Genomic DNA, 55,063 nt, shown 5'->3' on the forward strand with positions numbered 1-55,063 from the left:
TTTTAAGCTGTTGATTTTGGTAGAATCTTGGAATTTAAAATTTTCAGAAAGTTCCTTGGAATTTTAAGGTATCCACATGAAATATATGGATATAACGAATAGTATTCAAGATCAAAAGTCCATTAAACAATACAGAAGCACGGCAAATACGAACCTCCAAAACACAAGAGGCGGTACATGTATCAGATGCCAGGAGTGAGCATACCGTACCAACCGGGTCAAATCCTCCGTGTGCTCCTTGTGATAATCGCGAAATGATGGAAAAATTCGTCTTTAATTTAATGTGTAAATAGTGGACTAACAATTAATATGAAAACACCAGTAAGCATTTGACTCAATGATAAATTGTATTTGCTAGCACGACAAGGTCATCGTATCGACCATAGAACTTACGAAATGATTTACACCACTTCACGAATATACTTTTGCACAATGCTCTGCGAGTTTCTCCTTTACTACTGTCAATCTTAGTGAGGAGTAAAGAAAGTGGCTTGGTTGAACATTTAATGGAACCCGCTGTATGTCTTTGTAAAGATGTTTATGAAGTTTTGAAATCCAATATAAATATGGTAATTCAGATTGATTTTGGTTGCTTGAAATGTTAACATATTTAAAACTGACATATGATTTTGAAGCATTTCTTCCTTAGCGAAGGAACTATAATAAGTTGGATTACCACATGTAGAACTAATTCCAATTATTTAAACAGGCCACAAAGCGATCATCATTTTGTAATCCACTATCTAGCAAAACCATTTGTTTTCAGCATACGATTTAAGGTCATAATTGTTCCAAGAAATAGAAATCAGACACATCCAGGTGTAAAGCCTTTTTTTATTCATACACTTCAATATGAGTTAAATTAATTTATTGATGTATTGAGAAGTTAAGGATTTTGTTCATGACCGAATATTTTCAGAGCAGATGGTGCAAAGCAAAAACTTCATCAAAGAAAATCATACTGTCGATACTCTTGAGCGGAGCAAGTATAAATCTGTAACATCTGCATATGAGCAATAGATTTATGATAATGTTTTTATTTGACATTGTAAACGAGTAATATGGACAGGTTTGTAAAAGTGCGGGCTCTTTACTTACACTCTAAAAAAAGTTTTACTTGTTGTTTTTAAAATAAGATATTAGATTAAGAAAAACTAGTAATTATTAGTAATCCATTTAGTCAGAATAGCAAGTAAATGACTATCATGGTTAGTAATTGTAAACATAATTAGTAATAAGGATGAATTCATTTACTTATAAAATGATTTACTAAGTATCAATACTCAACAGGAATTCTATTACTAAATGAACTACTCATTTCTAGTAAATTATTATTACTTAATTTAGAGATAATATGCTTTCTATTTACTACATTTTATGAATTATTACTAAGTAAATGTAATTCTGAAATTAATTAAAATCTAGAATATTATTACTTAAGTGAATGCTAAGTAAATGAAATACTTATCATATTTACTAAAATCGGCATTATTTACAAGAAAAACTGCAAAGTATCGTCCCTCTGATAAAGGAGATACATGTAACTATGAAATATAAAATGTAGACTTATCACAGTTTTCTTGATCATAGTGTCCTAATTGAGCTTTCTGAGTAGTCAATTAGATGAAATCTACTTGGAATGGTAACAATACTTTCTATTTCTTTTGCCAATTTTTTTGTAATTGTTTTATTATATTTAACAATAAAACATTTAATTCCAACATCAAAAGCCTTATAAATTGAATAAGTTGTCTCTTTTTAAGGACCAGTTTAAAAATGGTTTAAAGTTTCAAGTACTTAATACAGCATTTTAATTAGTATGACTTTTTTTTTACATGATGGAATATTTAGGAGGAAGATAACTCCTCCTCACAGACAATTAATATGGAAGCCAAAATTATATATAACATTTCAAGAATTCAATCCTGATAGTGATTAGACTACCATTTTTAAGTAATTATTTGTATTGAAACTGCTCTGAATTCTCCTTGATTCAGTAAATAAATTAGTGTTTTAAGTAAAACAATTAAATACAATTTAAACAAGATGTGTTTGGGAAACACTGATGCCCCTCGTATGGCAACATAGCAAAGGTTAAACTTTTCTTATATGCAAATTCAATATATTGGTATTTCTTGATATCTCAAAGGTCAAGGTCAAATGGTCAATGTTATTGGTATCTAATGAAAGGTCCTGCCACAAAAAATTCATATCTGAAATATGAAAGCACTAGCCCCAACCTTTCAAAAGTTATGGTCAAGGCTACCAATTTTGAAATGTAGATCAAACTCCAAGGTCAAGGACAAAGGATCAGATTTGGTGGTACCCAAAGAAATGTCTTGTCACAAAGATGGAATTTGTAAAGTATGAATGCACTAACCCTAACCCTTTTAAAGTTAAAGTCAATGTTTGCTTTTTAAAAGTGGGTCAAACTCCACGGTCAATGTCAAAGGGTCAAAGTTCTTGGTATCCAATGACTGGTCTTCTCACAGGAATTACATATATGTAAGTATGAAAGCCCTTTCCCTTATCGTTCAAAAGTAATGGCCAAGGTTAAAGTTTTTTCACAAGGATTGAAATCTCCAAGGTCAAAGTCAAATGGTCAAGGTTATTGGTATCCAATGAAAGGTCTTTCAACAAAAAATATATATGTGAAGTATTAATGTCCTGGTATTTACTGTTGAAAAGATATGGCTAAAGAAAAAGTTTGGAATTTGTAAAAGTGGGTCAAACTCCAAGGTCAAGGTCAAAAGTACAAATTTGGCGATACTCAAAGAAAGGTCTTGTCAAAAGGAATGGATATGTGAAATATACAAGTCATAGCTCCGCTAAATCAAAAGTTATGGGCAAGGTTAATTTTTTTGCGGAAAAACAGACAAACAGAGAGACAGACAGACAGACGGACACGACAAAAACTACATACCCCCGAAACTTTGTTTACGGGGTCAAAAAAATATTAGCTATATATAGTAAATAGTGGTTAAATCTAAGTAAAGGCCAAGTAATGTTATTACTTATATACACAAATTTAAGTAAATATAAATTACTAAGTAAAACTTTTTAGTGTTTAAGTAAAACAATTCTTTAAAATACAAAAATCAAGTAAAACATTTGAATTTAGTAATTGACATATATTTAAGTAATTGATTTAAAATTCTAAGTAAATGCTTAGTAATTATCTTTTACTTATCTTTGTTATTTCAAGTAAAAAATGACTACTAAGTAAAACTTTTTTAAGAGTGTAGTCACCCGTTCTGAATCAGCTGATCGGTGAAATATACGATGACGGAACAGAACATTGCTCACTATTAAGTGTTTATTTCACTTCTAAGCGAGTGTTCGGTGTTTATACGAGTCCTTTAATCAACATCAATCGCTGCATCTTTTTCTTTCTATTTCTTAAGTGTTCGCATTACCTCACGGCAAATATTTATGAGATGTTTGTGTTTGAGCGTTTTAATCATTAAGTCTTGATGTCTCAAACGTTTTCGATCTAATACATCATTATTATTATTGCATTCATTAAAGTGCATTATATCTTCTTTATCTTTTTATTTGTCATGCACACGTTTACAAGAAGAACATACAAGCGCCTACATGTGAACATGTAATACGCTTATAATATTTACTCATAGAATATTGTTTTGGATAGAGATTTTGATAAAATATCTTTAAAACGAAACAAAATTGTTTGTGGTTTAAAATAGTTAATTTGTCATCCGAGTATGAAAACTTTAACTAATTATTTAGGACATTTCAAAAATTTAAGACAAATTAAAGATCAAGCAATAAATCTCGAGTTTTGAAAATTCATTTTAAACAATTAAGGAAAAAAGAATGAAGTAAATTTCCCAACAAAGTCTTTTGCTGTTGATTATAAGACATCTGGTATAAAACGGATTTTTTAGGCTCTCTGGTACATGTCTTTTATTTCAAGTTTACTTGTATACATATTGAATCAATTAACATATGAATAAGGACAATAATAATAAATACTATTTATTGACAAACGCCATAGATGTATCTAACCATAGAATGTACGACCACAGGAAGATTCGTCATCACTTCATGTATAGGAAATTTTAATAAATAAACACAACTTCATATGATTGCAAGTCTGCTAATTAATGAGCACACGCAATTAAGAATCCTACGAAGTACTCAGTACCAGTGGCCATAAAGTTTATATAATTGTCGGAGATCTAGAACCCATTCTTAAGCGGTTATAACATCCTTAAGTGGCGAAGTAAGTTGAACCTGATCGGTCATCCCAGACATTGAACTATACAAAGATGTCCACGCTATTTGTATTCTACGTAAACAGCTGTTCCATCTACAAATATGTATATAGTTGGCCTTTTGTCGATAAATGCAAACTTAGAATTATAGTATTCAAACATATAAAGTGCACCAATCATCGCCTCTGCGATTAAAAAAATGACCAAAACTTTCGTATAACCTTAATTTCATTTCCCAGATTATTAATAAGAATTATTTGAATTAGATTTTGAAAATTTTCTTTATTGTAGATAGACTGATTTTCGGTTGCCTGTCATAATTTTGGGAGTTCCGTAATCTGTGTTTTGTTGTCGTCACATGAAGGTTAATTTGAGAGAAAGAGTCGAAGACCGATGAATGGAGTTCAATATTTTAGCATACACAGGACCGAAAGGGATAAAAAAGAGTAATAATTACCTATTATATGCAGAAAACAGTCCGCATTTATTTGTTTACGTTGATTAGGGTGAGAACTTTGAAGATCAATAACCACGTGACTCTTGGAATGTCTCTCGTGTACCTTTTAATCCCAAAAGTTAAAATACGTCATAAATGATGTAAATATGTTGGAAAAAAGTAGTCACCTTTTAAATTTGGGATTTGTCATTTTGTATAATCTTTGTTTATTGACAGTTTGACATAAAAAAAAACTGGGCCAATCGATACAGACGGACAATACTAGTAATACAATACCATGTTATACACTAAACGACCTCCATAAAAGTACGATTAATCGGCTGCAAGTATGAAATGGGATACTAATCTAAATTAAAGCTTTTAACATAGAAAATGTAATCCAGCAATACACCTTAGTAGAATCCTCTAGAGAACTTCGATAAACTATATATGAAGAACCTTAAAACACTAAAATAAAAAAAAAGAAAATTAAAACTCAGAAATTAAAATATCAACCGTCTTTTTTTCTTAAAAATAAAGAGAGTATAAAGTTTTCAGTTATCGCAATCTTATATTTTCGCCCACACTGCAATTTGAAGTGCAATGACTTTTATCAGAGACACGTATATAAAAGCAGTGGTAACGACACATGCCTGATCACTTCTATCCCAGTCAGCTGTGCGCCTGGTGCTCCCTCGTGATAAACTGAGTATTTATCGATCTAATGATCCAGAACGGTGATCAATTCACAGTCTCTGAAGAGACCATAAATTAATTCAGTATAAACAAACGTTACGAGAGCGCTAATTAAATTTTGATAACCTTAATTATTCGCGTGGCAGCGCAACACGGGGGTCGGTAAATTCGCGTGAGGAATGCCGAAGGTTAGAGAGAAGATAGATTGAGTTATACTGTAAAGTATGTGATATTATTATCTTCTATATTACCAATGTGTTGAGTGTTCTAATGCTAAGTGGCCAGAGATATGGACGAGAACTACACGATTCTCAATACCACCTTGTTGGAAGGAATATACACGGAGAAGGAATTTTCTCGACACACCCTAGCGCTCTATACTCCCGCCATCATCTACACCGTCCTTCTGATGGTTTCTGGAATTTTTGGAAACTCTCTAGTTTGGATTATTTATTACTGGAAATGGAAGCACATGTCCACCCGTATATTTATTCTGTCGCTTGCCATGTGTGACCTCATTAATTGCGTCATTACCATGCCTACAGAAATCACCATCATTGTGGGTAGTTCTCTTTTTCATATGGGATTTATTTGTAAGATTTCTCGATTCACTACTTATATGTGTAATTCTGTGTCCACCCTTGTTTTAATTGCCGTAGCTGTTGACAGATATCAAAGGATTTGTTGTCCCCACCGCCCTGTGATGACGTCATCCAGCGCGCGCCGAAGCGTCGCCTGGTTGATTGGAGTGTCTTTACTAATAACATGGCCAGCTATCGTCTTATATGGAAAACATACGGTGACAATATCATCTCATGGCGCTAATTTCTCACTTCCAACGTGTCAGATTGACGATAGTTATGTTCACACTAAATACCCCTTGGTCCTCTTTGGGATCCACGCGGTGGGGACACTTATAACCTTCACCTCGTTCATCATTCTATATTCATGTGTCGCAGTAGCCGTGCGACGTCAACTGAGTTTCCGTAAAAGATCATCCTCACGCCATACAAGGTCAGAAGAGGGGTGCGGGAAAACCATCCTTAATCCTTCCTGTGTGTCTGCGGTGGAGCGAAGCGTCCGGACGACCGTGATTCTGTCTGTTGTGACGTTTTCCTACGTTCTGACGTTTTTACCGTTTATTGTGCTTGCTATCCATCGAACTCTTCACCCTAGCTTCTACCAAACCCTGACTGACCCTGCTAAGATGGCATATCAAGTGATTCTGCGTTCTTATCTTCTTAATTGCTGTATAAATCCTATTATTTATTCCTTCTTAAACACCGATTTTAGAAAACGATCCGCTTCATTGTTTAAACAAGGAGTTTGTAAATTTATATCAGGGAATTATGAACTGTGATCAACTTGTTTCCAAATATAGATTATTTTTCTAACAAGGTAAACTTTCTTATTTCTTAGATAAAACATATGGAGATAACGAACACTGTTCAAAATCAAAAGTCCATAAAACAAAAATGAATACAAAATAAGAACAGAGCAATCACGGACCTTCAAAACATAGAGAAATGCAAAGCAAAAGAGATGCCCTTTACATATTCCAATAGTTTGGGATCTTATGTAAAAAAATGTGTCAGTGCTGATGTAGAATTTTGATTATACAACTCTTTCCTCTTTATTGAAGTTTCGTTTTTATGCTTCATTTAATGAGGATGCTAAACGCAAATGATATACGGTATATATTTTATGTATTCATTTTCATTATTGAAATCTTTAAGGAGAGATGATACAAACAATTATTTTTTTTCATTAGGGAATAACGGTTTCCAAAAAGCGGATAATTCATTGATATTTTAACTTCTTAGACTTCGATAATGAAATACAAGTACCTGCCATATTTCCCCCTAAAAAGCGCATGAAGCACGCAACTAGAGTATTCACGATAAAATGTTTAATCTTCATTCATCTACCCCCTTTTTTCTTCAGAAATGTTTTTAAAGGAAAATATTACTAAATAACCTGTATTTTCATGCGTTAAAGACATGACATTTTGAAAATATCAGTTAATACCTCAATAAAATAACAAATATGAACAAATCACACTCAGTTAAGGTTTACAGATGAAAATAAATTTAAGAAATATGTCATCTTGGGGTTAAAAGTGTACCATAAACTTTAAAAAATAAACCAGGTAAGTTTAAGCAAAATGGTAAAACTCAGCCTATAATTTTTCTGATTTCCGCCATTTTTCTATTCCTCATAAAATTCACCCGGCTTGGTGTTCCTTTTTTGAAGAAAAAATGAAGGCAAATTAAAGAAAAAAAAACATTTTTACCATGATTAATCAAGTTGTGTACTTTTTGAGGGGAAATATAAAAAGTATTTAATCCTCGAAGTCTAAGGAGCGAAAAAAATCAACCTTTCTAAACCTCTAACATGTTATTAAGTCTCCTCCAAAGAAAGAAAAAAATGTTTCTATCATCTGTCCAAAAGTCTCAAGTTAAAAAACTTCATCCTTAATAAAATAAGCATTTATTTTGGAGTAAAATTTAAAACAAAAAATTGCCAAGGCGTTTACTCATGATCTGGTGTGTGTCAATCGAACACGCTCTAAGACCCCGATATAAACGTTATCTTAGGCCGTTGCCTTGGATTCTGTAGGATATCATGTATTATGTAACGATATTTATCTCCTATCTAAACTACTGCTGGCTCTGCCGAACAGAAGCCAGTGAATACCATTAACTGTTTGAACTCGACTGAAATATACAGTCATAAATTCATCAATATTTGATGAGTTCTTCAGATAAATAACGATCTTAAAACGGCAGAAACATTAATCTGTAGCCCGAGGTATGAACCTATTTTTTATTTTCTGAAGACCTCATTAGTACAAAGGAAACAAAATTACCATTAAAAACTAAATAGGTCTTTATTTTTATGAATTATTGATAACTCGGATCTATTTCGATTAAGCTTAAAAGGGGAAGCTTAGCTTTATTGTGATAAGACAATGACTTTGATAAGAAGTATTTTCCATAAAATTAAACCCTGTATTATTATTCTTTTCAAAGAATAGAGAAAAATCATACTCAAGTGGATCAACTCATCTTCAAGTATGTACTTTAAATTGATTATCACAAAAACAAGAGAGATAAATTAAGGTTTCGCCATTTTCACGAAGATCAAACAAGACAGAAATAAAAATGCTATTTACATGTAGATATATTTTCATTTTTATAAGAAAATTACTAGATGTACTGTGGGCAACTAAATGATACCCCTGCCTGCCATATGTACATGTATTTTATGGCAGTGTCCATGTTTTGCTGAAGGAAACCCAAAATATGTGTCTGATCAATAACTAAGTAAAATAGGAGGTGTACAATGGCAATATGGTATAAAGATTCTGTGAAAGTTTCATCAGTTTTCATTCAGTGGTATGAGAGGAGTTCGGATAAGAGATGGGTACCCCAAAGCGTAACAGACGGACGTACAGACATGCAGACAGACAAAACGATTACTATATCATACTATTTCTATATTATATATATTTCAAGCCGAGGGGGGTATAATAAAAATTAAAATTTATATATTGGTATTATCTAAAGAGCAAATATGAAATCGAAAATAGACAAAGAGGCTATTCCCTATATGTTTAACCCCCCCCCCCCCAATTTATCCCCTCTCTTTATTGATCAGATTCTAGTCAAAAACAACAAGATCGTAAAAGTTATTCATTACAATTACATTTGAAGAAAGTCAGAATGTTGCACATTTATTTTGCAAAGCAAAAAATAAAAACCTCTGATTTCAACATATATTGTGAATTCTTTAATATTGATTAACAATTTGGAAGAAGCTCTAGTACATTTTATTCCTTTAAAGATACATGTATTGTAGGTTGTGACAAACTCTGTTATTTTTAGGCTTAAAATTATTTTTTTTTCTACAAAACTCCTCTTCAGATGTAAATTGTAGAAAAACTCAGTGATATGTTATCAATTATAAAGAATGATGGGTTTTCCTGTCCAAGAAAATTATCAAGATGTAAGGAAACAAAATATTCGAAATTCCTCATAGATTTCAAAACAAGACACGTGAACATGTGTGGTCCATCGTGAATCAGGACAAGTGTTCAAAATCGGTATTTCATGCTATGAGGGTGTGGGTATTTTCTCTTTTTTCTTTACTTTCTCTCTTTTTATTGCTCTCTCATTGTTAAATTTACTTTCTGGTTTGAGCCCAAATCCTATTAGATTAAGCTTAACGTATATATTTATTAAATCCAGTGTTAGGAAAGCAATTCCAGTTTCTTTTAATCACAACGCTGATGGACAAATTAAAGAAATGCTTAACACCTGAAAAAAAGTCTGTTTCGTTTCATTTCACTTTTTTCATCTTCCTTATGCCGACCGCTTTAAATCTAATACCTCACGACAGCAGGAGAGATGGCGAGTAAATAACTTGTAGCACGTGCCAGAACTAATAATATTTAGGCGTTACATTATACTAACATATGGTTTCGGACAAAATGTCTGCCAATCTCTATGTATCTTAACTGGTCAGAGTGACTGCAAATGCATCGACGATGTACTCTATTAACAAGTATCAGAAAAAAAAAAACAGTTAACAGAACAGTTATACAGAAGGAACTGAAATCTGCAATAGATTCAATCTTCCCTTTATCCAATAATAATGTAAACCGCTCCATTTATTCTTTACAGCATTCTAGCTCTGTTCGTTTATTGGTGATCATAAATATAAAGATTTTGTTCTCGGGTTGTCAATGATTTTCACCCCAATGCATAATAATGTTTCGATACAATACTCGAATAAACGATATCGGAAGTCGATAATACCAGGAAATATTTCACAAAAGCTTTTAGTTGAGATTGGACGTGTTTGGAGAAAGGTTTCCGGGTATCATTGACAAGCAATATCTACTTTTTGGAGCTTTATATTGAAACATTACTCTGCATTTGTATTCGAATAAACTAAAGTCTTCTTGAATGAAATATTTTGAAAATAAAATCACATACAGATGGAAGGAATAAATGACGTGGTTTAATCAATGTTTAAGGGTAGAAATAAATCAATTTCAGATTTTAAATTTCTTCATTGTTGTTGGATTTAATATGCAAGATTTAGTCCGCCTGTGTGTCTGTACGTCCCTACGTCTGTTACGCTTTGGGATACCCATCTCTTATCCGCATGCAATTCCTCCTATACCACTAAAAGAACGTTAAATGAGACTTTCACAGAATATCCCATTATATAGCGTACGTCATTGTGACCTCTCGTTTTAATTTTTGATCGGACATATATTTCGGGTTTCCCATAGCGAAACATTGACCTACCATTCCTTTTATAATATTGAAGGGTTCCTTTCTGTTATCCGGAACTCATCCCATAACTCTGAATAAAAACTAATGATATTTTGACAGACATTTTTTAAACATAATATCATTGTGCACCTTTACTTTTTTATCCGATACTTATTTCGGGTATCCCAGAACAAAACATGCACTTTGCCATTATAATCATATGGGAGGCGAAGGGGGGGGGGTATCATTTAGTGAGTTCAATGCTCACATACCTCTTGTTCATGACAAGTTTAAAAGAAAAAGATTTAATGTAAGTGTACATGACATGCATGATATATGATTATGATCCGATTATTATTTGTCTTACGGATGTATGAATGAATTATCTTTAATAATGATATTCTTGAAGGATTAACGACGACACCGAAACATTCAATAACTCTCATTATTGATGAGATGTGAATAATATAGTAATTTCAAATATCTGAAAGGTAAAAATGAACACATCAAGCTTAAATAATCTATTCACAACTTACATTACAATTATAAGAGAAAACCGAACACTTAGTATATAGAGCGAATTTGAGTAAAGAGAAACTTACAAAGGAATTCTTGACAAACACTTTTAACTTTTTAATAAGGCCTACACGCCCTGGGAATGTACTACTTTTGTAATTCATAACTTGTTTATCGTTAACAAGAAAATAAATAATTAAAGGCAAAGGAACCAGTTATTGTAGATAATTAACTGTTGATGTTTTTGAGGGTTCGAATTTGCTAGCACTTAAGGGGAAATATAGCTTTTTCATTTAATGTGTTGCTAATTATGAAAGCTATAAACCGATATCGAGTGTTTATCATTGTAACAGAGATAAGATGATAAGGAGGGAAAGTAAAGGCATATGACCTTGAATATGGGGTTCATATCTCACTTTCTTAAAAAGTCATTAATTATATCACGCAATTGATTGAGTCAATGCATGGGCACACTGTGATATATATGCTTTGCTCTACGGCACAATATAAATCCCTCAGATGAAGTGAATACTATCGCAAGTTATTATAAACGTAATATAAGGGAAGAAACTGAATCCTGCTTTTAATCATTCGTTGAGATAGAAGTTGATTTTTTAACCTTGAGTAACGAAGCTCGGTTATTCACTTTATTACATCAAAAACACACGATTTTCATAAAGCTACCAAAGTGTCGCCTCCTTGATATAAAAAAATATAGAAGATAATATAGAAAAGAAAGAGAAACAGATTATTATACCCGCACTTTCTAAAGAAAGTACGGGTATATTGTTGTTACTCATGTCCGTCCGTCCGTCTGTCACACTTTTCTTCCCTGAACTCCTCTTACATTTTACACAGTAGCCTAATCATCTTTGGGGAGAAGGTTTGTGGTGTCATGTAGATGTGCAGTAAGGTTTCGGAATTTTGATTTTGCCCCGGGGGGTCAAATGGGGGTCGAAAAATGACGTTTTTTATGCAAAAAGCCCCGTCTTCCCTGAACTCCTCAAGTACATTTTACAGAGTAGCCTAATCATCTTTGGGGAGATGGTTGGTGGTGTCATGTAGATGTGCAGTAAGGTTTCGGAATTTTGATTTTGCCCCGGGGGGTCAAATGGGGGTCGAAAAATGACGTTTTTTATGCAAAAAGCCCCGTCTTCCCTGAACTCCTCTTACATTTTACAGAGTAGCCTAATCATCTTTGGAGAGATGGTTGGTGGTGTCATGTAGATGTGCAGTAAGGTTTCAGAATTTTGATTTTGCCCTGGGGGGTCAAATGGGGGTCGAAAAATGACGTTTTTTATTCAAAAAGCCCCGTCTTCCCTGAACTCCACTTACATTTTACACAGTAGCCTAATCATCTTTGGAGAGATGGTTGGTGGTGTCATGTAGATGTGCAGTAAGGTTTCAGAATTTTGATTTTGCCCCGGGGGGTCAAATGGGGGTCGAAAAATGACGTTTTTTTATGCAAAAAGCCCTGTTTTCCCTGAACTCCTCTTACATTTTACACAGCAGCCTAATCATCTTTGGGGAGATGGTTGGTGTTGTCATGTAGATTTGCAGTAAGGTTTTGGAATTTTGATTTTGCCCCGGGGGGTCAAATGGGGGTCGAAAAATGACGTTTTTTATGCGAAAAGCCCTGTCTTCCCTGAACTCCCCTTACATTTTACAGAGTAGCCTAATCATCTTTGGGGAGATGGTTTGTGGTGTCATGTAGATGTGCAGTAAGGTTTCGGAATTTTGATTTTGCCTCGGGGGGTCAAATGGGGGTCGAAAAATGATGTTTTTTATGCAAAAAGCCCCGTCTTCCCTGAACTCCTCTTATTTTTTACACAGCAGCCTAATCATCTTTGTGGAGATGGTTGGTGGTGTCATGTAGATGTGCAGTAAGGTTTCGGAATTTTGATTTTGCCCTGGGGGGTCAAATGGGGGTCGAAAAATGACGTTTTTTATGCAAAAAGCCCCGTCTTCCCTGAACTCCTCTTACATTTTACAGAGTAGCCTAATCATCTTTGGGGAGATGGTTGGTGGTGTCATGTAGATGTGCAGTAAGGTTTCGGAATTTTGATTTTGCCCCGGAGGGTCAAATGGGGGTCGAAAAATGACGTTTTTTATGCAAAAAGCCCCGTCTTCCCTGAACTCCTCTTACATTTTACACAGTAGCCTAATCATCTTTGGGGAGATGGTTTGTGGTGTCATGTAGATGTGCAGTAAGGTTTCAGAATTTTGATTTTGCCCTGGGGGGTCAAATGGGGGTCGAAAAATGACGTTTTTTATGCAAAAAGCCCCGTCTTCCCTGAACTCCTCTTACATTTTACACAGTAGCCTAATCATCTTTGGAGAGATGGTTGGTGGTGTCATGTAGATGTGCAGTAAGGTTTCGGAATTTTGATTTTGCCCCGGGGGGTCAAATGGGGGTCGAAAAATGACGTTTTTTTATGCAAAAAGCCCTGTTTTCCCTGAACTCCTCTTACATTTTACACAGCAGCCTAATCATCTTTGGGGAGATGGTTGGTGGTGTCATGTAGATGTGCAGTAAGGTTTTGGAATTTTGATTTTGCCCCGGGGGGTCAAATGGGGGTCGAAAAATGACGTTTTTTATGCGAAAAGCCCTGTCTTCCCTGAACTCCCCTTACATTTTACAGAGTAGCCTAATCATCTTTGGGGAGATGGTTTGTGGTGTCATGTAGATGTGCAGTAAGGTTTCGGAATTTTGATTTTGCCCCGGGGGGTCAAATGGGGGTCGAAAAATGATGTTTTTTATGCAAAAAGCCCCGTCTTCCCTGAACTCCTCTTATTTTTTACACAGAAGCCTAATCATCTTTGTGGAGATGGTTGGTGGTGTCATGTAGATGTGCAGTAAGGTTTCGGAATTTTGATTTTGCCCTGGGGGGTCAAATGGGGGTCGAAAAATGACGTTTTTATGCAAAAAGCCCCATCTTCCCTGAACTCCTCTTACATTTTACAGAGTAGCCTAATCATCTTTGGGGAGATGGTTGGTGGTGTCATGTAGATGTGCAGTAAGGTTTCGGAATTTTGATTTTGCCCCGGAGGGTCAAATGGGGTTCGAAAAATGACGTTTTTTATGCAAAAAGCCCCGTCTTCCCTGAACTCCTCTTACATTTTACACAGTAGCCTAATCATCTTTGGAGAGATGGTTGGTGGTGTCATGTAGATGTGCAGTAAGGTTTCGGAATTTTGATTTTGCCCCGGGGGGTCAAATGGGGGTCGAAAAATGACGTTTTTTTATGCAAAAAGCCCTGTTTTCCCTGAACTCCTCTTACATTTTACACAGCAGCCTAATCAACTTTGGGGAGATGGTTGGTGGTGTCATGTAGATGTGCAGTAAGGTTTCGGAATTTTGATTTTGCCCCAGGGGGTCAAATGGGGGTCGAAAAATGACGTTTTTTATGCAAAAAGCCCCGTCTTCCCTGAACTCCTCTTACATTTTACACAGTAGCCTAATCATCTTTGGAGAGATGGTTGGTGGTGTCATGTAGATGTGCAGTAAGGTTTCGGAATTTTGATTTTGCCCCGGGGGGTCAAATGGGGGTCGAAAAATGACGTTTTTTATGCAAAAAGCCACGTCTTCCCTGAACTCCTCTTACATTTTACACAGTAGCCTAATCATCTTTGGGGAGATGGTTTGTGGTGTCATGTAGATGTGCAGTAAGGTTTCGGAATTTTGATTTTGCCCCAGGGGGTCAAATGGGGGTCGAAAAATGACGTTTTTTATGCAAAAAGCCACGTCTTCCCTGAACTCCTCTTACATTTTACACAGTAGCCTAATCATCTTTGGGGAGATGGTTTGTGGTGTCATGTAGATGTGCTGTAAGGTTTCGGAATTTTGATTTTGCCCCGGGGGGTCAAATGGGGGTCGAAAAATGACGTTTTTTATGCGAAAAGGCCCGTCTTCCCTGAACTCCTCTTACATTTTACACAGTAGCCTAATCATCTTTGGGGAGATGGTTTGTGGTGTCATGTAGATGTGCAGTAAGGTTTCAGAATTTTGATTTTGCCCTGGGGGGTCAAATGGGGGTCGAAAAATGACGTTTTTTATGCAAAAAGCCCCGTCTTCCCTGAACTCCTCTTACATTTTACACAGTAGCCTAATCATCTTTGGAGAGATGGTTGGTGGTGTCATGTAGATGTGCAGTAAGGTTTCGGAATTTTGATTTTGCCCCGGGGGGTCAAATGGGGGTCGAAAAATGACGTTTTTTTATGCACTGATTTTTTAAAACTGATTTAGACATTAATTTTAGAAAAGTGAGGTCAAGGTCACAGGAAAGGTCAAGGTAAAAAAGAGTGAAGTATTGTAAAGCTTACATAAGTATGTATCATCATGTAAAGTTTCATTACACAACTTGAATGGTTTCTTTAAAATAAAGCTAAACAGTAATTTAAGGAGGCTAGGGGGTCAACAAATTATTTTTTTATTAACCACCGGTTATAACTTAAATTTGGGGATATGATATCTTAAGCCGTCAACTATCATTTGGCAAAAAAAAAAATTTCATAAATTTTAGTTTTAAAATTTGATCATTTTATCATTTTTATTATACCTTTATATGGAGCTCTTCTTCTAAAGGAGATCAAAATAGTCTAAAAATGGCCGCAACCACCCAGCCTCTTTAAAGAAAAGTTACGTGAAGGTCAAAGGAAAAGTCAAAGTCAAAAAATATTGCTGCAGTTGGATATTTACATCAGTATGCATCAACATATGAACTTTGATAAAAATATCTAGAAAGTTTCTTTGAGCCCAATGGAAAGACAGATGGAAGGGTGGAGGACGGACATGACAAAAACTATACATGTATTCCTAATCATGGTGTGGCATAAAAAACTTGAATCTACATTATATGACGATGTTTCCATCTATCAAGATTATACAAGCAAATTCAAAGAATTGTGGTCCTCTGCTTTCTGTGATTTAGTGAATGGGATGCCATAATTTATGGCATATTATGTCATTGAATATGCACCCATATCATATATCAATTTTTGAAAATTAGGTCAAAGGGTTAAAATCATAGCATGTTCTGAAACATTTTGTTGCAGGTAATGTACATTTCAAATATAAAAGTCATATCTCTTTTGAATCAAACTTTATATATACAATATAATATTTTTGAAAAGTAGGTTAAACTTCTAGGTCAAGGTCACAGAGTCAAAAGTAATGATATATTTAGAAAAGTCTTTTCACATGTAATAAACATGTATAATTTGAATGCCCTTTCTTTTCTCTTTCAAATTGATCAATTTAAAATGTTATTTTTTGGAAAGTAGGTAAAACTTTAAGGTCAAGGTCTCACTTGGGTTAAAAAATCATAGTATATTTAGAAAGTTTTGTGGTAATGTACATGTGAAATAGGAAAGCAGTATCTCTTATTATTCAAAAGTTATGACCAAGGTTAAAGCTGTCAATAAAATGTACAAACTGACAGACAAATGAGATTTAACGTCCCCTCCCTTTCCCCAAAACGGGGGACAATAATGCCCTTGCTGTTCTTGAGAAGAAGATTTATGATGGAAAAAATCCCCTGCATATTTCTTAACGCAAATCAATATTGTGTTTTTATGTCATTTTGTTTGTTATTAAACATCCCTCTCAGGAATTTTTCACTCATATGGAGACACCACCACTTGAAAAATAATGAGGACAAGTTAGATTTGAGGTCAACATTCATTTTAGGAGACAAAACAAACAAATCCATTGTAAAAGAAAAATGTCTAAGGAACAATACAACATGACTTGAAAAATTAACTTTGTTTGGCCTATCGAATTCCAATGTAGTCATGTGACTTCTCTTGATATAATGTAAACAAAGCGTAAAATAGCACTGATGCACTCAATATAGGTCGTAATAAATAAAAAATTTTTGGACTTTATCGTCATACTTATTTGGTATTAATGGATTTGACTGTTAATCAACTAAGAATTTTTTTCATACTATTTTTTTTTACCTGTTTTGACCTCATTGTCGTCTGTAGTTGTAAATATGACGTAATCAATCGTAGTAAACTGTTTCTCACGGTGTGCGCAGTCGCCGACCAAATCTCGCGAGATTCGAGAGAAAAACAAAAGGGACACGACTCTAGGACCATAACGAATTTAGGGCCTCCGACGATATATACTGGAGGAAATAAAAATGACTTTGTATGCCCTAAGTGTCCCTCCACCTTAGTAAACCGACCCAAACATAACTTCTTTTTTTTTTAGCTTCTCAGGAAATTCTGGTCTGGAAACCCCCCTCCCTCCCAGTCCCAGAAAAAAATCCTGGATCTTGTAACTGAATGTAACGTTGATAACGGGGGATAACTCTTCAGAATGTCAAAGCATCGGATGACCTTTGATCCTTTAAACTTGAACCTAACCGTTTGCATTTCAGACTATTTTACCCAAATCTATACCAAAACTTTGTACTTACCGATTGTCATTATTTAGGTCCTGTAATCTTCATGAAATATAATCCAATTAAAACACAAAATGAAATAATTCCTATATGCAATGATGTGTATACCACACTAGTAGCCTACTGCACGTGCAGTGAAATCTAAAAATGATAATGCCAATGGTAAAACTAGTACTTAAGTTGGGTACGTGACGGAAGCCCAATGTGATGCAGGTGTTCAAATACATGTATAGTGCAAGAACAAATTGAAAATTATAACTTACGAAAGATGTTTTATCTTAACTTTCCATCTAGGCCTATTTCCAAAAACAGGCAAATTAGGTGTGTTTGTGTGTGTGTGTTGATGGGAGAGGGGTGGGGGTTGACTAAATTGATTGTGTATATATGGCAGCTTTCAAGAAGTTTAGAACTGCCTTGTCAAATATAAATAAACTTTGCACATTTTGAAAAATTCATCAAAAACTCTTTACACTAATTTGAATAATATTATTTGTTGATTTATAGATATGAGAAAATAGATTTAAAAAGTTCCAATTATGTGCCAAAAATTTATAACCCCCCCCCCCCCTTTTATCAAACCTTATTTACATCATTAATTAATTCTGCTGTTTAATTCAGACTAGTAATGAATTAAGGATATGAAATACTTATTAGATGGAGGCCCATGGGTCACATGGTCACCTGAGCATATTATGCTCAATTTGATAAAACATGTAATATGTAAATTATTGAATTATATTGACTTTTTCCTTGGTAAAGCCCAATATGAAGAAGTGTGCATTTAGAGGCAAACACCTTAGTGCGGGTATTACTGTCTCATGACAGCATCTAGTTTATTGTTTGCTCACTTCAAGTTTTTCATATGAGACTAAAAATATATGTTTCTTTGTAAAATCATTTCTTCAATAAATCATATATCATTAATCACTCATAAAGTTAATCTCGAACATAGTAAGAATATGCATCAACTTTACAACTGTCCATTTATGTAAAATTAATTTACTGAGTATTTTGCCTCTTTACGAGTTTCCATATTTAGGTACATCCTTATGGTACTCCGAAGTCTAGCTGTGTACAGCAGGCCAATTGATATATTCATGGAATCTTCTTGTTCTCACGAGAACACAATGTACACAGTGTAAGGACTAGGGACTTCAGATAATCTACTTAAAAATTGTAAGGAACATTATTTGATTAATAAAAGTTTAGTCTTAAAAAATATAGAGGAACAAATAAAAGACAACTTGAAAATGATAAAATCTCTGAAGAGATTTAATTTCGAAACAAGTTTCAAACAGTCCAATCACCCTTTGATGCCTCGTGTCAATAGAAGGAGTCCGCAGCGGGTGTGAGCAATCATCAAGGGATGCTTAGTTTTTCTAAGCAGCTGATCCCACCTTGAGAATCCTCTAGAGTCCACTAGAGTCAATGTTTTATATTCACAGATATGTCTTGTTTGTAGGGTTGTTTTTTTTTTTGGAAATCGATTATTTTTTCATTCACTAGAAAGCATAGAAACCGGGAACAATATGCACAGATAGAGCTTCTGTCAAGCGCTGAGCACTTAATGTGCATTTACACCAGACAGGCGTCTAAAGGTTTTAAACAAGATCTATGAATTACAACAAATGTGTCGACTCTTAGAAAACATGCTTTTTAAATTTGAATTCATGATATTGATTCACTTCAATTTTCTGTCAAATTTCTTGCCTTTGTGTCGTCACTGTGAACTATACGATAATGAACAGTATTAAAGCTAAAAACTCCATTAAATAAAGGTTATTTTGGCTAGGATGTGTTGTGTGAATATATTTAATTCCCTACTGAGAGTAATAAAGAGGATGAAGAGATAAAGATATTAAATGACGAAGTGATATTAACTAGTTGTCTCTATGTATTGTATATACATGTAAATACCCCCAAATAAAATATAAAAAAAATAAAGAGGACAGATGTAAAAAAAAAAATCTCCATAAAACAACTTAGAACGAAGATCGAAATAGCGAAGCAATCGCTGTGTTTGAAAAGTATGATTTTTTTTTCAGAAATAATTTTCTTCTAAAATATTAATCATTTGATTCTCTTATTTCTTAGAATTGGATTATCACAGCTAAGGAAATACATGTATGTGCAGTCGTGTCTATGATTACTTGTTGACGCTTATTTATTTGCTCACATAACTAAAAAAGATCTAGAACCAAGATTGAATGACAGTATCATGCGGTGGCGATGTCAGCAAAATGTTTACTTTTTGGCTTCCTTTCAATCTCGTTCAGACATTTATATTACATAGAAATTGAAAGATTCTATTTCAGAACTCATGACAAAGATCAAGGGAAAAGCTGGAACTGTGTAATGATATTACATATGTCAGCCTGAAGGAAAACGAGTAAGACTAAACCAGTCTCTTCGTGTTCTACCACATCCAACAAACTTTTATCAATCTTCTTCTATCCACACGATATTGGATGTTATTTTTAAAGAATTTGTAGAGTTAGATAAATTTGTATTTGTACAGTATATTTTTAATAAATCTTAAATTGGTTTATATGTATGTATATATGTCTATAACTCAGAAGGGTACAACACTTATTCTAAACCAAAAGGATTAATTAAAGATGGAGAGAAAAAAAATCTCATACTTGAAAATATGTCACCAGGTTCCTTATAAATAAAGTAAGGAACACAGTTAGTGCCCATCGTAAATCCAACGGTTTGTTGAAAGACCTGACCCTCGAAGACTACAGAAGTGTTGTCCATGAGACCATTTTTAAAATAATGTTTGCTTGCCCTCCCCCGACTCGGGGTTAAAGTATTGGGTCAGTAGTTAGTTGGGAAAATCTTTTTACCAGAAAATTATTTCAATATATATATATATTTGTTGGTCAGATAAAAGAAATACAAAGAAAAAATATCGTGCCTGGGATGTAAAAAAAAAAATGAGGCGGATCATCAATAGTCAGTCGCTCGGGAGATGGCAATCAAAATATTTTTTAAAGATGGCCTGAGAATTTCTGCGTACATTTAATATGAATTTCAATGTTCATGTGTGTACAATCAGAGTGGTTTTAAGCGAAGTAATATTGCTGTGAAAATTTCAAAGGTTTGAATTTAACTTAATTAAAGAAGCATTTCTATTATATGCTGTCAAAGGTTCTGTTAATTTATAACAATCAGTCTTCATCTACGGGTTATTTTTTAACCAGTATTGCTTATATATATTGTGTTGTATGAATGTAAGTATCTCGCAATTTAGAGTATTTTAGATGACAAAGAGAAGATGGTAGCACATAATAAAGCAATCATGGTAGATTGTCTCTCAGTTTGGTTTGTATTAAATAACCAAACGAAATAAACGTATTGTACATAAATAACTAAATTAAAGAAATAAACAGGATCTTTTTTTTCATTTTCTTGAAATTGCATAATTTAACTTTAGGAAATAAGTGCAGTCGTGTCTCAGGTTATTTTTTCGACGTCTATTTACGTATCATATACATAACTAAAACAGAGCCGAGGCTAATTGACAGTATCTCGCGGAGGATATATCAGCAAAACGATTTTTGGCTTCTTTTCCATCTTTTTCAGTCAATTATATTACACAGAAATTGAAAGATTCCATTTCAGAACTCATGACAAAAAGCAAGGAGAAAAAACGATAACTGTTGATGAATTCATCTAGATCTGTCTTTGCCTAATCTCAAAGAAAACGAGTGTCATACATTGAAATTAATACAATACACGAGAGATCTAAAATGACATACACAAACGGAACAATTTGCATTTAAACAAAAATGATGAAAAGTTGACCTTCAAAAATACAAAATACATAAAGTTTGGTAAAAAGGGTAGACATTTCCTTGCCCAAAATTTCTGTGCATTTGTTTTCAAGCAAAACTTTGTTAAAAGATACTAAATATGATTAAAATCAGATCTCCCTGAATGGAACATTGAACAGATTTGACTGATTCCCCCTTTCCGAGCCTGTCTAAAAAAGCAGACAAAATAATGTAAAATAATAAAAAAAATACTTTCACTAACTTTGATATATAAAAAGACAATTTCGAGGAGAATAAGTAGAAAGATTAAGACATGAAACTTAAATAAATATAATATTGTATTATCCTCATGATTCTTAACATTTTCTAATCATAATTAATTTTCCAGTTGTTTTATCACCTGAGTAACGGTAGATGATAAGCAACCATTTTTCTTTACAAGATACCTATTCTATAATTTCTTTGGTTGATTTATTTCAGCTTGTAGAAATGTTTCCTTAAAATTCTCCGCCTGAATTGGGCGGTTCCATTCTTTGGGGGGATTCATATATAAACAAATAGATCTTTTTTTCATATCACAGATAACCTTGAATTTTCTAAGATTCATAGTAAGGATTTTTGGCTATTAATCTTACATATTTTTGTTGCGTGAACATCTCAGTATCTTAATGATGAAGAGATGCTTAAACACGGATAAGTAATCATGGATGATTATTTCTGTTCTTGGTTTGCATGGCTCAGTAACTGACAGATGAAAATCTTCTTCCTTTATCAACCATTAATACAGAAATTAGAAGATGGCGAACAATAATAATGCTCAAATGTCCATTGAAAAAACACATATTGGGAGCAGGGCTTATGCGGACCCTTCAGAAACACCAGAGATGGGATCAGGCGTCATACAGGAGAAGACATCCTCTGTCAACCGGTCACTCCCGCCGTGTGCTCCTTTTCATGATTGGGCAATCGGAAAAGTTTAAATAAAACAGTATGAAAGAAAGAAATATTAATGTTTTTTAGAATCAAGATACTCTAGCTCTGTGCATATAATTACTGAGTACATTGTAAAATACTTTTTAAGATGAACCTTCATTCTTAAGTCTTGAAACTGTATAATATAATAATGATTGAGTCCTTGAAAAATATCGATTCACACGTCTTAGCTAAAGTTGCAGTAGATAATACTGGGTATGTTCTGAAAAAGGCAGGTTTCATATTTTAACGGCTTTGGTGCAGACATTGATGTGCAAATTCATGAATACAACTAAGAAATCAATTATAAATACAATATACCATACGGGCATATGTAGTACATGTGCATGATTACGCAGATAATTGTTCAATACATGAATTGTGATAACGTTTGAATACGCAAAATTTTGTACACGTACATTATCGATTCAGAGGTCGTAGGTACGAAACACCACCATGAGTGGCATTATCAAAACAAAATCTGTATTTCTTGCTTCTTTTCTATCTTGTATCAAATTTGATCCAGGAATCAGAAACCCAATTTTAGCATACACGTAGATTATCTGTAGAAATTATGTCAGATTAAGTAAACTATTGTAATCGAATATCACCAAAATCTTTTTACAACAAACAGAAAACGTTCCAGTCATTTCCGTTTTATCAATTCACCCCCAATCTTATCAATATCTCATTGGCACCAAAAAGTGTAAATATTTCATTACTTTGAAAACATATTTGAAAAAATAAAACACACATTGTTAGCAGAGCAATCATGGATCTATCTAAGCAGAGCTAGGATCAAGTGCCATTGAGGAGTGAACATCCCATATCGATTTGTCATATCCGCAATGTGCCCGTTGTCAAGAATAATCGGGTAAACATACAGAAAACGAAGTGTGCCTTAACACATGGTACATGTACAAAAGACCTCAGTCAATGCTTCATCAAACGATTGGTAATCTGTGATCATTACTGTAAAAGTTGTTTAATTTCTGAATTTCAAATGGTCTTCCTCTCTGCTTTGCATTTTCTAAAATTATACCGTTATTAGTCTATTTAAATAATACTGCTAGGTACAATATTTGCATTTCCTTAAAAAAAACCCAAAACAATTCCATGTACAAAATATAAATTCGTCGTTGCAGAAGAATAATATCTCCGTGTACAGGACTGTTTCACTGTACATTTTATTTATGCATGCGCAGAACTGACATTTAAATTACTGTTTAGGTTTCCTTAATCCATTGTAAGTAATTATTTAGCTGTATTTACATGTTGTCATACATGACCATTTGATTCGTAATTTAGAGTACCGATATCTAATACAATGAAAGGCCTTATAAGTAGTAGATAGTGATTGTTTTTATGCTACTTTGAGGTGCAAATTGATTTGAGGTGGAGAGGTGGGCTTTAAAGGCGGAAGTATAAAGTAAATCCGGATGCTAATAATGACTATATGTAATTATAGGGAAGCAAACCCGGATGATTTTTACTGATGATTAGCTAATACGCATACGTTTAGTTCAATGAATATATTTCTTTTAATATAATGACAGGTTAAAACTAACATGTCAATAATGTATAAAGATTCTAAAGTGTGTCCATTATTGAAATAAGACGTATATGTACTGCTTTGATTCATAAAAAATCATTTGAAAAGAACGGTTTCGTGTATGTCTAGCATATACAAATGAGAGGAGAAATTTTAAACATGTGGTCTGAGGCAAGACACAAGTTTTATAACCAAACCTCGAAAGATGATAAACAACCTGACCATTTGATAAACTTAAGAGAAGAAATACAAAGAGACACAGAGAAGTGGGAATGGGCGCGATATAGCGAACACCTTGTCTATAGCTTTGGAGACATTTGCACGACTCCTGTAAAAGCAATCATACACCAAGTGAATTGTTTAGCTATTCGTTCTCATGGCCTTTCTAAGTATATAGCTCATAAATTTCCATGGGCAGATATTTACAAAACGCGAAGAGGAGAAGAAGGGCGCAACCTTGCTATTCCCGAGGACAGAGGGACTCCTGGAACTGTAAAGATTCTGCGTTCACCCAACGGTCGTTCACCAGATGTAGTGTGTTTTCTGAGTCAGTGGGATATGGGTCGTACAGCACAATACCGCAAAATACCACCTTATGAGGACCTTCCACTTGAACGAGAATTCTGGTTTAAGCAATGTCTGAATGAACTATCGATAGAAGGTTACGAGAGCATAGCTTTCCCATATAAAATTGGATGTGGCCTAGCTGGGGGAAAATGGCTCAAATATCATCTCATGATAAAAGAATTTGCTTCGAAATATGAGGGTCAAGTATACGTGGTGAGAAACGAGAACATTCGTTAAATATTTTATATTTATATCTTTTCTATAAAGCTCTTTAGGAAAAGTAACGGAACCATGACTCTCCTTACAAAATATTACTTTAACCCAATGATGCAAGTGATCATATAATGAAAGGAAAGGAACTGGATTTATCTTCGCTTGGTATTAGCGTCTTTTTGAGGTGTATATGTCAATGATGAATCATGCTCTAAACTTGGTCACGGATGTTATCCAGATGTTAATTTAGGATGAAAATGAGGTAATGAAGGAAACAAACCCGGATTTTGAACACGGATATGACGTTGTAAAGTTACTAATTTCCGTAAACGTCTCCAGTATTTTGTCATTTAATCGCTAGCATTCAGGGTGACAACATGTTTTCTTCTTGCTGTAAATTATCTTTAGAGAATGATCGCTTCATTGAGATATACACTACGAAAAACAACGAAAAAAGAGTAGACCTTCGCGAATGGAAAACGGATCGCTATGCAACAAAGAAGGGGATTAGTTTAAGGCTGGACCTTTTTAAAACATTCACACTGGCTCTCGATATGATTGATACAGCTTTAAACAATAACGAAAATCTACACTACCACATGGGCTCCAACATTTTCTGTTCAGTTCAAAAAGACAATCCGTGTGTGAACATACGGCAGTATTGGAAACCCCCAAATACTGATATACTCGTGCCAACAAAAAAAGGGACTATGTCTTAGACCTATGGAGTACAGAACACTGAAAAAGTGTAGCTGAAATAGAAAAAGTCGTTCCGGAACTTGAATCGCTCGTACCTTGCTTTTTGCGCGAGGATCATATGAACCAATTAGGCATGCTTAGATGTCCTACTTGCAACCCGCTGGAGTATGTGAACTGGTGAGAAGAGACGAGGCAAACAAGAAGACAGCTTTTAAAGACTTTCATAACCTAATATTCATCATTATTGCTTATGTATCATTTGTAAAAAGATGATCGAGATTCTGAAGTGAACATGTACAAATGACGTTTAAACAATGTAGATATATTGCTTGTGGGTAAAATATGTAAAGAAGTATATTTATGCATACAGATGTAATAAACATGTTTATTTAAACGTTTATGAATCTTCATTGTTATTTAATCATATGACTCAGCTAGGATATATACGGTATGTATATATTTCTCAAAAATTTATAGTTAATTTATTTGCTGGAATAATGAGGTTGACAAACGTCGTGTACCAAGGAGACATGAACTGTCTTATCAATCTTCAACAACTAACATACCGTTTAATTAACGTGTGGTTCGATCCCCTCAAATTTCCAGGGGTTATTTTTCAACATAGAAAAATAGGAGGGAACTGTTTAATATTTTCCAATGGAAAGATAAATTGCAGCGGAGCATGCGATAGTTTTAATACTGGACTAAAACGACTGAGAAGGTATGCTCGCTACATTCAACGAATTGGATATGACGTCGTACTTACTAACGTACATATTGTCACCGCCTCCGCGTTTCACAAACTATCTAATCGTTTAGATGTAAATTCAATTTCTCCCGCCTTAAAATTTTCTTATGATCCTGAATTATTTCCTGCTGTAATGTAGCGACGAAATGATATTCATTTTACATGTCACTTAAGTGGGAGCGTGTTAATTACTGGCATAAAACGAGTCAAGGATCTAGATGAGATTGTGTACCCAACTATAGTAGAAATAGAAACCTCATTATAAGAAGAAGAAAAGTTTTATTTAGTTCTAAGTATTTTATACAATAATCATGACGTACGAAGACTATTTAAAATCCATCTATTACGATGCAAAGCACCCCGGGTCCCTTAGTGGTTTGGAGAAGCTATATCGAGCTGTTCGAAAGGAAGGAAAATATGTACTCAGTCGATCTAAAATCAAAAAATGGTTACAAAAGCAAGAAACCTTTACTCTACATAAGCAAATCAATAGAAAATTCAAACGCGCGAAAGTTATTGTACCGGGAATTGGATACCAGTGGGACGTAGACACAGCCTTCATGACTTCTTATCGAAAGGAAAACGACGGATATGCTTATTTTCTAGTACTTATAGACGTTTTTTCAAAATTTGTTTGGACTGTTCCCTTAAAATCTACGAAGGGTTCTGAGATGACTAAAGCATTAAAAGTTGTGTTTTTACACTCTACACCTCCTGCAAAACTGCGTAGTGACAAAGGAGTTGAATATGTCAGTAAAGAGGTTCAACAATTACTGAAACAGAAAGGTATTTCTCACTTTTTTACTCAAAACGAAATGAAAGCAAACTATGCCGAAAGAGTTATAAAAACTTTAAAATCTCGATTGAGTCGATACATGACAAAACACCAGACTCATCGATGGGTGAACATCTTACCTAAAGTCACCGAAAGTTATAATTCTACTTATCATCGTTCCATCAAAATGGCTCCAAACCAAGTGAAAAAGAGCAACGAACCCTACATTTGGATGAAGAATTACGATTATGCTTGCAGTGACAGTTCAAATTTTACGCATTCAAAACACGTAAAGAACGTACAATATAAGTTTAAAATTGGTGACATGGTTCGCATTTCTCGGTTGCGAGGAGCGTTTGATCGAGAATACGATGAACGATGGAGTGGAGAGCATTTTGTCGTGAAATCTCGCTCTATCAAACAAGGTATACCGATTTACGAAATACAGGATATCGATGGAGAAGACATAAAAGGTAGTTTTTACCAACAAGAGTTGCAAAAAGTAACAATCACAGATGACACATTGTATAGAATCGAAAAGATAATAAAATACAAGGGGAACCAAGCTTTGGTTAAATGGTATGGATGGCCCAAGAAATTCAATAGTTACATCCCTCGATCGTCGCTAAAATATTATAAGAATTCTTAGATTATACTATTAAAACTGTTCAAAAATGGAGCAATCTCGCGTGATGCAAAATGCCGATTTTTTAAGAGAACTCGGGCATGCGAATTACATTCGACAACGTGTCATTATACAGAGAGCTAATCAACGACAGATTTCCGCTCTCAGTGATGTTGTACGACATCTGCTTGATAGAACAATACCCATACTATCACACGACCGCAGCTTTTTCCGTCAACACAACTTAGTCATGAGGACTCTGTCAAGTTCTAGAGTTTCGGTGTCCCGTAAGAAAAGAACATTACTGACGCATCATACACTGATTCCCAGTCTTCTAAGAGACTACTACTTAGCTAGAATACTTATTTTATCCATCAGGAACAGCGAGTCCTAAGGTTATAAGAAGTTGGTTAACCTAAAGGAGAAAACACGAAAAAGAAGCAATGGCCGTATATCTTTTCATAGACAGCAGAGACTCTACCGTTTTCCATCCTTCCAACACTTCTGATGACTTTCTTGTGACGCTGCCAAAAGCTTACTTGATAGATGACTCGTGGGAATGTGCCATTTTAGAATTAAACATTGATATACTCGATGATGTTAGTACAGCTAAATTGTATGTATGTTGTGACATCATAGGCGATAGTTACGTCAAAAATACGATGTTACCAATTTTGAGAGCCATCACGTTAAAAAGAGGAATTAATCAGATAATCTACACAAATCCCTTTTACATGACAGTTTCTAAACAGGAAATCAGTCAAATAAGAATATTTATAAGAAACAAAGACTTGAGTGTTCTTCATTCTCAAGTTAATTTTTTCAATTGTACTCTGTGTTTGCGTAAAAAGAAATTATGGGATCAGTAGAAGTATACGACTACAAGAAAATGCAATGGGTACCATACATTCCGAACATCGATAAATGGGTTCGCCATTTTGAAGATATTTCTGCTGGAAGAGTTCGACCGGACTACAAGGGGCGTTACATTGTAGGAAGTGGTTCTCATAACCGAACAGTACCTCCCAGTCAAGAACATAAACCCACCGTAAAGCTTGTGACACCAGTAGCACAAGCCATCGAAATGGCTAGATCCGAATTAGAGCGCGAACAAGACAACTCTCCAAATGAGGATAAATTTATAAGAAGGAAAAGATTCTTAGCCCCGCCTGGTAAACGCAACAATAAACCTAGGACCAAGAAACCTAAATTCGATACACAATTCGACGATTAGTCATGGATGAAAATCATTTAAATCAACTCTCCCTTTTTGAATCACCTCCCGTCGATACGACCATTCAAACGAGAGAATGGGTGGAATTTAGACCTATCAATCAAATATCAGAGTACTCTGCTTTGGAATTTAACATACCACCACTCTCTACGGGTTACATGGATCTTAGAAATAGTCGGTTAAAAGTCAAATTGAGAATACTGAATTCCTTGAACAATCCTATCACGAAAGAAGATGCTGTGGGTTTGGTGAATCTACCTTTACACACCATATTTGCTCAGGTAGACACCAGTCTACAGCAAACCCCTGTATCTCAGTTGGGCACAAACTATCCTTACAAGGCCTACATCGACACTCTCTTGACTACCTCCGCTGACAACTACGGAGTGCGATACCCTCAACTTTTTATTAAGGACTCCAACAATCCCGACGATGCCGATCCTATCAAGGGCCTGAATTCAGGATTGTACCTACGTTATGTATTTACTCAAGAAGGCAAAATACTAGATTTGGAAGGCCCCCTGCAGATTGACCTCTTCCAGCAGGAACGTTTAATTTTAAACGGAGTATCACTTTCGCTAAAATTGTGGCCCAGTAAAGATGCCTTTTAACTGATGTCAGTGTCTGGTTTAGATTACAAAGTTCAGATTGTCGATGCGAGTTTTAAGCTATGTATTCAGAGACCGAATCCTGCCCTGACCATGGCCCATGTCAAAATGCTAGAAAAGTCTCCTGCAATATATCCTTACGTATTTTCTAATCTGAAAATAGCTTCCATCGCTAAAGGAGAATTCGGTTTTACCATGGACGACGTATTTCAGGGAGAAGTTCCCTCCACCCTCATTCTGGGACTGGTTTCTAGCAGTGCCTTTAGTGGAAGTTATAAGAAGTCACCCTTTAACTTTCAACATTTTGATTGTAATTTTGTAGCTTTCTACGTGGACGGACAGTCTTTTCCCTCCAAACCTTTACAACCCAACTATAATGCCGATACTTACTTGGAAGCTTACCAAACCTTAGTTTCGGGTAGAGAAAACGTTTATGTTGAACGTGAAGAATACCCAAAAGGCAATGCCCTTTACGTATTGGACATCAATCCCTACATAGATTTTAACACAAGAAGAAAAGGGCATTGTCGCCTAGAACTCAAATTCGCATTTCCATTACCAGAGAGCGTAACATTAATTTTATATGGAAAGTTTCCACAAGTTCTCCACATCGACCAATCTCGAAGCATCATATTCAAATGAACAACTTTGAATTGAAATCTTATTTGTCGAGATATGACGTAAAAGTTACGTGTGCTGATGAATTGCCAACCAACACCAGGAAACATAGGTTTTGGGTAGTTAATACAGACAGTTGCGGAGGAAGAGGCAAGCATTGGGTCGCTTTTCACTTTCCTTTAAGAGGTCCAGCAGAATTTTTTGATTCTCTGGGAAACTCTCCGGAATTTTACCACACCAGATTCAGATACATTTTGACAATTAACGGTCCTAAATATCAATACTCCGATTCTAGAATCCAATCAGAAACGTCAAGTGTGTGTGGACATTATTGTATTTATTTCATTGTTAAAAGAAATGTGGGATTTTCTATGAAAAATATTATGCATGATTTTAGTGTATCACATTTGCATGAAAACGACCGTTTGGTCTCTGACTATGTAAAACAATTACATCAATAAAATTATACGAACAATTTTCCTTTTACGTTGATTTTTTTTTAATTTGACATTAATACTAGGTATTAAATATTTTAATAAAAATTAAACATAAAAGAATTATTTTGTGTCTTAATTGCTGCTAACAGAAACCTTCAAGTAGATTTCATACTAAGTAACGATAAAACACAGATTTGACTGAAATTATTAGTTATTATCATTTAATAAAATTCACATACGAAATTGGGTTATTTCTTTAGAATAATCTTCTACAATAGAGAGTTACTAGTAAATCCAGATGAATAGATAACAAAAGAATAAAATTCATATATAATTCTTTATTAGTATGCAGCATTGATGATTAATAATAGAACAGTGAATATGGTTTAAAATTGAATCCAAGTTTTATTAAGTCTGTATCGAGAATAAGGTTTCTTTGCGGATTTCAAAATCTTTTTTGCGATTTTTGAAGTCTTTTGGAGTGCTGGCTGTATTTTCATTAAAGGCTCAGGAGATGTACGCAAAAAATCCTCTTTAGTTTCAAAATCCACCAAATTCTCTGTCTGTGAGCTTTGGTTATTTGTCTCTTGTTTTAACTCATCAGTTTTAGTTATCTCTTCAGGCTTGTTTTCGGGTGTTTCTGTAGAATTTTGTTTAAAATATTCCTGATGCGACTCTTGGAGAGACAGCAGACGTTGGTATTTGTCGTATGGCACCAAAACAGATTTTTGCATTACGTCCACCATCTTCTTAGGAAAGGTTTTACAATTTTTAGAAAAACGGGAACGACCCGATGTTTTCTTTTTAAGAGAAGTAACTTGCTTTTTCGCGACGCCGTCTTATCCCCCAAAACTAGAAGAAATGATTTGTGCTTTTTAAGTATATTTTTCTCACTTTGGTTAAGTACAATGACACTATGTATGACGTTCGCAGCTATTTCTCCCAACACTTGTAATTGTGGTTTCGTCACAGAACTCAGTAACAGCTTTCTTTGTGCGGGGGATGTTTGTAGTAAAAGTTCTAAAAAGGATTTCTGGTCTCTAACCAAGGAACCCATTTTCAAGACAAACTTGGAAGGGCATTCTTATAAACTGGTGTAAACTACGGGTTCTTCCTCCGGAAAGATGTTGGTTCGGAGTCTATATTTGTCGATGCCTTGTGGTGACGTATCAACTACGAGGTACCCAAAAGCTTGTTTAGTTGCATCAGTGTATGCGTCTATTAATAATTTAGAGCGTCCTGGGTATAGTTGTCGGCCTAGCACAGATATCTGTGAGGCATTTCTCATGTTTTTCATGAGTACTAAATAATAGGTATTTAAGGCTATAGTTCGAGATTTAGAGCCTCTTGGAAAAATATTTTGGGTAATGAAAATGACGCTGAGACGTCGATGATGACAGCCCTGTGTAAACAAAAGTTCCATGTCTACATCCTGTACCACTCGATGCATTAAATCGTCTAACACTATTAATGTATGCTGGCGATCGGAAGTCAAATCTTGAATTGTTTCATTAGAACGTATCCCGTGATGTAATTTCAAATTAAAAATATGTTGCTCTATTTCGTCAAATAAAGGCTGATGAATTCCGTAACAATATAAAATTCTTTTGGGAGGTTCCTTAACATACATTTCATCTAAATGAGTCAGTAACCGATATACAAATCTTGTCTTTCCGCTTCCTGTTTGTCCGCTAATACACATACTCGAACAAGGTTGAAAAGGAATACTCATCTTGTTTATTCTTCTAATCCCTCTGCGAGAGAGCAGGGTTCTTATATCTTATCAGCCTTTAAAGACGGGTTGGGTAAGACATAACCTATGGCACTACTCAGCAAAGATATCCATAATTCAGAGGAGCCGTTTTTTAATGACAGATTAACTATAGAAGTGATTATGATGATATATACCACTGTCATTTGACAGAAATATACTATTTCCGATTTCGGGAGTTTACTCCCTAGAAACCTCCAAGATTCTGTTGAAGTGCTATTGGGTCTTTCCATACTTATAAAAACAACACCAATACATTAATGCTTCTTATAAACTTTTACTGAATAATATAAAAGATTACTTATAAACTACAAAAACACGACAATACAAATTCTGTTTGTCAACATTTATATGATTACAACTATGGGATGTAACATAATCTGTTCTCATAAATCTATATACAATATGTACAATGTATTTGGTCTGTGCCTGACTCACGTCTGAGGAGAGATGGACACAGTTTAATAAACAATATTGAGAGCAACTCTTACTTATATACAACAAGTAACGCGATATACTTTTAATAATAGAATGATATATCTATGAGTAATTTGAAAAAAAAAAATAAACAAAATTATAAACAACAATAAACCTATTAATGAATTCCTCCCTAAACCATTGTCTAAAACTTCAATTTTATTCACTCATGTTTGATAGTTTATTGAAAAGTGAGTTCTATTATTCGACTTCTTCTAGAAGATGAATAAGATTTAAATCAAAGTCATCAATTTCGATATCATCGATCTTTTTAGGTTTTAAAGGACACAGTTCTATATCTAATGGTTCTGTACTCACACCGTCTGCTAGTACTTTTCTTTTACAGTAAAAGTAGGAAAAACCATTCCTCACTTGACGATAAGTACAGATTTGGTTATTGAAAAGTTTAAAACCCATATTTATCCCAGAAGCATGTTTTTGAGTTTTTAAAACATTTCTAAAAGTGGTCAGGGGTGCTTTTAATCTTTTCTTGGAAACACCTTTGCATGAAAATTTACAATGGGTGATATTTCTTTGTCTGATATTTTCCCTCCTGTTCAGCGACTTATATTTCTTGGCTCGTTTCAGTAATCGCTTAGCCGTTATCACGGCGCTTGAAAACGACACTTGCTTTCGATCTGAAACTATATAAGTCTTTGAACAAAGACCAATGATTTCGTCCCCTTCATACTCGATTTTAAAGAGTCCAGGCGTTCTGCGATCGTACTTTGCGTGTTCCTTACAGCAAGTGCGAGGAAACCAATGTTGGTCGCAGTCCGCCTCGATCTCTAGGGCGCTAGTACAATATCCGTTGAGACCGTGATCGTAAATCTGTCGTAGTTCAGGTTTAATCACGTACTCAAAGGTGGAACCCGATATCGCCATGTAGGCAGAGTCGGTGTCCATCTCGCAGTATTCAAAGTCTGCACGGTCTACAAATCTATCCATGAAATCATAGTAGAATTGTAACATGTGCAGTTTTGCATACTGCAAGATGAAGTAACCGATCTGAATGGGCAAGTTCAAATTCAATTTCTTTTTACTTCTTTCTATTTCGTACAATTCCTCGTCTTCTATCAAAGTCGTTAATTTTTTAAACTGGGGTTCATTTATTTCCATCATGGCATTCCCTTCCCCTTGAACATATTTGACGATCTGAAATTTTTCTTGATCCATGATGGTGGATCCAAAAGCACTATTACCTTCTAATTTTCGCGTGTCTGCGATAATAGCTTTAGAAGGATCTACGTCACCTTGACGCCGAGCATTACTGACGTCGCTTACGAAAGATCGAAAACATCGCTGTGGTGTAAATTCTACGGTTTGATAAATTTTTGTGATTTCCAGACCATGACTTATATACCACTTCAGTAATGGAGTAGCAATAAATAATTGGCGCGCGCGCATTCCCCCGACTAGTAATCGCCTAGGTTTTGTAGAAAGGTGGAAGCGCTTTGCATGATTTTGCATATGATGACCTATCGCATCAAAGGGAATGTCGGTAGTACAAAAGAGAGGGCTCATTTCTGAGAAATACTCATAAGGGGTCATTGTTGGATGACTGAAATGAGCCTGCCAGGTATCGGGCACGCGAATGTCGCACTCGACCATGCCAAACAACTTATCACTCATCACGGCAACTATTACGTCTTCCGAAGACAAAGAACCTTGACTCATATTAGGTTTACGCGAATTTGAGAATTTTTTCAACTTCAAATTAAACCGAACGTTATTTCGGAAAGTGCATTCGCGCATTTCTACTACTTTATAACCTTTCCTTTGAAGATAAAGAGTTGTTTTGCGAGTTTTCTTTTCGCGACTATTCATCAGCTTGTCGTCTTGAACATGACGCGTTAACCAACAACGGTGGCCGTGCCAGTAACAGCCTTGAAACTGAAACACGGTGTTGGAAGCTTCGTCATAACCGTCGACCGGAAAGCGACCTATTTTCTTTTCCTTTCCGGAATTCAATTTGTGTGTAATCTTGTACTGACCACTGTGGTTCAGCCACTCTAACCAATCATAAGCTAGAGAGTATCGATCGCGTTTCTGTGGTTTAAACCCGTCGTCTACCTTACGGCGCACAAAAGAACCCACGGGCATTTCTTTCCCTATACAGTGTAGATACAGGGCATTAGCATCGAAGCCAATGATCTTACCACAAGGTTTCTGGGAATTCCCTCGAATATAAGTTTTTCCAACCTCGTGATGGCGATTAAATATGATACTCGGTCCGCCAATAATGTTTTGCTTAATGGTATCATACAAGTCTTCGTTGGCTTGATCGATCAATGCAAAACTGGCCCCCTCTTTTCTCCCACTGTCAAACAACATTCGGCGCGCTAGACCGGGAACCGAAATACTACATTTGAAAATATCAATTTGACGTTCGAAATAGTACTTCTGTAGATTTGTCACCGCCTGCACGAAAGGTTTGACGTCGAAGTTGTTATACCACACCAGAAAATCACGAAATGATGTCATATTTTTTTCCTCCCAAACTCTTTGACAAAAGGCATATTCTTCGTTTGTGATATTTGAATCTTTCAAAGACGAATAAAAAGCTTCATGTGGAGGAAGTTCGGGGTGATTTAATTTTTCAACAGAGTCTAGAAATTGGTAGGGAAAAAACCCTTTACATTCTTGTACATCGAAAGCACGCAAGAACCCTGAATAATTGATGCCGGGACTCAGATACTGTGTAATATCTAAAAATTTAAACCTACGAGTACTTATGCAGGCATAAGCATTATTTCGCTTGACGGTGAATGTGCCATTTGTAGAACCTAGCTCAAGATGTTTGATTAGATAACTTTTGATTAAATTGATGTCGTATTTGGCGGAATTGAAACCGATACAAATGATCTGCTCGCAATATTCTTCCATTTCCACCTTCAACTTTTCAATGCTTTTCTTTTCATCTTCAATCATTTTATTGACATCGTCTTCGTGTTCGAGGTACTCGGCCATATCCTCGTCTACATTGTCGAAAACAAGGTCATCGAGAGCCTCGAACACGTAGACAAATTTTTCTTTTGCTAGTTCAGCAGCCCTATTAGCAATCATTGTCATGCACTGAACCATGTTCTTGACCAGAGTGTTGATATCTGGTTCAATGATACAATGTGGTTCAGTGTACCCATCTACGTTAGAACAGATGCTAACAGAAATGGGTACGTGGTTTTCTGTGTATTGCTGAGAACCAGAACTTTCTGTGTTCATTGGAACCAGCATGGACTCAAAGTCATACACTAAAAACCACTCGTATATTCTTTCGTTCTCGGGAACACTTATACCGAATTGATCCAATTTGTCAAATACAGTACTTGGAGAATAATGAAACCCTCCCTGAAATCTTCTCTTTGTTTTCCCTGCGCAAACACGCTGATGTCGTTTCATGTTGTGGAGGTATTTGAAGTGACGATGACAAGTTTTGCACAGAAATTTTTGAGCATAACAATTAAAATTAGAAATGTATGACAGATGATGTTCGTACAGATTCAAGTGTAAAGTGTCTGAAAATTTACATGAGGATTTGTAAATGGACAGCGCCGATTGACTTTCGTTCAATGAAAATACATTTACATTGATTTTGAAGCATTTTTCAAAATAAACTATTTCGTTCAAAGTGATACCCGGGAATGTTTTGGGGTTCGAATCCACTTCTTTTTTATGAGTATTTTGAAATGAGACCCATTGTTGAAATAAAACATGTGTACGAGATTCTAAACCGGAAGGATAGTACCCTTGATGAGCCGCTAAACAGCGGAACGCACACAAATTATCTGTATATATTTGACCTTTCCGGTCCTTTGTCAGCTTGATAATAGATTTTGATTGACTAATGTGAGGAGGTAACATGACTTCCGCATTTCCCAAAACAAAATTCAAATGGTATATGACAATGCGTACATTGGTTATTAAATAGGGTTTCCATTTTGTGTCGGGGCGCTGGCGTAATATGTAATTCGTAATATTAAACCGTTGCATTCGCTGCTGCAGTCGATTTAAGTGATTGCGCTGTGACACGTAAATGGGTCTCTGAAAAACTTCATTGTTATGATGGGGTTTAAAATATCTATATTCTCTTGTTTCTGTATTAACTAATATGAGACCAAATTCTAGATTCAATCTGAAAGCTCTATTTTGTCGATCATAAATCTCGTAGGCTGCTTGCATTATTTCCCCTACAGAAAACTGATTATCTATTGGAAAGTTATAAATACTACAAACAGTCCCCTCTTGATGACGCCGTAATATAATTGGGGCATTACTTTCATATGCTTCTTTCAGGCTGTGATCAACTATTCCACCTTCTTCCCAAGGAGGGGATCCATTTCCCCATGGTCTGGCCTGTAATCCTCCTTCTCCCACTTGAAAATGTTCATTCATCTGGTGAATAAACAGAGTTCGACGCGAATCAAATCTGCGATGACATGTTCTGTATGTGTATCGTTCAATTGGTTCCTGAAATATAAAAAAAATTGAAATTCCACTGAAAGTTATAAACTATACAAATAAATTGGTAATTACTTCACAATCATTATTCATATGTTTAAAAAGGAAAAAAAATAATGCATACCGCATTTTGATTTTCTTCGGACCTTTGATTGGGCTCTGGTGCATTTCCGATGTTCTGTAATAAAAGATTAAGTGATGTGTAAATCTCAGAAACTAGTTTTTTTTTCAAAAGTATAATGAATACGTATCCTATCTGAAATATTTGGAAAATAATTATATCTTATTTTGATTTTCATTGAACTTAATAAGTACCTCATGTTGAACTCCATAAGATCTATTAATTACTAGATCCAAGAATAGTTTAATTTTTCTGTACAAAAACAAATTAAATTTAATATTTCAATTTGTTTCGAAAAAAATATCCTAATTGATATTAACGAGTATAAGCATAACAGCTATATATATATATATATATATATATATATATATATATATATATATATATATATATATATATATATATTTAAAATCGAAAGATTTTCAAAAACTTAATAGATACCTCGTTTTGAATTTCATTATATCTGTAACTAGGTCCGGGAATATCTTGATTATTCTGTTAAAAAAAAATCAATGTACACTGTAAATTTCGATTGGTTTCGAAAAAAATTTTCATAATCGGTTTTCTTATACAAGCACAATGATTTATTTGAAATTATTTACCTTAATTACAAATAGATTGATATTTTAACTTAATAAATACCTCATGTTGAATATCATCAGATCTGGCACAGGGTCTTGGAATATCTTGATATTTCTGTTAAATAATTTTTTTTTTACATGAATAGTATTTACTTTGGAAAGAAAACGGGGTTATATTCAAAATTCTAGACGTACATGTTTAAGAATATTGTGTTTGCTTTAGTTTTTTTTCTCCGATCGTTTGTCTGATTTCATTTACTGGTATATATAAATTGAATATATTTATTTCTAAACATATAAAATTTATGTTAGTAAAATGAATTTTTTTTTACTTATCTAATTATTTATTTATCAAAATTATAGTCACAATTGTCAGATAGAATTGTTCTTGACACTTGTCAAAATGTTTGATTTTTGTAAAATTAATAATTCTTACCTGGCATCTTGCTAGATGTTGCTGAAGAGTCTTTTTAGAAAAGTATTCTTTTTTGCACCTTTCACATTTCAACAACTCATCCCTGTGTTCTTTAAGTATATGGATACGTCGTTGAATCGATGTTTTGAAACATTTCTCGCAATGGGAACACGTTTTACTCTTTTCACATGTCTTCAAATGACGTTCGAAATTGTCTTTCCGATTTATTTCTCTTCCACAAAAATTACATTTCAATTTCACATTGTTTGAATGTATGTTCAAATGACGTTTTCTTGCAAATTCACTGCTAAACGTCTTGTTGCAGTGAGGACAAGGATGCTCCATCGCTAAAATTTGTCAATAACATTCGTTTTCCGAATTCGTTTCAACATATTTTCACATTCGTTATATATATATATAACCAAAGGAATACTGTATCAATAGTATCTCTTCTTATGTGTTTCTGCTCAATTAATACTTTGAATTACAGGTATATATCATTATTAACGGATATTGACAGTTAACATATCCTTGTTTGTGTAATACGTTACATTGTATAATGCAATACCGGGATATCTTTACTTCGGAAAATAACAACGGATCTGAGTACAGGAAATTTGTTTGTAAATACAAATCCTTAGACATATTTCAATATTTAAAAAAATTACACATTTATGAATGAAGTCAATTCTCATTTGACGTTCGCTTTGTCCCATTGTAATGTTATTTGTCCTTTACTACAGTCCATTGTTAAAGTCTCGTCGTTTATCGTCCGCGAGTTTTCCCAATTTAATTTCACAAGAACATAGATTTAAAAATAGTCAATTTGTCAGATTATTGTATCTCTCATGATGACAGGATCAAATCAATCAGCGATTGCTTATAGTGTTGTTTAATATCGCTCCCATTCCCACTTCTCTGTGTCTCTTTTTATTTTTTTTTTTTAAATTTATCAAATGACTAGTTTTTGAAGAATTAGGTTTCATTTCACCTTCTTTAACATCTTTCAAGGTTATAAAACTTGTGTCTCGTTTCATTTGTATGTACCGGACATTCACCGTTCTTATCAAAACTACAATGGTGAACAAAAACAGTAAATATACGTCTTATTTCAAAAATGGACACAGTGTAGGATCTTAATTCACTATTGACATCGTAAGTTTCAAGTCGTCAAAACATTAAAAATAAATACAATACATTCATAGGTCTTAACGTTTGTGTATTAGCTAATCATCAGTGAAAAAAATCATCCGGGTTTGCTTCCCTATAATTACATATAGTCATTACTAGCATCCGGATTTACTTTATACTTCCGCCTTTAAAGCCCACCTCTCCACCTCAAATCAATTTGCACCTCAAAGTAGCATAAAAACAATCACTATCTACTACTCTTATAATACATGTAACACCTGGCTAGATGATTATGGGTGACTATCCCTATGCTTGGGTTTGAAGAATCTATATCTATAAATAACAGCACATAAACACATATAATATCTTCCCTAATTTCAGCAGCTGATTATGACGTTTGAAAGAGTTACATATATGATATATATACAATAACGGGGAATGCCTTCATATTCCTTTCGTTTTCCCACTATCCTTCACCAGTCACCATGTCACAGAGGACCTATCTACAGATGTTGTCGATGTAAACAAATTTTGTCCCTTTCTTGTTTAATCTGTCCTTAACATTTCTGAACAATCCTTGAAACCTATTTATATGTAAAATTCAGTTAATTTATCAGTGCTTTAATTAAACTTAAGGTGCAGCTTGACTTTGATAATACCGTACGTAATGTCTGTGATGATGCAACAGACATGCTTAAACGAACAGCGTAAAGATTGGTATACTATAAACCAAGATTACTCATAGAACACCATGCATGTTTTGGTTTCTTTTTGATGTTGTATTAGATTTTCTTAAAATTCAGATTATTTAATATCAACATTCAGGAAAAATCATGCAAAATTTTTAAAAAAGAAGCTTATCTGAAAAAAAGCATAAATCAGATGAAGTGTACAAATTTTAACTTGGTTTAAACTTATCTTAAAAGAAACAAGAGGAAAAGTTATTTAGAGATAGGTTTCTTATCTTTAACAGAAGTCACGCACCTATCCAAACCTTCGTAAATCTTATTTTTGAACATCTTGTCTCATCCTCTGATCGATTATTTTATCATATCTTCTTGAGATATTATATGTAGTTATACAAACATACAAAAAAAGGAACACATCGCTTTTACAAGTTTATTTCTGGGATGGATTCCATTTAATCTGTCCTTCAATAACTTAGGAGGCAAATATTTCCTCCATAACATATATAAAAGAATCGCTTTCCAATTCATTTAAGAAGAAGTCGTAGAGAAAGCTAGATTAATCAGTCTCATAACTGCATTGTTAATCAAAATTCTCCGACAGAAAATCGATATTTAATATGCATTTCACAAACATCAAGATTATACTCATGTCTAACTCTCTGCTTTGGCACTCATTCTAAACTTCATCTATTTATGAAGGACTTTTTTCTTCTTTCTGATTAAATGTGCCAAGATTTCCACCTGTAACATTTTTTTTGCCAGATCGTTAGATGGTAAGTATATCAAAAACTTTTTTCGTAAATGTCACTTCATTGAAAATATTATTAGTGTATGGAAATGTTACATATGCTTAGCCAGCGAAAAGTATATTGAAGATCTGTGTCGAATCATACACAGTTTTTGTCAGCCATAACTAACGCACAGTATCATATTATACAATATTGATCTTTTCCATTTCAATATGACAGATTATTAAAACGTATGTAAAAATAATCCGAAACGGCAATTGCTGTGAACATATTTCAAACATTTGATGCACGACTATAAAAGTCTTGTATTTGTCCAAGATAAAGATTGCACATATGTTAGATACCAAGGCTAAGATCCAAAAAGAAAAAAAAAATTGCGGAATATCTAACTTTTCTAAAACAGTGACTGCCTGGGAGATATTGAATTTCTGACTAAAATTTGATTTTTCTAATTAAATATCAAACTATAATAAGAATATACATGTATTCGTAATTTCTGTAACATGTTGGCCAAGATCAAAATACTCTTAACAATGCTTCATTCATACACGTATACGATTTGTTCTCATAGAAAACGCTGTTGGAAATAAACGACAATTCATTTATCCAATCTGATAAAGTCATTACAGCTTTTTGATGCATACATGTATAAAATTCACTGCAGTCTTAGCATGTTGAGAAAAACTTTTGGGATTCTATTCAGTTTCATCACCTCAAGATGTAATTTTTTTTGTAATTATCTTTTATCACATGCCTGCATCCTTTCAAACAGAGCAAGCACCTGTCTGACCCTGAGTTTTGATAACGAGGCTCCGCGCCAGGGTGGGAGAGATTAAAGCAGATGTCTGCTCTGGTCAATCCTTTATTAAATAGAGGAATACCCTTAAGTTACATTTTAATGATTAAAGTTTACCCTCGTAAAATATCTACCGTACTGCATTTTCTGCAGGAAAAATTTCTATAGGTTGGCAAATGACGTTCATTAAACAATCATTTACACGTCATTCTGGTATTCCTCTAAATGTTTCATGTCGTGTAAAATGGCAGAAATACAAATATTTTTAAAACATTTTATAAAAATGGACTTGATTACAATAATTGGAATGAAAACAATTACCAAATAAAGACCAAAAATTCTTAGGGAGCATATGCCTTTTTTGTTAATTTCTTTATATCTAATAAACTTTGTAACCAATACTTTACATTTTCCTAAAGTCCACGAAAGCATTATAGATATATTTCAATTTTAAAAATCAGAATCAAATAATTCATATTGGAACAAATCAGTATGATTATAAGTTAAAGTTTTAGTCGTTTGTTAGACCTGAAAGATATTGGATATACAGAGAACAAACAATATTCAATATCAAAGTCCATAAAACAACAAAAATAGGAGAAGAGCAAACACGGACCTCCAAAACATCATAGATGGGATCAGGTGTCATGGAGGAGTGAGCATCCTCTGCCGAGCGGTCACATCTGCCGTGTCTTTCTTGTCATGATCGGGAAATAACGGAAAAATCTGCCGGCAATTCAGTGTATAAATAATGAATAAACAATTAGTATGAAAAATGTCAGTCAGCATTAGACTCAATGATAAATTGTATTTGCTGACAAGTTCATTGTATCGACCATAAAACTTACGAAATGATAAGTTTTAGTTTAAAAGAACTGCTGATATATTTGTTTCAACAACTTGTTTGTAAATGATTGCCCTCGTTTAGAAATTGTTCATACGTAGAGCATACTCTTGCATATCGAATCAACAGAGATATATAAACTCCGTACGCAGCCGATGAACATATATTGCTGCAGAAGTAAGGGAAGTTGACGATACAAAAGTTAAAGTCATCACGTAGAGCTTGGTTGTTAGATTACAATTAACGTCTTTTTCAAGTGAAATATCCAATTATGAAACAGAGTGTGTCAGACCTTGTGGATTCTCACTAGGATATGTCGTATCGACATAGAAATGGAAATTACCATTGTTAATTGACAATTACTTCATAGATATATCTAAATGTCGAGTTGAAGGCCACCTCACGTGTTTTCCTCTAATCACGCATAAGATTTTGCACAAATTCTGCTTCATATGAATACAAAAACAGGTCTGCTAATAGGAGCGCAATTGGTACCCATGGGAATTCCAATATATTGTTGGAAGACCAGATCTCCAAAAACCACATAGATATTGTCAATCAGAAACATAAGCATCTTCTCGAGGTCAACTTCAGAGTACTTGTGTTTGCAATCAAAATGTGTTTTAACAAAGTAATTTTGCAAATGACTAATGACCAGGTAGGTAAATTTACGAATTTCATTTTTATTGAAAAAGCAGCTGTCAATGATTTAAAAAATCTTGTACTTTAAGGCTGTGTATAAGTTGAAGAGTCGTAAATTTTTAAGCTGTTGATTTTGGTTACATCTTGTAATTTCAAATTGTACAAAAGTTCTTAAATATATTGTTGCAAAGTCTCTTGAAGTTTTTCCTTCATTGCTATCAATATCTTAGTAAAGAGTTAAAAAAAGGAAAATTCTTTATGAGTCAAAAATATTTTTGTAGCAATATACCTTTATAAGCTGTATATAAGGTTTATGACTGATTCTTTATTCGATACTCAAGAGCATGTTCGACATACGGATAATTTCGTCAAAGGTACAAGCTATCGACAAATAAGTTCGAGAAACAATGGTATCAACAGCCTTGTTTAAAGTCATCATTTTGCATGTCTTATGGTCAAAACAATGACCTTTCTTCATCCCCATTATACATTCAGTTTTCTAATATTGCTAGAGAGTGTCTGTTTGTCCTTTAACCTTGCCCATAACTTTAAATCAATGGAGCTATGAATTTCATATTTCACATGTGTATTCCTTGTGATAAGACCTTTCTTTGGGTACCACCAAATTTGACCTTTGACCTTGGAGTTTGACCCACTTTTACACAAAAATTCCAAAACATTTCTTTTCACCATATCTTTAGAATGATAGATACAAGGTCATTATACTTCACATATGCATTTTTTCTGGGAGGACCTTTCATTGGATACCAACAACCTTGATCTTTTGACCTTGACTTTGGTGATTTTAAAACTTTAAAAATTTAACCTTGACCATAACTTTTAAATTGTAAGGGATAGGGCTTTCATACTTCACATATGTAATTCTTGTTAGAGGTCTCTTCATTGGATACCAAGAATTTTGACCCTTTGACCTTGACCTTGGAGTTTGACCTACTTTTAAAAAGCAAACCTTGACCATAACTTTTAAAGTTTAGATCTAATGCTTTCATACTTTACATATTTAATCCTTGTGACAAGACCTTTCATCTGATGGCAAGACCTTTGACCTGCTTTTTGAAATTTTTAACCTTGGTCATAACTTCTGATGGATAATGATTAAAGCTTCCATACTTCACATATATATTTTTTGTGGCAAGACCTTCATTGGATACCAATGACCTTGATTTTTTGACCTTGGAGATTTCCGTACTTATGAAAAAATCTTTAATCTTGGCTTATTTTAGTATTTCCGTCCGCCGAAATATGGCTGAAAAATGGCCGACTCTGCGTTAAACAATATACAACCACAATTGTATTTCCAGTGAAAATACCCTACTTTTGGTACCAATATATTAAATTTGCATTAAAGAAAAATTTAATCTTCGCTATGTTGCCATACGGGGGCATCTGTTTTTCACAAACACATTTTGTTTTTGTTTGAGTTTATCTGACATATCAAACAATAGAAGTAATAAATATTTCATCCAAAATATATTCCTTTCCTACACAAATCAATGTAGAATTCATTAAAAGGATGACATAAACTTGATTTTATTAAATTATAAATATTAGTCATAATATGAATTTCAATATCTAAAATGTAGTTAATTAAAGAATGAAAGCGTGCAGGTTTGTTTGTCTCCATACCATGTAAATGGAGAAGTTTTTGGGCCATCGAAGTTAATTTGAACATCCAGTAGGACAATAATTCAAAACACTTATCTCACAAAAGATTGCAAGACACTCGTTTCTTCTATTAACTTAATTGAATAAATGCATAATTTAAATGCCATTTATCAGGAAATGACAATATCTTAAGAAAGGGATGTCGTTAACATAGTCCCCTTCTTCATTAAGACATTTAATACCGGTATAAACTTTTTACCGTTTTCCAAAAAAAAAAATTATTACATTAAATGCTTTGTATGCACAATAACACTATAATAAACAAATATATACTTGCTAAATCATTTTCAATCACCGATTTTATATCAATAGACAAGTGAAAATCAGAATTTTTGTATCGATGTGTAAAATTAGAACCGGATCCGTAAAAGTGTGGGCCTTCCTTAAATGATATCCTGAATATATTGAAATATCAGTGTATAATATAGTTAAATGCTGGGACTTTAATAGGTGCAACAGTTCTTAGAATCTGCAGTGTAATGATCTAATTATTTTTCTCACTACAGTGTGGGATCTCTTATTATAGAAATATGAGAAAGAAACAACAAATCTTCAATTTGAAATCCCTTCCAAGCGACAGAATTTTGATAAAGCGATTTTTGTATTTCTCAATATAACATGGATAAAACATGGGTAATCGCAGACGAAATTCAAATAACTTGGAATGGAAAAAACAAAACTGCGGCCAAGAATTACACTTCAAGGATTTTCTCAGGCAAAAAGTGAGTTACTGAACATTTTGATAGCGAGGCATCAAGCCAACACCTCTGACTGATTAGTGGGTATATTGCTCTCTCTATTGAATGGTAGAATGGAGAGGGAATATTTGCACAAGTTGAAGAAAATAATGAAACAGGGGAAAAAGGAAGCTGAGAGTTAAAGAATTATTAACAAATTCCATCTGCCATTTTGAAGATCCCAGAGAACAGGTGAACTTTATTTCTGAGGTTATAAACTCAGGAAAACATTCAGTCTAAGTTGAAAGTATAAAATTCAAAGTGCAATATGTATTACAATACAATTTGATAATATAAATCAGGCTCAATAGCACAGGAATGTATATAAAATCTGAAAAAAGCTAAAAATTTATTCAATGCATCATTCCTTTAAATTATCATTGCCTTAATAATCTGAAAGATTGAAGAGGTAAACAACATCCCCCAAAATAAACTGCATCCCCCAAAATAAACTCAAATATTTTGTACACAAATAAAACTAAGGTAGTGGGAGCTCTGAGCTCATAAATAGATTCTCTAGTCTTATTTCGGAATCATTGCAAATTTCATTTTTTGCTATTGAAAACTTTAATAATCTGCCAAATCAAAATACAGACCAAAAATCACGCAACTGCATAACATAATTCATTTAATTTTCACATAACAAAACTTAATTTTCCCAAAGATATTCATAATTGTTTTTTTTAACTTAAATCTATTTACTGTGCTCAGTGTAACACGATTATAGAAGATTATTAATTGAAGCTAATTACAAAGTTACTGGAATTATGAGATTATGAGAAATTTATGGAGAAAACGTACAGTATTCAAGCTCAAAAGTCCATAAACCAATACAACATTTGAGCAAATCAAACACGGACTTCGGACTGTGACGGACCAATAGGGGGTGTTCACTCATTCCAGGCATCTGATTCCACCACTAGAATTTCTGATGCCCGTGTTTCGCCATGTTTACATTAATTGTATTAATTTTTTGTAATTTTATGAGATCGATCGCTGTTTGTTATTTAAATTTTTTTTTTATCAAATTGTTATATTAATTTTTTTCTGTTTACAATGCAAACGTACAATATATGCTTCTTGATTCTATAGGCTGTTCAGCTCAAACATTTGTTGATTCTTTCATGTTCAGTCTATCTTTTTTAGGAAAATGAAACTTATGTTGATAATCTGATAACAATCAGTATGACATAGCTCAAAATATACATTATATAAAGAAAACAATGTATCCTTTATGCTTTGTCATACCGAAACACCATAGAAAGAAGCAGGTTTTCTCGGAATGGTGTTTATTTTCGTCACCAACTTATCAGCAGAAAACCTGATGATCTTGGCATGTTTCATGTTTACTTTTAAAATAAAACTCCAAATTATTAAAAGAAACAGGAGTTACATACATATGTGTTACTCATGTTTCATGCAAAATCTGAAACTCTCTCCAGCTTTGTATGCCTTATTGTATAAATGATAGTTTCATTTAATATTATTTTGGCTTTGAATCCTTCAAATCTAGGATATGCAAATATAATTTTTGCTATTTTCGGATCACTTGTCAATATTATCTCAAATATTCACTCAAGGGCTATTCTAAAATTTTTAGAACATGTAATATTAATAGAAATCAGAATATTTTAATGCTTGGGATAATTAATTTTTCATATATCAAATTTCTTTGTTTAAATAACGCCTGATTCTTTTCATCTGTTTAGCTCAAAAGTTTGCAGATTTTTTCAAGTTCAGTCTATTTCTTAGGAAAATGAAACTTGTTTAGATAATCTGATGACAATCAGTATGACTCAAAAACAGACATTATGTAAAGAAAACAATTATTCTTTATGCTTTGTCATACAGAAATATCATAGAAAGAAGCAGTTTTCCCGGAATGGTGTCTCTTTTCGTCACTAACGCATCCGCAAAAACCTGTTGATCTCAGCAGCTATCACACAGATTAAGTCATGTTTTATGTTTGCTTTAGAAAAAAAAAAATATCAAAATAAATAGGGGGTATATGTGTAGCTCACGTTTCATGCAAAATCTGATTCCCTTTCTAGCCTTCTGTGCTTATGTATCAATGTTAGTTACATTTCATGTTATTTTTCTCTATAAAAATGTTTTTTAGTATAAAATTTCATTTTGGCTTTAAATCCTTCATATCTGGGATTTACAAAATTGATATTGTTATTGTCGGATCACTTGTTTTACTCAGGGGCTATACTATAGAATGTTTTAGAATATGTAATACAAATTGACATGAGAGTCGTTTTAATATTAGGGATAATAAATCCATGGTCGATTGGAGGATTTACATTGTTTATCAGAAATACACACATTGTACAAGCCATGATGAAAACATAAGATGCGTAATAATTCTACAGAAGAGAGATTAAGAATTTTTTTTTCATTTCATGTCGATAAAAAAGAAACTCAGAAACCGGCCATAAGTGATATTTAGAAGAAAAACCATCAAGTAAACAGGGGGATGGAATTTTAAATATATATATATATATATATATATATATATATATATATATATATATATATATAAATCATATCTTCTTTAATTTTGTGTTCTCGTTGATTATTTTGATTAATTTCGACATCCAGAGCTCCCTATCTGTCACGAAATCTGTAATAATTTAAAAGCTGTTAAGACAGAGGAAATGTTTTGCACCAAATACTAGACCCTGGAATAGGCATCGATTTACAAATAAATTAGAAATTTCCATATGCTGTTTTTTTAATTCAAAATATTGTATTAAAAACACTGCTTTGATTACTTTAAAAATCGTTCCTTTCCATACTTTCACCTAGACTTGATCACAATAACAATTCAATTGTATTGACTATTTATATTATCGTATTGTTTATGATAAATTCTCTTTATCAACGAAGAGATTGTTGGTTGAATGATGAATGCACCTCAGCAAACCTATTTCCAATACAGAAAACATATTAGACTCTCTTTTGATTTGCAAGGAAATTACAGATACAATATGTGTAAATAAAAACCCCCAGTACGCCTCATAAAAAAGATAAAAACTATCAACAAGATTATTGAATGTGTTCATTGAATTTGAAGCCCTTGCTAATATTTCTCATTTAGTCTCATTTCCAATTATCATATTGAATTTTTCGCAACATATAGAATCTCAAACTAATAACAGACATTGTGTTGCAAATTGTCCTACCAAAACAGTATTCATAACTCTTCTGGAATATTCTATTCAAAATGAAAAAGTAGGTCAAACAGAATGCTAAAAAAGGAATATTGGTATTGAAAAAGATAATGAAATTCTATCCCCATTTCTAATTACCGCGTCCTATATTCAGATATCAATGTGACAGTCCACAATGTCAGGCAAGTTAATAATATGATGATAGTCGTTCCCACATGTGGGTTTAGATGCCATAGAATAAATTCAATAGTCAAACTGTCGTAAAATATCCTATCGGAAAATAACTAGATATTTACAAACATGACTTAGCGAATATTACTTTAAATATTAGTAAGGATCTTCGTATGTACTGAAAAGAGAAGAAAACTAATAATATTAGAGACATAGGAAAATCTAGCAAACAAGATGCATTTAAAATAAATATCTGAAAACATATCATTATTAGATAATAATTTTTTTGCACTTTGCGATGCCCCACTACGCAAAACCCGCCATATTTTTTCAAGATAAATTGACTGAATTGGAAGAATACCAGTATTATAAGTCCCCTGTTCGGTGAAACCGGAGGGGGATAAAGGTTTCGTTTTTAGCTCACCTGAGCCGAAGGCTCAAGTGAGCTTTTCTGATCACATTTCATCCGTCGTCCGTCCGTCTGTCTCTCTGTCTGTCCGTCTCTCTGTCTGTCTGTCCGGCTGTAAACTTTTCACATTTTCGACTTCTTCTGAAGAACCACTGGGCTAATTTTGACCAAACTTGGTACAAAGCATCCTTGGGTAAAGGGAAATTTAAGTTGTAAAAATAAAGGGTCAAGTCTCCTCACAAGGGGAGATAATCAAGAAAAGACAAAAATAGGGTGGGGTCATTAAAAAATCTTCTTCTCAAGAACCACTGGGCCAGAAAAGCTGAAACTTATGTGGAAGCATCCTGGGGTAGTTTAAATTCTAAATTGTTCAAATCATGACCCCCAGGGATAGGGCGGGGCCACAATGGGGAATCAAAGTTTTACATAGAAATATATGGGAAAAATCTTTGAAAATCTTCTTCTCAAGAACCACTGAGCCAGAAAAGCTGAAACTTATGTGGAAGCATGCTGGGATAGTAAAGATTCTAAATTGTTAAAATCATGACCCCCGGGGTTGGGCGGGGCCACAATGGGGAATCATAGTTTTACATAGCAATATATACGAAAAATCTTTGAAAATCTTCTACTCAAGAACCAAGGGGCCAGAAAAGCTGAAACTTATGTGGAGGCATCCATGGGTAGTGTCAATTCTTAATTATTCAAATCATGACCCCGGGGGTTGGGCGGGGCCACAATGGGGAATCAAAGTTTTACATAGAAATATATAGGAAAAATCTTTGAAAATTTTCTTCTCAAGAACCACTGTGCCAGAAAAGTTGAAACTTAAGTGGAAGCATCCCAGGGTAGCAGGGGTTGGGCGGGACTGCAATGGGGAATCAAAGTTTTACAATGTTGAATCAAAGCATCCTATGGTAGCGTAGATTTCAAATTGTCTAAATTATGATCAGTTAGGTAGGGTGGGGTTACAATATTAGTTATCCAGGTTCAATCAAGGGTGTACGGGGATTTACCCCGGGTTGTATTCCATACACCCTGAGGCCGAAGGCCGAAGGGTGTATGGAATACAAGCCGGGGTAAATAACCGTACACCCTTGATTGGACCTGGATAACGAATTTATTTCCTTTGTACCCATAAAAATGCTTTGTAAACATGATTTTTAGCTTTTATCATAGAGAATGTATGCATTGTGACGTCACGTTTTATTTACACCCGGCTCAAGTCGGGTGCACGGATATTTACACCCGACTTTGTAACCAATCAAAGCTCGTGTTACAAGCTAGATAGGAAATAATATGTATTACAAGGGGGAAATCAGGTAAAGAACGTAATGGTCAAAGCTTCTCAGGTGAGCGATGTGGTCCATGGGCCTCTTGTTATACTGTTCCAGTCAATCAGTAAAACATACTAACCGGTACTTTGAGCCTAAGAATAAGAAGATGAATGCGTGGATTACATCTATGAAATCTGAGTGACCAATCAATGAATCTATGTATCTGAACTTTTCCTGATTATCCAGATATTATATAAACACTCACATCAAAATAACGAGGCTCGATCAACAGTAGAAATATATCATAACCATTTAGTAAGAGATAACGATTAATGTCTTCATCAAAAAATCATGGATTTGTAATAATTCTGATGTAAGAAACGATAAAATTGTAATTGAGAAAAAGACCTTGAGGAAAGAGTCTTTTACTGCTTCACAAGCCCCCGACCCATTAATCCTATCATGCAACGCAATGAAAACAAAATAATGAAATGTTGTCGGAGAATTCATTTTTCTGAGGCATACTGGTAATTGAAATAAATTTTACAGTAATTGGAATGAACTTGCCTCATTACGAATTCATAAACACAGTAATGTGTTTAAATTACACAACGACCCCTATAAAAATAATTTTACAATAATTACTCTTTATTGGAAAATTGAACTTTGTAAACGAGCAGTCAAAATAGTTTTAGTTGTTTTCTTTTAATTATGTTTGTTGCGTGTGCGTATCTCAATGAGCTCTAGATGCTCAATAAGAAATGTACATATCCATCTTCCTTAAATTAAATTCAAACTAAGGGTATCTTTGTTTTTGCTTTAAATAATGATTTCGCTATTTCATACAATTTGAATTATTATGAATTAGAGGAAAATACACGACCATTTTTAGAATTTGCTCTTGTGTTTTTTTTAATCATTTGGAAAGTCGGTTGGTTAAAGGAATCATTACAATGTACGGTTTGTAACAGGAATAACATAACGAGAACGTATAGTATTCCTGCGTAACCATTCTGTATCTTTTACAACCATTCACATTCCCTTCCTTTCTTATTTTTTTGCACCTCCTTTCTTCTTTTTTCTTATAATATTGTATATTTGTTGCTTGTACATCACGTGTATATAAGTTTTTTTTATGTTGTTTGTGTTGAAGAGGGCAATCTAAGTTGGCAAAGCTTGAGTCCAATCCCACAGATTTTGTTCAATTAAATATATTTAAATCAATGTTTAGCAATTGCTTTTCACTTTTGACATTATTAGCTAAAAATAGATGTCACTAATTCCATATCATAACTTGTCCAAGCAAATAAGGAAAAGTATCCCTACCATCGCTAAAAATTAATAACTACGCAAAGACAACATCGTCTCAATTGTCGTTTGCTTTAATGACCTAACTAACTTGACTGGCTTTCATGTACACTTTCTTGACATTAAAATTCAGGTAAACAAACGGTGTATCTATGTGTTTGAACTTTTCCGAAAATCCAGATTTTATATAAAAAAAAATACCTGCAATGAAATATCGAGGCCAAATCAAAGGCAAAATACCATGTCTTCTATCGAAAATCTGGATTTGTAATAATTCTGATAGAGAAATGATGAAAGGAAAAGTAATTAAAGAAAAGATCATGAGGTGTGGGTCTAATCTTGTTTCAAGAGCCCCCAGCTCTTTAATCCTATGATCTTGGAATGCACTGCAAATAAAATAATGCACCATTGTTGGAGAATGTACTTCTCTGATGCAATATTGAAAAAAAATCTTAATGCTATTCGATTGCTTTCACTACGAATTCATAAACATAGTTATGTAGTTAAGTTACATAATGGCCCACACAAATCCTAATGATTTTACAATAATTATTTTTTTATTGCAACAGTGTACTTTGTGAACGACCAGTCGCAAAAGATTAAGTTGATCACTCTTAAGGGGTCCCGACCCTCTTCTATGAATTCCCTTTTAGAAAATTTAAAATTTGCAATATTGATTTTCATAAACAACAATAACATTAGAGCCACACGGTAAATAGTTTGAAATATGAAAAGCTGCTTATTTTTTCAGAAAAGATTTTTATTTCAGATTATGATATGAAAATATTACAACACAGAGATCAGAAAGAGTAATATATAGAGAATAATACATACCCTTTTCCATATCACATCCTGTATCAGCCCGAGACACCAGTATCAGCCAGAGGGCCGAAGGCCCGAGGGCTGATATTGGTCGAGGGCTGATACAGGATGTGATGTGGAAAAGGGTATGTTTTATTATATTTATTACATTCTTACAGAAATATACATTATCTATTGTCTCATACGATTTGGGTTTGTTTCTACTTCTATTTCAATGCACTCGATCCGTAGTTTAAAATAATCTATTACATGTATTTGTAAATTAAGATTAACCTTATTTTCAAAAAGTTAAAATTAAGAGAATATGAACCCAAGAAAAATTGTGTACGATCACAAGTACTGTTTTTGTGGTTTAATTTACTAAGGGTGTGATATTGACGTCACAATAGCCGTATCAGCCCTGCAGGGCTGATATGGATTTGCGGGGCTGATATAGATTATCAGCCCTTCAAATCCATATCAGCCCTGCAGGGCTGATACGGCTATTGTGACGTCAGCCATATCGCATATGCAAAAAACCTGTATTTATTACTAAGTGTGTAATAAAACGATTTATTATCGCAACATTAAATTTGAAAATAAGGTGCATATGAAAATAATACTTTAATATTAAACCTATTTAAATCATGTCCGAAAACATCATGAAGCTATGCTTCCTAAGTCAGAAAATCATAAGGTTTTATGCGGTTGTAAGAAAAAAAAATACATTTGTGAAAAAAAAGTCATATTATAAAAAAAACCTGTATTTAGTACATGAAACATTAAAGCATTTTTAAAATGGTCCTCAAAAAACTTATCATATCTGTAAGGCATTTGAAGTTGGATTAAAATGTTTTATTATTAAATATAATACGATTTACAAAGAAATTGTCAAAAGATATGGAAAGGAATTGACTACTCAGAGCTCTCAATTAGGACACTCTGATTAAGAAAATTGTAAATAGTATTCATATTTTGTACTATGAAAGCTATCTGTCTTATCAGAGGGTTGGTGCCCCTCAATAATGTTTTTAAAGAAAGTTTGTTCCTGACTATGCTCTTGATTTTCAATAATAAATTCCCAAAACTAAAGTCATTAAGGTTATCTTTGTTTATATATTTTTTTTCTCTTTTTAATACTTTTTTTCGCTCTTTTAAGAAACATATGAAGATAACGAACAATATTCGGACTCAAAAGTACATTAAACTTAACAACATATGAGTGAAGCAAACACGGACCTCCAAAAATCAGAAAAAGGATCAGATGCCATTGATACAATTTGAATTATCCTGGATTAAAGTTAATGCATGTATCAAAATGTATTTAATTTTGCATGTCAGAAATTAATAAAATGTGTTTTATAATTAATTTTTTTTTCTAACATTTGAAAAGACAAATTGATTCCCGTGCATTTTCCAATCTTAATGAATAATGAATTTAAGAAAACAAAGATATTCTTAGCTGTTTGGGGTTATAATACTGTATTAATTTTTTGCGTTAGCTGTCTTTTTCCATGTATTTTCCAAAACAAACAATAGTGACAACAGTACAATATATATTGTCGTAAACAGCTTATTAAGATTTAACAAACCTTAGATTTATCTGCTGTACTCTTCAAAATATAATTTTCCCTTATGTCCCTCACTTTATGCCTCCCTCTTTCCTTCCCTTCTTCCCTTAATTTAGTTCTCATTTTTTTTCTTTTCTCTCTTTTCGTCTTTGTTTTTTCCCTTTTGTCTCTATTTACCCCTTATTTCTTGATATTCTGACAAATCTTCGAAATAAACTATTCACAATGGGAATCTTTAAAAACGACTTTTATTCAATACAAATGTCCATGAAGAGATATTTCAACAACCTACAAAATAAGCACTTTTTTTAAAAGATCAAAACCATTGAACATCGTGGGATGATCCATGTAGAGATGGTTGATGTTTTCTAATCCAAATCTTATTTCATATTAATGATTTTGTATATCTCGTCTCCTATATGCCTTAAGTACGTGTAAAAACTATTCAGAACTCTATCTATTGTAATATTTACTTGTTCGTCAGTACATGTGAAAAAAAATCACTAAGTAAAAAACACAATTACATTTATCTTATGCATAGTAATCTATGTATTAACTACATATGCAAAATATATCTTGTGGAATAAATGTCTATGCTATAGAAAATGTTTGGATTGCTAATGTAAATCACTCAAGGGAATTTAAGCTTGATTTACGTCATCAATTTCGTTGCCATAAACCGGTACATATGACGTAAAGCACCTAGATGAAGTGATAATGGGAACACATGGTTAAGTTATTGTAAATGTCTACCGTCTAGCACTGATTTGATCTGTGAATAATTAGCTGTCAATGATGGATACAAAATGCCTTCGTCAGCGATCCTCGGAGCATATAGTTTTGGAAAA

The 55,063-nt window shown here is 33.9% G+C and overlaps 3 protein-coding genes across 3 annotated transcripts; 2 read left to right on the forward strand and 1 right to left on the reverse strand.

Annotated features, from left to right (window-relative positions):
* Window positions 1-5,351: 5,351 nt before the first annotated feature.
* On the forward strand, window positions 5,352-6,753 carry LOC134237057 (neuropeptide Y receptor type 6-like). The gene has a single exon (XM_062719141.1). It carries the CDS (start codon window positions 5,660-5,662, stop codon window positions 6,728-6,730), a length of 1,071 nt encoding a protein of 356 aa, XP_062575125.1. The 5' UTR covers window positions 5,352-5,659; the 3' UTR covers window positions 6,731-6,753.
* Window positions 6,754-28,747: 21,994 nt separating this feature from the next.
* LOC134237055 (uncharacterized) lies at window positions 28,748-29,995 on the forward strand. Its single transcript, XM_062719139.1, has 2 exons — window positions 28,748-29,294; window positions 29,379-29,995. Exons 1-2 carry the CDS (start codon window positions 28,748-28,750, stop codon window positions 29,993-29,995), a joined length of 1,164 nt encoding a protein of 387 aa, XP_062575123.1.
* Window positions 29,996-30,723: 728 nt separating this feature from the next.
* LOC134237056 (uncharacterized) lies at window positions 30,724-39,578 on the reverse strand. The gene is made up of 5 exons (XM_062719140.1): window positions 38,253-39,578; window positions 37,878-37,931; window positions 37,677-37,730; window positions 37,239-37,292; window positions 30,724-37,123 (listed from the first exon to the last, which is right to left on the reverse strand). Exons 1-5 carry the CDS (start codon window positions 38,574-38,576, stop codon window positions 32,858-32,860), a joined length of 4,752 nt encoding a protein of 1,583 aa, XP_062575124.1. The 5' UTR covers window positions 38,577-39,578; the 3' UTR covers window positions 30,724-32,857.
* Window positions 39,579-55,063: the final 15,485 nt, after the last annotated feature.

This window comes from Saccostrea cucullata, unplaced genomic scaffold (genome assembly GCF_032062105.1).
Source record: "Saccostrea cucullata isolate Sc308-1 unplaced genomic scaffold, CSIRO_AGI_Scuc_v1 ctg3401, whole genome shotgun sequence".
Taxonomy (NCBI): Eukaryota; Metazoa; Mollusca; class Bivalvia; order Ostreida; family Ostreidae; genus Saccostrea; species Saccostrea cuccullata.

Coding starts and splice junctions, on each gene's coding strand:
- LOC134237055 (XM_062719139.1), top strand. CDS start 28,748: ATGGATGAAAATCATTTAAATCAACTCTCCCTTTTTGAATCACCTCCC. Junction 29,295..29,378: donor TGACCTCTTCCAGCAGGAAC/GTTTAATTTTAA, acceptor TGTCTGGTTTAG/ATTACAAAGTTCAGATTGTC.
- LOC134237057 (XM_062719141.1), top strand. CDS start 5,660: ATGGACGAGAACTACACGATTCTCAATACCACCTTGTTGGAAGGAATA.
- LOC134237056 (XM_062719140.1), bottom strand. CDS start 38,576: ATGGAGCATCCTTGTCCTCACTGCAACAAGACGTTTAGCAGTGAATTT. Junction 37,293..37,676: donor ATAATGAAATTCAAAACGAG/GTATCTATTAAG, acceptor CTTTTATTACAG/AACATCGGAAATGCACCAGA. Junction 37,124..37,238: donor CCGAAGAAAATCAAAATGCG/GTATGCATTATT, acceptor TTTATATTTCAG/GAACCAATTGAACGATACAC.